The sequence below is a fragment of the Pelmatolapia mariae genome, linkage group LG5, assembly GCF_036321145.2.
Source record: "Pelmatolapia mariae isolate MD_Pm_ZW linkage group LG5, Pm_UMD_F_2, whole genome shotgun sequence".
NCBI lineage: Eukaryota > Metazoa > Chordata > Actinopteri > Cichliformes > Cichlidae > Pelmatolapia > Pelmatolapia mariae.
The window spans coordinates 33,000,056-33,072,144 of NC_086231.1; the positions used below are offsets into that span (position 1 = coordinate 33,000,056).

The 72,089-nt window shown below is 40.6% G+C and overlaps 3 protein-coding genes across 4 annotated transcripts; all 3 read right to left on the bottom strand.

The window, feature by feature from the left end:
- Window positions 1-5,908: 5,908 nt before the first annotated feature.
- Window positions 5,909-19,044, bottom strand: cdc42 (cell division cycle 42). 2 transcript variants are annotated; one of them, XM_063474811.1, is made up of 6 exons: window positions 18,966-19,044; window positions 14,200-14,340; window positions 12,692-12,764; window positions 12,315-12,424; window positions 11,740-11,937; window positions 5,909-7,706 (listed from the first exon to the last, which is right to left on the bottom strand). In XM_063474811.1, the coding sequence occupies exons 2-6, from the start codon at window positions 14,302-14,304 to the stop codon at window positions 7,617-7,619; spliced, it is 576 nt and encodes a 191-aa protein (XP_063330881.1). In that variant the 5' UTR covers window positions 14,305-14,340; window positions 18,966-19,044; the 3' UTR covers window positions 5,909-7,616. The 2 variants fall into 2 exon arrangements, with proteins under 2 accessions (XP_063330881.1, XP_063330882.1); XM_063474812.1 differs by lacking the exon at window positions 5,909-7,706 and adding an exon at window positions 7,777-10,567.
- A 659-nt stretch (window positions 19,045-19,703) lies between these two features.
- snrpe (small nuclear ribonucleoprotein polypeptide E) lies at window positions 19,704-25,739 on the bottom strand. Its single transcript, XM_063474815.1, has 5 exons — window positions 25,549-25,739; window positions 24,620-24,646; window positions 24,454-24,516; window positions 23,269-23,347; window positions 19,704-19,917 (listed from the first exon to the last, which is right to left on the bottom strand). Exons 1-5 carry the CDS (start codon window positions 25,600-25,602, stop codon window positions 19,862-19,864), a joined length of 279 nt encoding a protein of 92 aa, XP_063330885.1. The 5' UTR covers window positions 25,603-25,739; the 3' UTR covers window positions 19,704-19,861.
- Window positions 25,740-26,606: 867 nt separating this feature from the next.
- LOC134628130 (phenazine biosynthesis-like domain-containing protein 2) lies at window positions 26,607-33,744 on the bottom strand. Its single transcript, XM_063474814.1, has 10 exons — window positions 33,581-33,744; window positions 31,397-31,496; window positions 28,726-28,824; window positions 28,437-28,546; window positions 28,277-28,306; window positions 28,092-28,180; window positions 27,764-27,855; window positions 27,218-27,301; window positions 26,948-27,010; window positions 26,607-26,840 (listed from the first exon to the last, which is right to left on the bottom strand). Exons 1-10 carry the CDS (start codon window positions 33,662-33,664, stop codon window positions 26,728-26,730), a joined length of 864 nt encoding a protein of 287 aa, XP_063330884.1. The 5' UTR covers window positions 33,665-33,744; the 3' UTR covers window positions 26,607-26,727.
- Between the last annotated feature and the right edge of the window lie 38,345 nt (window positions 33,745-72,089).

Here is a 72,089-nt window from a genome sequence, read left to right on the forward strand (position 1 = left end):
GCATCTCACTGGGGATTTTATAAAGAAAGTCCTGGAAACCACATAAACCACTAAGACCTATAACTTCTGGTCTGTAGTATGGCAGCCCAGTCTCATGTTAGTTCATGAAATATGACATTTATATAATTTAATGCACAGCTCCACATTGGGGGGAAAAAACAAACACAGCATATCAGCACAAAGACCTGCACGGTGGTGGAGGGGTCATAACCTAGGCTTGTTTTGCAACCACAGGATCTGGGCACCTTGCAGTCACTGAGTCAACCATGAGCTCCTCTATAGGCCATGTGTCTGACAGCTGAAGGTTGGCTGAAATTGGATCATGGAACAGGACGACAATCCCAAACAAATCAGCAATCAGACGTTTTCTAGTGAAACCAGGCTGAATTTAAGGCCCCAAAAGACAGATGGAGAGGGGTGTAGACTGAAACAAATGCTTTTGTTTTATTATTTATCCATGACTACACAGACATCCGTACCACATATGTAATGTGTGTCACATCCTCTCAGAGCTTAGAAGTGAGGGTGTATTCAACATGAGGTGCCAGGGAAACTAGATAGTAATAATAATAATAATAAAACAGGGATAAACAATCTAAATAAAATTCTGTAACTGAATATTTTGTTGTAAATACTTTTTTGAAGCTTGATTAGCAATCCAGGTTCTACACATCTAGTTTTTAATAGTGCTATTCAACATATAAACGTAATGCAGGGTAAGTAAAAACCAAGTGCGACCAAGGGTTTTGGACTTGCGCTGAGGCATTTACAGTGAAATTTATTATTTGCATTATTTCTCACATGCAAGAATTATTTAGATCGTAGTAAAATTCCAAACAGCAAGTTAAGATCTTTCAGATTACAATTCATCCCAGAGCAGACCGATCAGATAAGGAAACATCAGCGAGAGGAGGAGTGAAAGTGAACAGCTTCTCCCCCACAGAGATGGTGGATCAGACTGTTGATGGGGGCTTTAGCCGCCACAGCTTCATCTCTGGATGCTGGTATGGAGAATCACTGAGTCTACTCCTGCACACATACTTTCTATGTGTAGTTATAGCCACATGTCTGTCATCAGCTTAACTGCAAAGAACTTTCCCCTAACACCTGGACACTGAATACACATATTCCCAAAACCAAAGCTGCCTGTGTATGCGGGCGAAAGAGGTTAGAGTGTGTGTGTGTGCGTTACATGTATCTATTAACTAACAGCAACCCACCGTGTCAAAATAATCCTTGCAGTGACCAGTGGTAGCCTCACCTGATGGCTGCCTGGCTGTCAGACACGTATTCCACTCACACAGGGCGCCTACGAATTTTAAAGACCTTTTAAAAACTTCTATAACTCAAACTGAGGACCAAACAAACACAGTGACAGTGAAAATATACTTGTTTCAAGTAAATGTGTTGATGTCCGTGTCCAAATGAACAGAAAGGTAAAATGAAAGTGCTGTATTTAGACAGTGACGTACTTTGCATAGTTTTTCCTTTGTACACAGCCACAGTGAATTTCAAATCAAATAGTCAAGATGTGACTGAGGACTCCAGCTTTGATTTAAGGGGTTTAAAAGTATTGCATTAACCTTTATACACAGTGCCCCAGCCTCACGATTAATTGGAGCATTGATGGACAAGCAATGGTCAGTCAGTCAATGAGGTCTGTTCCAAATACAGTTTTCATCATATTCCATGACAAATTACGCAGATAGAAGATCAGGACTTAATTCTAAGTGTTAAACTTGAATTTGGTAGCTGTTTCGTAGTCCAAAGAGATGTTGAAGAAAGTGAAGGAGACCATCATTAGACTCAAAGACCAAGACATTAACAAGAAAGAAATCAAAAACTTTAGAAGTGTCCACATCAACAATGTAGTACATTCTTTAAAAAAAAACAAACAGGAAATCTGCTGGCCAACTCAGCCAGTCCTAACAGCTCCGGAAGACAACATAAGATTACTTTGTTGGTTCTTGTTTAAGAAAATCTCAACGTCTAACTATGATCTACTGATCCTTAAGTCAAGGTCACAGTCTTAACCTCCTAGGACCTGGCGTCCACATATGTGGACATGACACTTTGGGTTGCCTAGACCAAAATACTTAATTTTGCTCTACAAGGGCCTGATATCCACATACGAGGACATTATACTGCCACTGATCTATCAAAATTTAAAATGAATGTCCTCATATGTGGATCTCATTTTTCTCAGAAACAAAAATCAGGTTAAAAAAAATCTGGTAACTCTTTGTTTTTACATTCACCAGGTCCCAATCAGCCCAAATAGCAAAGAGAAATTAAAAATGCATGCCATGAAAGAGTTTGGGTCTTAGGAGGTTAAGGAAGTCGACATAACATTATCAAAGTTTACGCTCAAGAGATGCGTTCATGAATGGAAATGGGGGGGACGTTACAAACCACTAGCTACACTCAAGAGCAGGAAGGCCAGGTGAGACTTTACCAGAAATATATCTAAAAGAGCCTGCAGAGTTCAAGAAACAAACAGATCTTTGGACAGATACTTTGCCTAAAAAAAACCCAAGTCAAAACATCCACCTGGCCAGCCCTGGGAAAAAAACTGTGAGCGATCCATAGAAAAAATAAATTTGTACCTGAGTGTAAGAGAAAACTTAACTCTGTCACATTGGTTAACTGTTTTTGAATCACCTTATGAGACACTAACTGCATTGTTTTTCTTGGACTGTGATTCCAGAGTACCAATCATTCAGTTTGGGAAGCAGCAATTATTCCTAGCTGCATGAATGGTAACACTATGAGTCATGGATTAGCTGGTTGTCTTTTGGTCTTTACCCAAAGTTAAGCACATTGATTTACTAATAAACTTACTGCCACACCAGCCTATCTGCCGATCACCTGCATCACTCTGCCCCTACTAATGAACAAGAGATAGTTCAATGAATGAAAACCTATCTTCTTCATCCTTTAGCAGATCCCATCATATTTAGGCAATTTCTCTCAGAGAGTCCTACAACATTCCCTAAAATGTACTGTGCTATAAGGAGGGAAGTTCAGTGTATGTGGGGTCAAAACTAACTGCACAGTGATTTTTCTAGGTGTGGCCAAGCGCTCCCAATGCTGGGTAACTGTAAGCTGCATCAGTTAGTGTCTGGCACCGAGCAAGGATGACAATCTCTTCATCCAGTACAAACAGCTTTTCGATGGAATAAACCCAAGTGCTCAGGGCCACTTCCCCCACATGATTTATAACATGGCTGGCGTAAAAATAAAGACCCCACACTCTCCACCCTCAGTTTTCTCTCAGCTTCCCCCTTCTACCTGCCGGAGAGCAATTAAACCAAACCTGCACGTCTACACCCCAGCCAACATCCACATAAAAAAAACCACATTGTGTTCTGTGTGTTGGAAGCGGCTCCGGACACTGAAACAACACAAACTGTCAAGCGTTCAGTACTGTGTCCTGTGGCTTCAGCCAGCACTGGAGAGTTATTTCCATGCGCACACACACACATTTCGCACACTCCCTCATACTGTATACAGCTGAGATGTCGGAACGGTGATTTACCGCTTAGCTCCGATAAACTGCTAAAATCCTCAGCGTGCTTTTCATCACAAATCAGTATCTGTGCAGATCATCATAAAATCGTCTCATAAAAGTGGGTGCAGCACATGCAGCTCAAGGCCAGCGCTGCGTGTGTTTTTATGTGTGCTGGTGTGGTGAGCGGTTATTACATCCCGGCCTCGGCCTGCTCGTCCCAGGCTCGGCGGGGATCGGACGACTGCTTGGAACAAAACGTTTACTCATTTGTCAAATGCAATGAAGACCGGTGGAGGCCAGGTGGCGTCTCTCAGCATGTGTGTGTGGATGCAGAGGGCTGAGGAGCATCTGCGTGTGTGTCTGCATGAATATTTCAGCAGAGAGGAATGCCCTTCGTTCAGCCCGTGTGATAATTAATGGCTGTCAGCGTCTCTTTAGCAGAAGAAGGCGCTGACAGACAGCACTCCAGAAACTCAGGGTATGTGTGAACGCCTCACAGGGGTGGATGAGGGTGAATAGGGGATCCAAGGGTGAGGGGTGGTGGGGGCTGCTGCGTAACATCCCTCCCAACTGTCTGTGGCAGATGATCCAGGTCATGAAATTTGGGAGATTACCCTCATTTGCTGTCACTTGAGGAATTTTGGAACATCTGTGCAAGCTGTATGAAAACAATACCGATCTCTCAACACCATCTGACATCAGCACACGGCTGGATCCTGCGTGAGTGTGCGCGTGATGGAAGGCGAGTGATTCATTTGATAGGAAATAAAAGATCACATTCGAGAAATAGCAAGGTTCAAACTATGTTTTAGTCATCTTTAAAATATGGCACTGGCTGGCTAGATGAAGTTTTGAAGGACATGGGTGATCTGTCATCCAGGTAATGATAGTCAAAGGAGCTTGAAAAGAAAGACTGGATTTCTGTAAGTTTCATGAAGACATCTCACCTCTCATCCAAGAAACTTCTACAATCAAATGGTGGAGTTTCATGTATTTAAACCCTTAAGAGGGATGTCTATGTCTCTCTCTGTGTTTATACACCACTCTGCAATTATTAGTTATTATTAATCTCTGTCTCTCTTCCACAGTGTGTCTTTTATCATGTCTTCCTCCCCCCACACCCAACCAGTTGCTGCAGAGGCTGCCCCTTCTTGAGCCTGCTTCTGTTGGTGGTTTCTTCCAGTTAAACAGGAGTTTTTTTTCCCACTGTTGCCAAGTGCTTTCTCATAAGAGGTCATTCGATTGTTGAAGTTTCCTCTTTAGGTCTTTACAATATAAATAACACCTTACAATATGAATCCGGATGCTCCATCTTCCTGTCACTTTGCTGCAGGAACACATGAATTTCCCCAATGAGGGTTGTATCCTTCTAAAGCACTTTGAGGTGACTGTTATTGAGATTTGGTGCTATATGAACAAAAGCACAGTTGTTTTCCTTTAGATTTTTATATAATCTGAATTATTCTTGTTTTCACAGAAGTTGCTCTCTACTGGCCATTAAAATGAACGGAAGTTTTACTTGTAGGATCTGGAAGCTACAGCTATCTTTCTATATAGTCTATGGATAATTCTAATGCACACAAGCAAGGTGACGTCACACGGTGTTAGTCGCTGTGGTTTAATGGGGATGCTTGGTTTGTAGAAAAGAAACAAAAAAGGCTCCAATTAATATATGTTATCTTACAAGAAGAAAAAATCCTACCTAGTCAAGTTGGTTTGTTGATCTCTCTTTGAGGCTGAGCCTCTGGATCGAGTCACTAGAGTAACAGTGCACTTTCATTTTGAAAAGAATGAAAATCTGCCTAGACAGTTTAACTATGATCAGTATTTTAATTACTGGCCAAGTATTACAGAATAGCTTAATCAAAGTTGGCATGCTGGGAATCCTCCAAATATACAAGGGGCTATACTTTACTACCATGTAAGGTAAGACTTATGTAATGAGATGAATACTGTATGTAATGGAGACAACTTACATTTTCCCCCTCAATTTAAGAGCATCACCAATAATACATAGTATAAAAAAAAGGACCATGAGTCCATGAGTAGGAAAATGGTTCCATCTCTCATCAGGATAACATGGTGACATGCTCAGCGAAGTAGTTTTTAGCAGGTAAACACACACCTTCCCAACGTACGGACCTCTAAGCTAAAAGATTCTGACAATGCAATCCTGAAAATCTGTTCAAACCTGTCAACATAATTAATATTTTCTTGTAATGACGCTTTAGGTTTTTGTAATTAAAAAAACAAACAAAACATTTCAGTGAACTTTTGTGGGCATTTTGCAACATTTTCATTTATCAGTTTCGAATGAAGGATATATCGACGATGGAGATGTGATTAGACAGCTCCACCTGCTGGCTGGAAAAACAAAGAACAGCAAGTGCAAATTGGTAAAGGCAATTAAGGTATAAGTTTAATATTTCTGAAAAGAATGCATATACAAAGAACAAAGACTTTAGACAAAGCATTTGGTTTTGCACCAAAACAACAACAGGTTATAATAATAATTTTACTGACTTGGGCTGGACGTCAACCCAACTCTAAGCCACCAGTAAAGAAAAACAAGAACCAACCAATCACAAATAATCGTTACCAAACAGTCTCGCTGCCATTGGAGGTTTTTATTCAGCTAAACCAATCAGAGGTTTTCTTGGTATAAACTGGCGGGTGAGAGTTCAGATGAGTTCCGACCCCTAAAATGTAAAAGGAGTGAAAGTAACCTTTTTATTCATTCATATATATATATATATATATATATATATATATATATATATATATACATATGAATGAAATAATAATAAAAAAAAATTTAAAAAAACCACACAAACAGAAATGATAAAGAAAAACAGATTTTGGTAAAAACACCTGGAGCCTACATGAACATTGTGTGCCAGCTTACATTATAATTACATCTGTTAAACCTATCATTTAGAACAGAGACCAAGGCCGAGCTACATGCAGCACCGTACAGTGTGAACGGGTACAACAGGCCTCACACCTCTGCCTGGATATGACGCACTACAGAAAGGCACCAAATTCTGACCTGGCACAGAAATCTGGTGAAAATTCACATTCGCTCATCTGTTGTCTGGCCAATAAGCATTCGTCATTTAACACAGTTGTCTCTGCTATACCCGTTCTCAGTGTAAGGTGATGACAATGTGAAAACAGTATTCTACTTGGTCCCTGGCAACGCATGAAGAACAACCGCTTGTTCTGCTAACACTGTTTAAGTTCCCTCCATCTAAAAGGCCAGTTCCTGTGGTCGACTATGAGACCCATTACTAATGAATGCCTTTAGCTTTTCAAGTGATTTCCACACTCTAAAAAGACTGCTACTCTGTACTGTGGAGGTACTGCGTGCTTGATGGAGCCTTGACTGAATTACCGAGCTGTGTCAGACCCCCCACGGTGTCCTAGTGGTTAAGAGCGCGTCTACTTGGAACATCGAGTAAATATCTCAGACTGTTTGAGGGATAAAGGAGGTGTTGGCAAACAAAAACAACAACACTACTCTGTTAGCATCTCTTGTGGTAGTGCTGAGTGAGAACATAGAGGGGGGCTGAGCAATGAGCGTGCTCGTCAACTGAGGCGACGGGAACAGCAGCATGAGCAGCTGCTAATTAAGCAGCTGGGAGGGGCTGGGGCTGGGCTTATGTCCACGAGACCCTTACATTGGCTGAAGACGACTACACGGCTGGGCAGCTAGAACTCGATTAGGCCACAACACTGACTGAACTGATGAAATCAGCTATCCAAAGCTCGACAGAGGGATTTCTACTTGTGAGTATGCTTGGTATCTGGATCCCTGTCTGAGCTCTCACCGGCTTCTTGGCCATGTCACGTTCATGTTTTATCCCGAACTCAGACGCAGGGGTGAAGCTTGGTTGTTATTATTGCAGAGAATTATCTGAAACTTGGTAGGCTGTTTTCTTCCTAGTCTTCCACAAGGAAAACAATGCTGTCAAGCAGCCTTAGCAGAGCAAGGGAGGGGGGTTTGGGAGAGGCAGGGATGTATGTATTTAAAGACGTGTGTATTTCTGTGTGTGTGTGTGTGCGTGAGTGAAGGGGGTGTGTGCTTTGGAAAGGTAGGAGCCTCTCATAGCAGCACACATTTGCGTTTCTTCTTGGGCTCTGGGGGCTCCAATGCAGCCAATATCGCCTCATCAAACACATTCTTTAGTCCTTTCTGTGAACAAAAACATACAAACAGAGTGAGGGAGCAGCGCAAACACACACACACACACACACACAGATTTAAAACAAACAAAAAAAGATCTTGCAACAAAAGGCAGAAATGGCTTAAACTTGGGGGAAAAAAAACAGTGAAAAATCAAAACGCACTGAAGGTAATTCAGAGGGGTTTCATAAGAAAGAGGGGAAGCTGGTGGGAATGCAAAGAAAAAGATAAAACAACAACGCAAAATTTCCAAGTAGGATCTGCAATAAACAAGTCAGGAGACTGTCATGTAGTATTTCCCACAGAATCAGACAAATGACACAGGAGGTGCACCCGTGCTTTTTAAAATAATTTAACAAATAATAGCACACATTCTCTGTGACAATAATACGTAAAAATTGCTGCCTCTACATTAAATTCCTGATCCTGTGCAGAGCTGCAGCTGCTGACTGTAGTCAGTTTTGCTCTGTGGCAGTGAGTTACATCTTGCTGTGAGGTCAGGTTAGAGTGGCCCTCAAGCACATCTTTTGAGTAGAATAAAGTCTACTTTGACCAGCTGCAGTCCAGCATGGTTTAGTTGGAGTTTATCTGACTGCGGAACCAAACAATTGCATTGCAGAATTTATATTATTAGTCTACATGCTTAGCAGTGACTAAATCAATCACATTGTAAATAAAAAATAAGTTACACACTATACTTAGTTAGCCATCAGCATCCCTGGACTACCCTCCCAAGTAAAGTCTGTGTGTGGGAAACGATGTCTTGTGGTGCTTTTAGCTGTGTTAGCCAGATCAGGGATTAAGTGTCAACAACACAAATCACATGCATGTCTGAAAAGTGCAGCTGACCTGTGACAGCTGAAATCAAAGGCAAGTCAAACAAGCAAGTGGAGGAAAAACAGGACATAACCCTTGACATTACAACGGCAAACAAGAACTTTTTCTTGACTTCACTGGTTCAGATTCCAAACACATGACCACAACCAAGCACTTGCCGAGCGCAAGAGGGGAACCTTTGTATTAGCCCGAGCAGAACTGCTTACGTCATGAGCTCAGTCATGTGAGGTAACCAGAGCTGCACTTCGTTGTCTATCTCAGCTGACCAAGCTACTAAATTCTTCTGACACGGCACTGAAAAAAGACGGAAGCCAGATGAGCGCAAATTAAGTTGTCCTTTATTAATTCAGTTCACAAGTCATTTCACACAATTATAGCTTTTATTATTATATAGACTTCTAATACAACACAATCTGTACCACAGGTAATGGCACACTGATGTTATATGTAGAGAAAGCCAAATAAGTCACTAAACACGGCTTACAAGTATCATCAAGTGTGGCTTAGTTATAAAATAGATCAATGAGAGTACCATGACGCCAGCAAATAGCAATGTCTGCTGAGGTCAGACACTCCCATAGGTGACTTGAGCAGTTAAAAGCCCTGCGTGAGAAACCACAGTCACACTTCAGATTCTGATAATTTAAACATAACTGTAGAAGTATAAAAAATAGTTTAGCATTAGAAATGGAAGCTCTCTTGAGTGTAAGCTCAATCTCAGCCTGTAAAGCCACCACCTTCACACCGACTACTACTCGCACAGAGCAGAGAGAAGAGCCGAGGACCATCCCAAACAAAGGATATATCCTTCTAGTCACTAGCCACCTATTGTTAGACACAGGTCTTGTTAATGAGCAAAACTCAAGACGTTTTCACACACGAACCTTTCAGACAGTGTCACAATGAACCAGCTTTACCGACCCGGCTGTTTCAACACAGTGTGTGAATGACTGTCAATGTACACAGCTGCTGTTCTTGCTGTGCTATTTATTCACATTTTATTATTGTATGATTTTAATATTGGTGTTAGGCTTATTTCTGCTTTCTCTTTGATTTGAAATTACGAACAAGCAATGTGGAAAGTAAAACAGATGACCTGTAGCACTCTGACATAGAAAGTGGAAAGTTGTCTGCAGACTGTGTCAACAGCCTACAGACAGCAGTGAGTAAACAGCACTGCACAGATGTGTGAGTTCTTACAGTTTGTATTTTCTAGCTAGCTTTGCTCTATTCTTTTTCCATTTGTGTTTTAAAAAGGAAAGAAGACTGCTGGTGCTACCACATTCAGCACACTAACATTATGTGTCTGCAGCACTATAGACTACAGAAAGTGACACGGTTAAAAAAAATGTGGTCACTGACTGAGATAAATTTTCAGTGGCTCTTAAATACACACACAATAATGTTTAATCTCATCTTTTAGAATGAGCTCAATTCAGAGGCGTGGTGGATTTGAGTCCATGTTAGAATGAAGGAGGTATCTGTGTGCAGAATTTATTCTTCCAGAAAGGACAACTGTGTTTGACTGTCCAGAGTTCATGTGTGAAAACAGTTTAAGACACAGAGTGGTCCAAGAATTAGGATGTGAAATGATGCAGGTGGTAACACTAATCCAGAAGAAAAATATGAAGATATGATGCCAAGTTAACCAAATTAGAAAAGGCAACAAGTATTTTTAAGTGCAGAAAGGCCTCTGGTTAGTTTAACAAGCCACAGAACAAAGATGAGAAACGCAATCTTAATGCAGAGTAGAGCAGCAGTGTGAGTATCAAACTGGTGGATTTGCTAATAGATGGCTGAGATTGAGACAGATGAGAGTTTTAAGCAGCAAATGCAGAGAGACAGAGAGAAAATGGGAAGGAGGAGAGAAGTGGAGTAAGGGAACGAAAAACGGATAAACAGCAATGACAGGAAGAAGACATAAGCGATGTGGCACAGAAAGTTTAAAATAAACAACATTTCCTCTTTCTTTGCGTCTCGGGCGGCTCTAGGGCAGCTAGGATAGCTTCGTCAAAAACATTCTTCAGCCCTCGCTATGACGACAGGAAGAGAGGGAAGAGAACAAGAGTGCAATTAGCAGAGCAAACACAGAGAGAGAGACCAAAGAAGAGGAGGAGAAGAAGAGGAACATGGCAGAGTGAGGAGGAAGGTTTCATAGCATAAAGACGAGGAGTGCCGTGCAGTCGTGTCAACACTGAATGAAGACAAGGAAGTTGTTTAACAGGGGGCTGAAAGTGAGCTGGGGACCTGGGTGTTGAGATCCCCAACAGGAAACAGGAAATGACATCAGCAGCTATGCAACTTTTGTGCCAGTGAGATGGGGGCGGGGGGGAGTAGAGGAAGGAAGGAGCAGAGCAGGGAGGTGGGGGTACCCCAGCTTTATCAACACTATTGTTCAGAATCAGAGATCTAAGTCACCTGCTCTCCTCTGAGTCATGCTTACTGTGCTTCAGTTTCTAACAGTTATGCATCAACGCCAACACAAACAAACTCGGGACATAACTGAGCAGGTAAAGCCTTTAAAGGCACTGACTGATTCAGTCAACACAAGCACTCAATAATACAACATTAAATCTACCACAGAGAGGTCAAACGCTCCTAAATTTGACATGAAGCCCACTGTCTACCTTTGGTCCTCTGCTGACACAAAATGCTGACACAATAATGTGTTTGTGCCTGTTCTATTACTGCAAACACCATCAGCTGATCCCAGGAGCGATTGCTGGTCCATGATTTGGTGTAAAGCCCTTAGGCTTTAACAAGCGCATATACTGGAGAGGTTTGCAAAACATGAACTCACTCCTTCCTACACTTTAATCGCTTTAGGCCTGCTCACCCAGAATCCTAAACTCTAGCATTTAGTGCATTTGCTTAAAATCCACCCCACTATTAAGAAAAGTTGGCTAATCTACCATGTGACTATGCTTAAGACCAGTGCAGCTGAATAAGTAACAGTTTACCTAAATGAAGGTCTGCTTACTGTAGCAAGGATCATTTCCAACTAGCAACATCAGTGAACCCACAAGTTACATCAATTACCAAGATCAAACCAGCATGCAGAACAAACATGCACAGGACAGTGGGGGTACAGGCATGTTCCTCTTTCCTCCACTTTCTTAGTTCTTGCCACTGAAGTATCAATCATACTCATCTCCGAGAGTGTGTGTGTGTCTGTAAATCTTTTATATCCGAGTATATACAGTACCTGTGTGAGGGCTGAGCACTCCACATATTTCACAGCCTTGAGATCTCTTGCCAGCTTCTCGGCTGTCTCCGGAGTAATGGGCTTTTGCTTGTTCTTAGCCAGCTTCTCTATAGTGGAGGGATCATCTCGCAAGTCGATCTGAGTCCCAACTAGAAGGAAGGGCGTCTTTGGACAGTGGTGGGTGATCTCGGGAACCCACTAAATGGACAAATACAAGAGTCAGCACAATACCACACATGTGCGGAATACTGGGGGGTTTTCTTATTAAACAAAATTAGGAAAATGTAAAGTTTATTTTAGAAATTTGAAGAGAGCCCTTTATTTTGACCCCCTTTTAAGGCATTTGCATCCTCAGACAAGCACTGCATTTTTAACCAAGTTCCCTTCCATCTGACTTTTTGTACCAAACGGCTAATTAGTACTGTACCTGCCAGTAAAATTTGAGCAACCCATAATTCATCATTTTTACAAAATAAACAATATGCAGTATATATTATATAGTATGAAACAAACTGTTGAAACATGTTCATTTTTACAGTAACAGTAAAAAACTAAAATGAACAGGTCACACTTACCTTTTCTTTGACATTTTCAAAGGAGGATGGGGACACGACAGAGAAACAGACGAGGAAGACATCTGTCTGGGGATAACTCAGAGGTCGTAACCTGTCGTAATCTTCCTGACCTGGAGAAGCCACACAAAAATTATATTTAACTCTAATTGTTTGGTCGGCACGTAAGCCAACAGACATACACTGGACAGAGCAGGATGTCTCTGTCAGCAGAATGAGGCTGAGCAACAAAAACAGAAAGCACAACTCTGACTGAAAGAAAAAAAATCACACAAACTCTACATTTAGTAAAACTCCCCTGTGGCTGCAGTGTGAAGACAGACAAGCTGCTTCTGAAAGCATGATTCTTACTTTATAATAGAAAGTGAAATTTAACATACCTGCTGTATCAAACAAGCCCAGAGTGTAGGGCTCACCTCCGATCATTACAGTTACAGCATAGTTATCAAACACCTGCAACACACAGACCAAAATCAGCTCAGCCACTCATAACGCAATAGAACTAAAGATGCATTTATAGACACATTTATTTACCAGGGGTGCAACAATACATGTATCGGTATTGAACCGTTCGATACAGTGCTTTTGGTTCGGTACACATATGTATCGAACAATACAAAATTTTTAATTTATTTTATCAACTATTCTTCTGACGATGCTGTCTGTGTTGAGAGCTCAGTGGATCTGCGTTCGACTACTCCGCCTAGGCTGCACTGTCGAGCGCAGATCCACTGAGCGCAGCGCAAGCTAGCGAGACAGAAGCTAAGCTCGTTGCAACATGACAACTGCCTCAACGCTACCCGAAATTGAACCTCCCCCACCCTCATTCAAATCTGGCATTTGGAACTACTTTGGTTTTCATGTGAAGCATGACCCTGATGGACAAAGGTAAAACAGTATGTCGGATGTGCCACGCAATGCTCAATTACATTGGTGGGAACTAGTGCGTTAGCGCAGTTAGCTCGTTAACGTGTTGACGCCGTCCAGCCCCACGCACGGAGCGATCCGCGGTAACTCGTTAACGGAGACTTGCCGCGTTATGGCGTTAATGTCATTTTAACGAGATTAACGCTGACAGCACTAGTGGGAACACAACGAATATGACTGCACATTTACGCCGACATCATCCTAGTGCAAAGACAAGTGGAAGCAGACAAAAACAACAAGCACGCATGCTACAAACTTTACCCGAGTCATTTAGACAGCCGTTAGCACGTGATTCTCCTTATGGGGACCTGATATGTTTAATATGCTGCCATTTCTCTGTAATAAACTCTCTTTTCCAAAGATGCGGGATTTCTCGATCAGATAGATTTATTTTTTTTATTATTTTGTTTTTTCAGCAACATTAAAGTTAAAAACTACTTTTGATTTAAAATATAGATTTCTAATTTTAATAAATGACAAATTAAAAAGGCATGAACATTTTTTTGTATCGAAAAAATATCGAACCGTGACACCAAAGTATCGAACCGAACCGTGAATTTTGTGTATCGTTGCACCCCTATTATTTACACTACAGAGCTGAGAAATAATATATTCAAAATGCTCGTCTATTACTCTTATTCAACATCCTTCAAATAAACCATCTTCAAGCAGGTTCTTCGACCTGATTCACATTGTGTGTTTGTAAAGCTGCATATAGAACACAACTTTGATCACGTACTTAGTGGTCAAGGCCAATTAGTCAACAATACAAACATCCTGTTCAGACCTCTGCAGGATCAACGGAAACATGCAAACAGCATTGTATGTACTCAAACTCCAAAATCCAGCTGAATCTTCTGTAAATTGTGCAACAAGCAAATATAAACTCACGTGCGTGTGGTTCGCTGAACATGTGGTAACTAAAACATTTAAAATCTAATGTAGAGATTGACGCACTTACCGTAGGTACATATTCAGAGGGAAACTTGTTTGTGGTGTAAGAGATGAGCAGGCAGGTTTTACCCACGGCACCATCACCAACTACAACACACTTAATGGTCTGCATAGCTGTGTGTTACAGTCTTTGCTACTCATTCAAGATCTGGAAAAGAAAACAGGCACATTTAATAATTTATTTTTTGGCTGAACAACTTTCACAGACATACCACAGATAAATTTAAAAATATCATCTTTGATCATTATTATTTTACTCTACATGTGGACTTCTGATAGGAACATTTTGTTTGAGGTGAGCTCATATTAGGAGAAAAATGCATGGACCAAGGACTAGCCATTTTTTTTCCTCCACTTAATACACAGGAATTAAACTGGAAAGACTCCAATGAGCTTTTTACAGTTAATGGACTGAGGGTCAGTACAGCTTAACAACTGGACACAGCACAGGCCTGCTTCACACAAATGAAGGAAGGAAACATGAAAGGAAATTTGAGAAAAAAGGGAAAACATCAGCTGGTGCAGTCTCTCTTCCCCGTATGGCCCAAGAAACAGATCAGACTCAAAAACACTAATGGTGGCTTCATGATCTTATTTTATTTATTTTAATTTGTTATATAACATTAGAAACTAAAACATCAAACATGAATGTAGTGTAGATGTGAACACAACTCCAAGAGTAAAGCTAACCATGACGTGCAAAAACCTACAAAGTTCTCTCTGACTGTTATCACAGGAAAAGCTCAAATTGCACAAATAAAAGAAACAACAAATCTGTTCTATTCAGTTGTAATAGTGAGCCAGTAGGAACACCACCAAGGCTCTACCTACACTGACGTGTTTTATTGTTGAAACCAACACCCATATTAACATGTCAGAACGTCCATATTACAGCTTGCACACTGTTATATATACATATACATATATATACACATACACACACACATATACATATACATATATGTGTGCGTGTGTGTGTGTATATATATATATATATATATATATATATATATATATATATATATATATATATATATATATATATATATATATATACACACACACACACACACATACACACACTATATATATATATATATATATATATATATATATATATATATATATATATATATATATATATATACACACACACACACACACACACACACACACACTACTTTTCTTCCAGCTAAGTGTGAATTCTTCACTTGTTGTCATTATGGCCATTCTAATTTGCATTTTCCTCCGCTCTCAGTTTCACTTTGTTTGCACCCACTAACACACTAAGAGTGGAGCAGACAATGCGCATAAAAAATGAGGACAGGAAGACTCGAATAGGAAACAATTTGTTATGTAACTTTAAGTGAAATAAAAACTTACCAACAAGTGATTTATGAAAGGGAACCAGACTAAGCCAACAAAGAAAATTAATTGATGGGGCTGATGCTTTGCTGTTATGCTAACTGAGTCACTGACAGGCATATAGGAGGTTGGGGCACTCCTGATATATTAGGCTATCGTAGATGTATAACATCAAGCTCTACATAGGTAGGGATGGGAATCTCAACCAAAAGAACTATTCAATATTCATTGACAGTCATTTGATGGTTCTTCAACAATCATTATCCACCTCAAACCACTTCTAAATGACTATGTATAGCTTTAACTACAGCTTTTGCTTGACTTCATCTGCTCTTCTTTTTTGCTTTTATTTCTAAAGCTGTCTGTCTTTCCATGTTTCTTGGTAAGTAGTGTATAATCTCACAGCACTACTTTCTTGGTATGACAACATTGTTCAGTGTGTGCCTGATTTTAGAGACAACGCACTGTATATAGTACACAAGCAACACTATTCCCCCATTTCTCCTCTGTAAGTTACAGTCTGTCAGTGCTAAGCCACTGCAGAGCTCTGCAGCACAGTGTGGGGGTGGGGATGTCATTGAGAGAAGCATGAGGGACAAAACTGCAGGCACCAAATGCTACAGTATTTAACACAGAAATAGAACCTGCTAAAACAGGTACCCAACTAACAGCCCAAATATCTTCAACATACCACTCCTTTTCAAAAGAAGGCTTTTACATTGGACCTGTAAGTTTTTTTTCCCCCTGTCATCATGAGTGCAATGCCTGCTACAGATTTATGTGATTTCTACCACTATGCCACTGCATATGTCTAATGCATATGTCATTGTTTAAAATGCCTTGTAAGTCTTTAATGATTTATTCCAGCAATTAGAGCACAATGAAATGAAGGTGTCCACTTCTAATAATGAACATTTCTAAACCAAAATCATTTCCCCACATGTGTGCCATTTTCTGAGCACAAGTCAAATCTCCCCTTATTAACAAAAACCTCATCACAAAATACAACATGTTTCTATCCAGTATGTTGTTATAATACAACAATGTTTAACACAATTACAGCTGTTAAACATCTAATTGAATGGAGCTGTACGTGCTAATGGAGCTTACCCATTACCGCAAGTGCATCATATGAGCAGCTAGCATTACCAGAAACTGAACAATGGGTGCTTCCGGCTGGAAATTTTCCAGGTGTGATGCAATACAGGGCAGTTCTTTTAGGAGGGATTTTATAAAATAATGTGAATAATGTGAACTTTAACATGTAAAAACAAAAAAAACTGACCATACGTAAAATTGCCTGAAAATACTGAATTGTACACAAGACTAAAAAACAGAGACTAAGTTGGCTTTGATTTTTTCAAGTTTAAATAATTTTGTAAAAACACATACCCTACAATAATAACAGGAAAATGCACAGACTTGTAAGTAAGGTCAAACAGACTCTTTGCCTTAAATGCATCCAGACTAATCAAGATTACCTGGACTGTCACCCCTGGTCTGCTTTGAGCCAGGAAGCACTCTTACCGAACAAGTAAATAGTCAGACATGCAAAACTTGATTAATCAGAGTACATATGTTATCAAGGTTGACCCCAAAAAATCAATATATAAAGCAACTGCATTATGCCTCATCTTGATCCTAAATATTCCATTTGGCTGGGATTACACTCCTGCGTAGATGTACGTGCAAACTGCTGCAGACACCATGGACAAGTAGCAGGCGTTATCTGATCATGTTCTAGTATACTTAGAGTACACACCACTGGTTTATCAACAAACTGACAGATTTCTGTCTCCGAAAACCAAGAACACTGTTATTACAGATGTTCGCAGATGAATCAAGCATAACACTAATCGACAACATTCCAACGCACATCATCAAGGAGAGCTGTGCCTTAGGACCAAGTCAACTAATTACTGACTAAGAGAAAGCCCACCACTGTCTTCAGCAATTCTTTGGTTGGTGAATGAATGGTCAATTTCACTGTACAATGAACACTGTGACATCCATGAAACACAGCAGTGTATGAACACAAGTATTTTACTGTGTGTTCCATCAATCTGAATGAAAATCTCAACTCATCTTGTAAAAGTAAAAAATATAACTAAGTGTAACAATGTAGTAAGCCAACAGCAATGGGCACCAAAGGATGACTGCAGCTGCATTAATGCCGCCAGACTTAATCCTCACATTTGTGTTTGTAGGCCAGCCAGCACTAACTGCAGCCCTGCTTAAATACTAATAGTGAAAGCGGCTCAACTGAGCCTGATAACAGTTTCCAAATATTTAGCTGCCATACTGAAATGAACTCTGTATAATTTGCGATTTTGTATGTTCGGGTCAGCTAATCCTCTGAGCAGTGTGGATTTATTTTAAAGCACACACTCATGTCATCTACATGATCAAATATCAGTACATTTAAACACAAACCGATAATGATCGTTACGTTGGCGGCATTTCCTTAAGGACTGGTCATAACCTCCTTCTAATTTCCACTGATACATGTACGTACTTCCGTACGTTGGGGGGGAAGAATGTTCCCCTCTGATTCTTGACAAAAACAGACCTCAATCATGTGTATTTTTGATCTGACATCACCGGCCCGAAATCTCAAACTAGACTTTGTCTTCCGTTGGTACACTGAGTTTATAACATGTTTAACTACGCAGCCGCGAGTGGTGTGCCAAGCTGTTAGGATCAGCATGTAAATATCCTATTATGAAGCATTTTACCTCACACTTGAGAGATAACTACCACTTAAAGGTCTGTTAGCTTGGCAGCATTAGCCATATATTTCGGCCACATCCTCGGCCTCAGTCTGGCCTAATTTCCTGCCCGCTGTTAAAACGATAAACTTACAACTGATCCCCTATTTTTACAGGGTCAGTGTTATGAATCTTTTCCTTAGTACCCAGACATTACGCTGTCCATCTATGCGATGGGACTATGCTGTCTACAAAATCATAACTTAACCAAACTCTTGTTATGCTCGTTTATTCTGTTTGTTAACCCACTTACCGCGTACCGTAACTAGTCAATTCTTAGGTTCGTCACCAACTTATCTTAATAACAAAGAGGTGTTGTATTTTATCATTACAACATCAAAACCACCAATAAAAAAAACTTTCATGTGCTTTATGAGTAACTCCAGGAGGTCGATTTACACACCGGTCTAACGATAGACATCCTGCCTGTTTCGCTAGCTAACTACTGTCCTCCCCAATTAGCTTGCGAGCTAACGAGCTGTGCTAAGCTTAGCGGATGCTGTTGCTGAATGAGACTGATAAACTGCTGATTACAATCCGTGTTAGGAATACACATTATACAGTACAGTGACAAGAGTTAGACCTAAATATTAGCCAAAAGAATATATAGTAATAAGAAACGAGTAAAAAATTTCCATACCGTATCCTCTATTTGTGTCTTTACGCCGGGCGTTGGCAGCTCCGCGCTAGGGGTTTCCCAGTCAACAGAACAGGGACACGTTGAGTTGCGTAGCGACTCACTACGTAATTACGTTAATCAATTTGCCTAAATCAAGGCTCATTTTCTGAGGTCAAAAGCTAAACTGGTATTATCATTCCTTAAACCAAGTAGTGTGTGGTTCCAGTAAATTAATAACCTGATTTTATAACTTCAACATAACATTCAAGATCAACATTCACAGCATCTAATACTGCATCTGTGCCGTTTGCTAATCAGACCAGTAAATACAGCATTTACTGTACAAAGTACATTGTGTAAATTGTTTCAATTTATACTCTCCCTGCATTTAGTAACGCTACCATAAAATAAACAAGCTATACACGACTTACAAAACGTACATACTCATTACGTAGTCTGCACTTATAATTTGGGCATGTGCCTAAGTTCTGCCCTCCTAATTTTCTTTGTAGCAGTTCTGCTTTCATACTATGTACAGCATAGAAAAATTACACAAGGCAGCACATGTTCATTTTCTGTATTTCACACACAATAACGCCTGCACTTACAAGACAGACGTATTAAATGCAACTGCGCCGTTGTACTGCATTTGACCTATATACGTGCACTGCAATAGTTCTGTCCGCCACTAGATGGCAGTCCAGTCCATTAAACCAAAATACATCTAGAGTCTGAAACACTAAAAAGTTAACAGAGAACTGTAAGAAAAAAACCCTTTATTCTCCAAACAGATCCATGTGGTAGAAAGAAACAATTACAATATTCATGTCATAAACACAAACACTTAATCTCTGAAGAAAAACAAAAACCAATTCCTTCTACAAAAGTTGAAGTTTGTAGACATCTCCATTCTCGCCTCAGTTGGACACACTCTGCAGCAAGGTAATGTTGTCTCCCTTCAACATGATCCTCCCTGGGCAACACAGAAAAGAATGAAGGAGAGATCAAAGCTAAATTAGAAGGTAACTTGAAATCTAACATCAGTATAAAGTGGATCAGTAGCCAGGGGCATAATGCAACAACAGAGCAATCCTCACCAACCACCTACAGCCCCCAACAAACACACACGCACACCTAAAAATCCAAGAGTTGATTTCACTTACAGTCCCAACTGTGAAAAAGTTGTGATGCTATGTAAATTGTAAATTAAAAACAGAATAAAATGACTTGTATATATATTGACACCTATGGTCAGGTCCTCAGGCAGCACTGCATTAAAATCAGACATAAGATAACTTTATTAGTCCCACATGTGGGAAATTTGTTATGATTCTGTCATGGAAATCAGTGTCTGTGAACACAACTCACTGTGCCATCCATAAATGCAGGTTAAAAGTAGGGCTGGGTATCGTCACTGATTTCTAGAATCGATTCGATTCTGATTCACAAAGTCCCGAATCGATTCGATCCACGATTCGTTTCAATTCGAATCGGGGAAATTTTGCCTCAGAGAGTCAGAAATATTATAACTCAGATCATGCATCAGTACATTTCCTTATTTTTATATCTATAAAAAGAAAGCTGACACTTGCGAGACTTTATCAAAGGTGTAAGCATCACAGCAGATGCCTTTGTGTCAAAGTAGCTGAGGATAAAACACAGAAAAACATGAAGGTGATTTTCCGGGGATTTTATTAAAATATTCTGCAGTAGATCAAAAACGAAAGAAAACCATTAATCAACATATGAACATTACCTGATGCTGCTGAAGTGAAGCAGAGCAAAGTTACAGAAGTTTTATTAGAGACACAGCTAAGCGTTTTGCAGTTTTGCATAATTTTAAAAAGTTTAAATTTGTTCAGTAGCCTAATGAACAACAGAAATGAGGCTTTCTTTTCGGAAGTAAGTAAAAGGAAAAAAACAGCGGCCGACAGTGCTGTAAACAACGGTAGACTTGTGCGTAATAAGCAAGCGAATAATGCAGAAAACAGATTTTTAGACAGGAAACTGTTCTTGAAGTACAGAGAGAGAGAGAGAGAGAGAGAGCGAGAGAGAGAGCTGTACATGAAGTGTGATTTTATTGTGGTGGAAGCAAAACAGCAAAAGTAAGAGTGAATTCATGACGATGTTTATGTGAAGCGTAGTTTGGATCTTCTTTTGCTGCTGGTTCGGTCAATGGTGTTTGGAGAGAGATAAAACCTGCAGCTTCAGAATCAGCGCAAAAAGGACGTAAACATAAAGCGCGGACCCGCCGACGGATCAGAATCAGTGAGCTGTCGGCTTTCTCACCCGACCGTGTCCATCGGGTGAGAAAGCCACATCTCACTGATTCTGATCCATCGGCGGGTCCGCGCTTCGTTTTTATGTCTTTGTGCAGAATCCGTGTACCTGCTCTCATTTACTGTTTTAGCTGTTTGGTGGTTGTTGAAATTTTGTGAGGTTTAACCTGAGATTCTGGCGTTTCGGGCAAAGTAAATTTATATTTAAAAAATCGATTCAGGATTTTAATGAATCGTTATCACGTTATCCAAGCTAGAATCGATAAATCGATAATCAAAACCCACCCCTAGTTAAAAGCCATATGTGAACATGATCCAGAAATTCCAGTCTGGGCCAAAGTTCATTCAAAATGAACTGAGAAAAAGGGGAAAAGTGCTCTGTGATCAGATGATTCAAGATTTGAAATTATTTTTGGAAAAAATGAACTCTGGACTAAAGAGGAGGGGGACCATCTGCCTTATTATCAGTGTTCAGTTCCCTGCATCTCCGATGGTGGATTTATGCCTATGGAATTGACTGTTTGCAGGTGTGGAAAGACAGCAGTACTGAAAGTTGTATACAGGCTTTAGAATAGGGGTGGGCGATATAAACGATATACGATAGAAACGATATAGATTTGGCCAACGATAGAGATTTTGACTATATCGCTCTATCGCGATAGCGCATGTTGATGATGTCATCAAGCTGCGCCTGTTTTGGTAGAAAGTATCACAGCGGCTACAACCATTATCATCAGTAAATTATGTTCTCCTGACTGACGTTTGGCCCGTGTATAGCATCCTGCTATGCGATTGCATGTGTCCCTAACCACCAGAATCCCTCACGTTAACTTTTATTGAGTGGAAAAAAAGTTGCCGTTCATCCTCCAGCTTCACTGTGCTAATGTTATGCTAACATAGCTGTGTCGCTAGCAATCGCGTAGCACAACATTATATACCAGGTAGTCTAACTTCGGTAACCCTGCAAACGCCACTGCTGTTTAGTGTCTCTGTCTTCACTTATGTTGGAAGTGGTAGCAGAGCTGTACGTTTTAATTAGTTTCAAAAATCTCTCAGTCAGAACATGGTATGAAATGTTTAGGTATAAACTAGCGAGCTAACTTCCTGTTAACTTCTAACTCCGTTAAATTTAATAAATTCTGTTTTCACGGATGCATGGATGTTAAACTTAATTGTTACACCCGATAAAGCAGCAACGCTGATGATTTAATTAAAGATGAAAGAATTTAGACTGTTTTTAACTCTCAGTGTTCGTTTGACTTTGGGACCTGAAGGGGACGGAGTTTTGGACCCAGATTACTCCTCACTACGGCAGCCGTAATGCTCTGACAATCCATCAAGCAGTCCATCAGCAGGCTTACCAAAGTTGTACTAAAACATTTTTTAACAGATTTCTACACGCCAAAATCGGTTCAAGGTCAGTAAGCACAACCAGAATTCATACATAAGGCACACTCTCGATTTTTGAGAAAATTAAAGGATTTTAAGTGTGCCTTATAGTGTGTAAAATACGTTATACAGAAGAAAAGAATATATCGTGATATATATCGTTATCGCACATGCTTCAAATTATATCGCGATATGAATTTTAGGCCATATCGCCCAGCCCTACTTTAGAACAACATATATATGATCCTGATGACGTCAAGACAACGCTAAACCGCACAGCACAGCTATTAAAACAGCATGGCTTCGTAGCCTGCACTTTCACTATTTGAAAACATTTAGTATGTCACGAAACAGAAAATGCACCAAAGCAGACTGACGATTGTCTTGAAATTCTTACATGTGTTTTGTGTTTGTATTTTGCTTCTTTGTTTCAAATCACTGTAAGTGTTTTTAATTACACTTTACATAGCATCCCAACATTTTCAGAATTGGGCTTGCAGTTTCTGGGATATGCAGGACAATTGTTTTTCAAAAATCCCTGAGAAGCAACAATGTCTTGATGACACACAATTTTTCTTAATTCTTACCTTTCACAGACCTCCTTCCTAAAATTGTAAAATAATAAAACAGCTTTACAAAAAGTGGTGCGCTCTTACCCAATGGTTTTCTGTTCTTAGTCTTCATGTGGACTTCCTCAGCATCGTCTAGAACCAGATTCATGTACTCATCGAAACCCTAAGGCAATGAGACACAAGACAACAAAAGTGAGTCACATTGGTTTAACTAGAACTTGTGCATGCCTGATCTCACAGAAAGTTCGGCCTGAGTGGAAATGCTACTCATAGATCAGGCCATTTCAAGTTAGACCGAATCATTTTAAGCCATGCTAGGACATAATGTGGCCATACAGGGGAACAGCAAGTGACAAAGGTGTGTTCCTAGTGAGACCTTATTTCTATCTAGATAGCAATACGCACATGGTGAAGATCACCTTCTTTGATTTCTTTGGTGCGTATAACACATTTCAGCCACTGCTACTTAGAGAAGGCTAAAGGGAATGTCAGTAAACAGTATGTGAAACTGGGCAGTGCTCGGTGTCAAAATGATGACATGGTACAGGAGCTCCACTGGGAACTGAGCCATCTCCACTCCTGTTCACCTTGCACACCTCAGACTTTCAGTCATGCCACCTACAAAACTAATAACTCTGCAGTGGTCAGATGCATCAATGATGGGCAGAATGAGTACAGAGCACTAATGGATGATTTGGTGGAGTTGTCAGAGAGGAATCAGCTGTTTTCTGAATGTGAATAGGACCACAGAGATGACAGACTGCAGAAGAAAATGGGTGGCTATACCACCTCTGTCTATCCTGGGACAGAATGCTAATGTGGAGGAGGAGAACAAGTACCTGGGCATCCACACTGACAACAGGCTGAACTGGAAGACTAAGGTTGAGGCTGTATACAAGAAGATACACTGTGACACCAAATAAGTGGATAAACTGATCAGGAAGGCTGGCTCTGTGACTGGCTGCCAACTGGACACATTTGAATGTGTGTTACAGAGGGTGGTTACTGAGGCTCAGATTATGCTTCAGTGGGAAATCTGCATTGTAGCTTACAACATAACAAGAGATCCCCTTTAACCCTATGCCATAACCTTCCACATAACCTGATGTGCACCTCCTGAGAAATCTGCCTGCTAGGTCAATGCAGCCCGCCACAATTGACTGGCCTGGAAGGTTACGACGTAGGGTTAAGAGGGGTTTCCACACTGCCCATCAACATCAAGCTTTATAAACTCACCAAGAACATGGAGAAAGGTTATATGTTACTTACAATAATGCAGCCTTCTATCCGCATGTTCACCTGTTCATACAACCACACCTGGATCCGTGAGCGCTGGGAATGAGAGGGAGAATAAACTGAATACATTTTTATCTTCAAAATTACCAGAAAACAAAACTAATCAGAAAGAAGCACCAAAAAATTACAAGCTACTTACATTTTGCAGGTACCTGAAAATGAGATTCTGACAACCACAGTCAAGGACTTACACACAGACTCGAGTTCAACATGTTTATAGTTAAAATGTGCACATATATTGTTAATGGTTATATTTGCATTTAGTCCAAGTTATTGGAAATGTGATTCAGAGTCAGAGTTTGGGTCAGGGGTTCTTCCTGGCTTAAAATATCTTGATATCTTGAGGGCAAACTTTATTAGTTTCCCCTGATCCTTTTGTAAATAAAAATCTGTTTAAGAAAGAATTAAAATATAGTTACATTTATTTTTGTCATTATTTTAGGTCATTTTAATTCTTACACAATATAAGCACTAATATAAGTTGCTGGCATTCCTATAAGAGACCATGTAACGTGGATCCATAGCAAATCAAAGAAAACACTACGAAGTTTCACTAACAATTAACGAATTATATTTCTAAAACATTCGAGAAGCTGAAAGTAATTCCAGTTTTATAACTAATAATTGTCAAAACACTTTCGTTAGTTAAGTATTCCCTAACTTCCTCACTCTCCCACATCATATTATATTTTGGTGTTAATATCTATCGATTGGTGGGCCTAAAACCCTCCATATGGTATCATATGGAGTAGTTTGAAGGCAGAAATTAGCCTCTTTTGCGTTTAGCTATAACACGGAACCACAGAGCCGGGATTAACGCGGCTAAGTCTATACACTGGTTTTCTGACTGAATTTCAATAAACCACATTTTTCTGCAAACATATTTCATACCCGCGCGACTTCTCTGGGTGAAACTGGTCTTCACAAAAGCTTACATGCCTTGTAAAACTCCTCTCCTCACATGAGTGACTACAAATGTTTACGAATGACTAAATGTTAGCCTAGCTGCTAAGCTATTGTCGCAACCAATTCAACCGCGCAGTGTCATCCTGCAATATAAAAGGATACAATGGGCTGCACCATAACCTTCTGGACCTTCTGTCCTTGTCCTCTGTATGCCATTCCTCCAACTAAATACCAGCTGTAGGTATATGCTGAAAAAAACTGCACCTTTTGTTAAAAGAGTGCACTACAACGAAACTCTCACGTTGTGAGACGTCTTCAATGGCGGGTTTCCTTTCGCGTGCTCTACCAGGCCAGCACGGAGGTCTTGTGATGTGAAAGAGCGCCCCTGCGGGTGGGAGGTCACTATAAAAACACTAGAACAAATCAGCCTTTATAACCCGAAATCTCGCGAGAACATACCTGTGCAGGTTTGCTGGCAGTGTGAAACGCGCCCAGTCTTTAGCATAAAAACAAACTAAAAAGCCATGACAACATCCATCATCGTCGGTATGTGAAAAAAGTTAACATTCTCCAGCTCTAGGTGTAGTGTCATTTCCTGTTTCCTATGATAGACTCTGTTGCTTGTGAAGCTCGCACACAAGAATTTCACTCACATGTACTGTACCAGTGTACCTGCACATGTGATGTGACAATAAAAGTGATTTGATTTGATTTAGAGCTATAGTATGTAACCAGAAATGTCAGCTTTAAAAGAACTTAACTATATCAGTAGGCCTCAAGTTTATTCCATTGTTTTGTCAGTAAAAACCTGTATGAGTCAGATCGGCAGAACTACATCTGTGCAGGAACAGATTATACAAAAAAACATGTCATCATGATGACTTCTAATTTCAGGAATATGTACACGTTATTTAGGATCAAAACGAATCTGCACAGTATCATTTTTACCAGTTTAGTCCATATCAGCAGTACTTCATTTTATTGAACCCCATTCATTATTAAGTAGCAAATGTGAAAAATTCTCCTGACCACAAGGCTAACCGTGACTCTTCGGATTTTACCTGCTGTGTTCTTGTGTTTCTGTTTTTACGATTTTAAAAGCTTTTGGTTGTAATTTTTTTTTTTGCTGTAATGTTATGAATAAATGATAAAAATCGTAACAAAGCCTACAGTATGTTTGTTAGCTGAATCATTTCAGGATAGAACAGTCAGGACTTGAGTGCGTTTTTTCTTTTTATTTGAGCCATCTCATTTTTAAACAAGAGCCATAAAGTGTCTATCTGCAGGGACACAATGGTTGTGATAGAGCATCAGACACCGTCTTCTTGGATATGTCTCAGCCTACAGTTTGATTGTTCCCTGCAGAATAGTGATGGCCTGTCCAGCTATGTTGATTCTTCCATCATCTCTCAGTTCAAGTTCCAGCTCGCCACCACGACTGGAGCACTGGTAAGCTGCACAGACACAATAAGCAGATTAATAATGGATAAAAGTGGAACACAGCATCTGTTATCAGATAAATGACACATTAGTAAAAGGCGGAGAAGGTTCAAATACGTACCCAGCATTTTCTTCTTTCCTAGTTTTTCAGACCAGTAGCTACCTAGGATTGTGTGGTTAGAGCCTGCCAGAACAAAGAATGCATAGCAAGAATAGCTTAATACTTTCTCTCACGATGCATTAATAAGACACCTGTAAATGCATCCTCTTTAATCACTTTAGTCCAGCTGCTTATATGTAAATGTTTTTAGACACACAAAAATGGTCAGAATTATGTTATTTGAGGAATAATGTCTATAGATTACATACTAGCAAAGAGCAATCATCTTACCAGTGACAGGATCCTCAGGGACGCCAACCCATGGAGAAAAGTCTCTCGAGTAGAAGTCATATACTGGCTGGCAGTCTGGTAATCCTGTTTCCACATGTTAGCAGTGTTTGATATTTAATGTTTGTTGGCAGAAACATTCAGTGAATGTTGTTATACAAATTAAAATGGGCAACAAACGAGTCCACAGGATGGTGATGGCAAAGGAGAAATCGGCGCACCATTTGTCCTGTGATCAAACATTTCCCCAGAGCTCAACCCAAGTGAAGGCCTATATTATGAGTGAAATCACAGACTGTGCTCTTCATCACCATCATCATTAAAACACCAAATGAGGGAATGTTTTTGGCAGAGTGCTGTTCATCCCTCTAACAGAGGTGCATTGAAGCTTTTCTGATGGTACATGGTGGGACAACACCTCACTTAAACACTTCATGTTGGGTTTCCTTTGGTTTATTCTTTACTGTTACATCTTCATTTTAATGGAATTACTACATGTGGTCCGATCCAGCAAGTCTACAACTCTACGAAACGCACAGCTCCGATTACCTTTCATAGTGATGATGACGGCGCAGAATCTTCCACTTCTCTCAGTATTCTCAAGAGCCACAGTGTCAACTTTCAGATCGGTAAGCGTGGAGCTGGAGATAATACACAAAAAGCACACATACATTTACTAAAATGTGATGAGTGGGTGTAGAAGGCCAGTTGCTTGATTATTTGTTTGGGCTTTAAACATGAATAGGCCCCACTAGCTGGGCACCTGAGAAATAGAACTGATTGTTGTTACTGAACAAATGTTTAAGATCTCATGAACAGTAGGACCACTATTGAGATTCCTTTGAATTTGGCAACAAGCAAAGTTTTTTTAACCAACATGCCACAGCTGTCAGCCAGTCGAATCAGCAGCTTCTTGGTGTTGTAGCAAAATAAAACTTCCTGAACCGGGAGGTTTCCGACTGCCACCTGTGTCACACGTGTAAAGGCAGAGACTTAGCTGAACACACACACAGGAATGTAGTTACACTTTCACAAACTGTTCACAAAAATGTGATTTCTGACCTTGATGGTGTCTTTGAAGTCGTTGGGATCCTGAAATAAAAGGAGTTCAGAAAGAAAGCCATTTTACATACACTATTAATAAAACACAAGAACTAGTTTTTTTACATTACAGGATTTGACTAAATTGTTCATGTAACTAAACACGAAAAGTTTATTTTACCACTCGGGTGGGGGGATTCAGAGGAAAGTCCATGATGTACCCTTCCTCCTTTTGGGTGACGCACAGATCTCCACTCTTGGTCTCAAACACCAGGGTGGGATTTACATTTTCTGAAGGAAAACATCCATTACATGGTTACATGCTGGCACCTCTTTGCTCCTTCTTGCAGTCAGCTGCATTGTGCATTACAGGCATCTTTAAAAATAGCTCCAGCAGCCTTTTCTAGTGCACCATGATGTAACTTTTTTTTTTTTGAAAAACCTTTTTATGTGTAAATGTTGCATCTTACTGATGTGTTGGAATAGCACTGCTGCAGAGGCCAGAGTGGCATGACCGCACAGGTCTACTTCAGCGGTTGGTGTAAACCATCGAAGGCGGAATCTTGATCCTGTTAATCACACATTTAAGACTTTTTTTCAGGTTTGTTTTGGTATTAGTTTCAAATACACAGAGTTAAGCAGTGTAGATAATAATGTTAGTAATTGGCTTACATCCACAATGGTCTTCAAGGTCAACTTAATGATTTATTGGTTAAAGATTGACAAAAAGCCTTATAATTTAGAAACAATCATTCTTAAAAGCATGGTGTGTTGTCAACATATAGAAAGTACGGTAAAGATGTCAAATATGTCACATTTGACCTATGACCTCCCCTTCAAGGTCAAGACATCTAAAGGTCAATGTTATAATAATGCTATATAGAGCTACTTAAATCAATAGTATAATATAATAAGCTTATTGATGTGTTAATGTGTGTCCAGTTATTTTCAAATCAAGACCAATTATTGAAGGGATATGTACAAAATACAATGCTATTCCCTTAAAAGTAAATACTGCCCAGAGAGTGAGCGGTCTAAGCCAAGGTTTGTGCTCTGAGTATTTCTTGTTTATAGAGTTTTCACACTGAAAAAGTAGCAAAGTAAACTAAAAGCAAACATACAGCATGCTGTGATGATGCATTTTGGAGCATGCTTATGGTGTTGGACTCTGTCAGTGGAGTCAAAGGGGGACATAGGCTACGTCCACACTAATGCGTTTTCGTTTGAAAACACATCGTTTTCTCTCCGCTTTGGTCTCCCGTCCACAGCGAGACATTTTCCCCGAAGGAAAACACAGCGTTTTCAAAACGCATACATTTGAAGGTGCTTTGGCGTCGCAGTGTGGACTGAAAACGCAGACTTTCGAAAACGATGACACGTGTTAGTCATATGATGCAGTCATGTGACCAATTAAACAAAGATAGCGGAGGGCATTACACAGCAGTTGTTTTGTTTGCTCTCAATTTTGACAGCCCTATTAAAGATTAATATCAGTTTGTACCTGCTCCAGATAGCTTTTCTTCAAATTCTTTAATTCTCACTCACTTTTGCAATTTTGTACTTTTGTCTTACTCACAGCAACAACTCCACCTCATTGTTAGTTCATTTAAAAAAAACTCGGTGTTTTTCCTCAACATGAAAGAGCCAGAAAGTAAATAAACGGCAACTAGAAATGAGGCAGGTCAAATCTTCTTGCGTTTTACGCATGCGCAGTACTGGAACGTAAGCGTTTTCGGCCATTTCAATGTGAACGCACAACTCTGTGAAAACGAATTAAAACGCTAGTGTGGACGCGGAGCGTTTTTAGACGAAAACGCCATTTTCAAATCTATCCGGGCTAGTGTGGACGTAGCCTTAGAGAAGCTGCTCATAGCTGGAAGTCATTAAATTGTGGGAGATGAGGAAAAAATGCGGGAGATTGCTCTAGAAAACAACATCTGTGTGTGAGCAGAGAACTGCAAATGCCAGATGATATTTTTGGCAAATTACAAGAAGAATACTGAACCGTTACTGTCATGGTTTGGGTTCACTTTTTACTTATTTAATTTAAATATCAGGCACACTTTAAAAAGTCATACATGCTTTGATCTTATTACATGTGGACTATTGTAATTCCCTCTAACACGGGCTCAACCAGTTTTTTCTCCTTTCTCAGCAAATATAATTTAGAGTATCTTTCAAAAGTAACATTTTTAAGTCTGAAGTTAAACTTATTGTATCTGTTCCTGCTTCCTCTTTGTCTCTGTGTTAATCATACCTGCATTCCTCTTGGACCGACTGCACACTGCATTTTTCACTGTGACAGCTTGTTGCAGTTCTTTGGACTCCATACAATGTAACATTTTGACCTGACAGACTGCTGAGGACAGTTTGTGCACACAGTGAGTATAATGCAGCTCTGTGTGTGTTTAACTACACAGGATCTCTCTAAACATAAGCTATTGAACAGATAAACTTAACTTGAAAAATAATGAGCTCCTGCTAATGGTTGTGGGTCCTTAATTCTGCCTGATGGCACTAGTTTAATTTTGCTGAAGGCTAACCTTTCGTGATTCTCTTACACAAACCAAAATTTGTAAATGACATTTCTCAATAGGTACAAAGTGCCATGAAATATACTTTGTGGTGATTTAAAGATATATTTCTCTAATTAACTGTATTTTGATCCTGAAATGTCTGTTGTCTGTGGCAAAACTTAAAAGTTTTAATCGTGTGACAGTGTCACATCTTCCTATGGTCACTAGCAGATATTTATGTCCTTAATAGTAACCTGAAAGCTGAACTTCTAATACCAGCTATCTCAGGGGTACAGTTAGCTTTCATACAATTTTCTTGACTCACTTGTCATGTTATTCAGGTTTCCGGTTTTTGTTGTTTTATTTCAGTCTGTTTTATTTTCTGCAACTACGATATACATAAGCTTTATTATCGTTCTTATAACTATAAATTCATACAGACTTGTTAATCTATAATGAAAAATTTCTATCCTGCACCTATAGGGACTACTTTTAAGTTTAAGCAGTATGTGAATCATACACCATACTTTATACTTTTGAAAGAGAGCTTTCCATTACAGCATTATAATCTAAGAGGCTTTGGAATTGGCAACCCAAATGTGATCTGTATTAAAAACAGACATACCTGTAGTAAAGCTATCAGAGGGATTAATCCTGGTGATGAAAGCAGTTTCTGAGAGGTTCATCTCTGCTGCTATCTTGTAATACAAGTCATCACTCAGCTCCTGTTAGAAACACACGATTTGACGAGCAAATATAAATATTTGTGATGAGTGTAAACATGCACTGATAGTGTCCTGAGCTGCTTTGACCGCTGTTCCAGATTAACTGGCGTTGGTCGAACAGATGTGTGGTAGACTTGCTTTTCAGGAGCTGCTACCAACAAAACAGCAAATAAACACCAAATATTTCATCTGTGATATTTGTGAGGTTACCTCAAACTTGTTGCTCTTGAACAACTAAATGTATAAAACTGTCGCGAGTTTACCTGGTGATATCCTCATGCAGGAGGCGATCGTGAAAACGGCAAACAATTAACACCACGCCAATGCTGTTCACAGGACAGCAAGAGTAAACGATCGGGAGAATCTTGTCATCGTTATCGTTCCCCTCGTACGATAACGACGTGTTTTATAAAAAATAAAATAATACAAAAAAAATCATTCGTTGTGTTTCAATGCATATTCACAAATAAGTGTTTTCGCTTCACAACTAAACCGTGCAGTTTACTTTGTGTGCACTCAAATGGAATCGAGTCAACTAGCGCCACCTGTGGCCAAGTGCCACAGCCTACAGCCAGATTAACTTGTGACACGCATCTGCACCTGGCTCTATCGCCACGTTTGAATTCGTTTCATGCACAATACATTTGGAACTTTCTATTTTGTCTGTTTGCGTGTCTTGTAATAAACCTTTAAAATAAATGAAATGGTATTATGTATTTATTTTTGGCCTACATCAGTAAGAAATGCACACTTATATACACAAAGTTATAGAAATCACCACTCCCGTTGTTCATGATGATTTCAATATTTCTTCCTTTAACAAAGAAATACGTCTTGAACAAATATATGACACATTCATATTTCACTAGTGTTGTAACATCACATCCTGTAAGCATAGCCTGCCTCTGTCGTTTCTCTGGAAATGAACATTTTCAGCCAGTATAGGTAATACATCAACATGGCTGGAGAGAGTTTGTAGTTATATACAGTCTGTATAAGTGTGGTGAATCTAATAAACATTTGTAAGGAGATGGCAGTTACTGTGAATTTACAGCAGTTACACAGTGATTAGTAATAAACAGAGTCAGTGAGAGTGATTGGATTTAAGAAAGTGAGTGACTCAGGTGTGTCAGTTGGTTTGTCATCTGTTTTTGAGTGTGGGAGAGATAGAAATGTTTACTTTTAATGCTAAGCAAGGAATATTCATGATTTATTTCCAAAACTTGCATATGATCTGCAATTTGCAGCAGATCTACTGACTATCACATAGCAGCTGGAGCAGTCTCAAATGGAGGTCAGACTATAAATGTTGTGCATGCTAATTAAACAGAAACAAATGATCCCTGTTGTCTTTACTTAATGATTGGTTTTAGTCCTGACAATCCACATTGCTGCCATTGCATCTTCCAACATGTTTGTGGGTCGATTTGAATGATCCAGATTTTAAGTGCAGCCTCTCAGCCTCTGCTGCAGATGTGTCACAAGTTAATCTGGCTGTAGGCTATGGCACTTGGCCACAGGTGGCGCTAGTTGACTCGACTCCATTTGAGTGCACACAAAGTAAACTGCACGCTTTAGTTGTGAAGCGAAAACACTGAAATCGGAGTAATAACACGTACGAGGGGAACGATAACGATGACAAGATTCTCCCGATCGTTTACTCTTGCTGTCCTGTGAAAAGCATCGGCGTGGTGTTAATTGTTTGCCGGCGGCTTTATTTATAAAGCAAATGATTGTAAGCTTCTGGCAGGCAAACAGACGAGCTTTGCTCGCTGAAAAAGAATAAACAACTAAATAAGTTAATTAGAAGCAGCAGGCTGATGTATCTTATTGTATGTATCTTATTCAGTTCTTGTGTGATAAGAAAGTTTTCAGGGGAAAGCAAACAAAAAAAACCCACTTTAATTTTCATGGTTTGATTTACAAAAGATTGTTTGAGTTAAAATACTTTTAAAAACACATCTTGTCGAGCTTGTTTTGCAGAACGAATTTCTGCCTCTGGTCTGCACTTGTGCGAAGCACCGATGCAGGCCGCCATAGCGCCAGACTAAACATTAAGCTGTGGCCTAAATAGTTTTACTCACATGCAGAAGTGGACAAATTGCCGCAGGGTTTCCCTTGAACGGCAAATTGGTGAAGGAATCCAGCGTGTACACTGGTATCTCCATTGTAGGTAAGCGAAGGAAGACGAAAATGGCTTGAAAGTCAAGAGCCTCCTTCCTTCAGCACCGTTTTTGGTGGACAAAGTCCGCACCCACTGCTTTTTTATTTTTTTTTAATAAGAACTTTATTGATCAGTCAGTGAGTATACAACATACAAACAGGTGAGGTATACAAGACAGTCGAACATGAATACAAATAACCAGGAGTACAAAATAATAATGATACGTAAATATACGCAAAAATTCACGTAAATGTACTGTTTTGAGCGCCTTTTTGTGCGCCTGAGTCTGATGTTGACTTTATGTACAATTCCACATCCTTAAGAAAATAACAGAAGTATGGTGTTTTATTAGTAAACTTACATTTGATAAAAAAAATGTTAGCTAAGAGTATTAACAGATTTATTATGAAAAAACATTTATCATTCTTCTTGGGGAACTTAAAGAAACAAAATAAAACATTTTCCCATTGTAAAGGGAACTCCTTTAAAATATGGACAACAACAAACCTGATAAATTCCTTCCAAAACCTCTGTGTAAAAGAACAGTACCAAAAAAGATGTATCACAGTTTCTGGATGGTCCCCACAGAACGTGCCTCCGCACGCACTGCTGTGGATGTGCGTGTGTGCGTGTTTTTCCTCCCTGGAGCCCAGGGACGGACTGGGACTAAAAAACAGCCCTGGACTTTGACTGGGCCCAGCCCAAAGTAATCGGCGTGCGGAAACTCGGCAACAAATGCTGTCTTAAAAGGAATTTATTACTTGATAAGCTTAATAATTTATGCATTAATTACTCTTACTGCACAAATAATACCACATGTAAATGAAAATGAACCATTACAAATGTAACTTCTGTATTTAAAATCTTCAAAGTTTGTAAGCATTAACTGTAACACTACCAACCTTTTTACGTAAAAGCACAACATATTTCTTAATATTAGCTACTGCATGTGGCCTTTTACAGCTAAAACAGGGGTGTCAAACTCGAATACACAGTGGGCCAAAATTCAAAACTGGAACAAAGTCGCGGGCTAACATTAATATTTACTGAAAAAAAAATCTTCCTCCAGATATAAGAATGAATCTTTTCTTATGGACTCAAACAAGTTTTGCTGAAAAACTGAATATGGAACAAGCAAAGTTTAATACTAAACAATATATATATTAGCTGTATAATACCAGTAGGCCAGCTCTAATAGTAATTTGGTATGGCTTCGCGGGCCAAATGTAACTAGGCTGCGGACCAAATTTGGCCCTCGGGCCAGAGTTTGACACCTATGAGCTAAAATGTTGAAGTTTAGCTGTTTTAACTACAGTACTCATAAAAAAATTTGCAACCTAAACATGACTTCCTAACATCGTCCCTAGCAAATAACTGTTTCTCCTCTTATGTTCCCTACTTACTTGCCCTGGATCTGCTTGTGGAACCAGCTCATCTTTCTGTCCCTCATAACTGCTGGCATGTTGCTGTGTAGCTGTCTGCCTGACTTCTTCACTGCTGCGAACCTGCTGCAAGGTGCTGCTGCTGGCTGTGCTGCTAAATATGTCGGTTAGTCTGTGACATTTAGAGGCTTCAGCATCTAATGCCCGCAATTTTTTTTCTCTTGCCTTCTCAGCCCCACCCTTTTCTTTCCTTTTTTTACTTGCATCCACCGTTTTTGCCTCCTACTTCACTTCTTCCTCCTGCTCCACTTCTTCTTCTCCTTGCCTGGCGGCCACAGCCAATGCAGCTGGCATCCAACTTGCAGTGCTGCCCCCTAGAGTACTGGACTGTGAAAGAGATTAGTGGGAGAAAAAACAGGTGTTGAAAGCATGCGTGGAGAGTGGTGGGCCGGCCCGCCGGCCTTCCTGGAGTACCGGCCGTTCTGTGATTCTCCAGATTCCACAGATACCCAGTCCGCCCCTGCTGGAGCCTGTCCTATTTTCCACTCTTTTACGTTTAGACATAACCGGTTTGTGACTGTAGTAGATTGCGTTTAAGACTACAAACTTTACCCCCTTAACATCACTTAACTGTGGTTATTTGAAAATCTAAAAACAATATTTTTTTAATGTGATAAATCATCATGTTTGTATTGTATAGATAGCAGCAATATGCATGAGTAGTCTTACAATATTTAGAGAGATTAATTTAATTTAATTTAATTTAATTTAATTTAATTTAATTTAATTTAATTTAATTTAATTTCCTCTGTCACACGAACCCTCTGCATGCCATCTTTCACCAAAACCATGAATCTCCTCATTGGTCTTCCTCTTTTCCTCCTAAGTAGAGGCTCCATCTTAAGGATCTTTCCCAAGTATACTAACTATTCCTGATCTGCACGTCATCTCAGCCTTGCCTCCCTGACTTTGTGTCCAAACCACTTGACCTTAGCTGTCCCTCTGATATTATTAGTCCTGTCTATCATGTTCATTTTCAACAAAACAACTTTAACTCTGCCACCTCCAGTTCAGCCTCCTGTCTTTTTGTTAATGCCATCATCTCTTTGATGCACACTCTGCCCTGCCTCCACCTTCTTCTTTACGTCTCTTGTGCACTGTCCGTTACTTTGAATGGTTGATCCCGTCCATCTTCACTGCCTCAGGTGTAGCAGCTTTACCATCTTTTCTTCAATAATAATAATAATATTTATTATTATAACAATTCTTTTAACTATTATTGCCTTTATTAACATGTAATACTACCTTCAGTAGTATTGCATTGCCAGTCAACATGTCAAACTGACAGCAAGGTGAAAGCAGTATTGAGTAATGTTTACATGCTGTATAGTATTTATTGGACAGTCATGACTGGATTAACCAGGGGTGGGACATAACAAAGTACATTTATTCAGGTATCTGTACTTTGTGTGAGTAGTTATTTTTCTGACAACATTTTACTTCCATAAGCGTCCCTAATTTGTGGTCACGGTACTGCCTAGAAAAGGAACGAACATAAAGGGAGTAAGGTTTGGGGCATGCAGTTTCACGTGCAATGTTTCCAATAGATCAGACAGTAGCAGCAAAGGCTGTCATACAGTTGTCCTGCAGCTGCTTACCAGAGAAAAGATGAGTTTGATGATTGTGAGATAATTTCACGCAGAGATGGAGAAAGATGTAAGAAAGACATGACAGGAGGAAGAAGAGCGGTTATCTTTTTAAAAGGAGCGCTCAGTGACATTTGATGAACTGGAAGTTTAAAGCTAGCGCACCTTCATTCAAGACCTACTGTTACTTGTATTCTTTGAGTACATTTCAGAGCCTGTAGTTTTACACTTTTGCTGGAGTAAAGAAGTCAAATCAGTACTTGCCAGAGTAATTCTCATCTGCACTTCTACTCAAATAACAAGTGTGTGTAAATTTCACCACCGCTGCAGTTAACCCATCAGGTGGCGCCAGTAGCGGGTTTTGATATGGGCGACATGGGCGGTTGTCCGGGGCGGCATCGTAGTGGGGGGCGGCATAACGGGCATCGGCAAAAAAAGTTGCTCGTACTCATGCTGCCCCGACATCATGCCAGCGCATTCTGGGGATGTCATAGGCACCGATCGGTGTTCTTGCGGCCATTTGCGGGGAGTAAGGGCGCCCTCCGTTTGCGAGGTGCGCCTGCTGCTTGCGGCACAGGGAGGAGAGGGCGGGGCGGGGGGGGGGATTCTCTGGCTGGCTGGAGCAGCATCTAAAAAACAACTCGCAAAATAAAACAAACAAACAAAAAACAAACAAACACGAAAACACCAGACATAATGATACAGACTTATAATCTGCACCGATGTTTTTTCGAAATTCTATACCGAAAAGTGAGCGCGAGAGCCCTCGGTGCGCCTGCTTGCTGCTGAAGTCAAAGTAAACTTTATTGTCATCTCCGCTATATAAGTACAGTATATAGAGAGACGAGACGGCGAGGCTCCAGTTACAGCAGTGCAAGTAAACAAACAATAAATATAAGTAGAGTAAGAAAATAAATATAGACTTTAGGACCAGGGGTAAAGAGATCAATAACAATTTAAAATGTATAATTTACAGTTTGATGATTTAAAGTCTCACACGCAACCTGTCGAAAGGGGAGGGGGCCCGGCTGCTTCCAAATAGAGCACATTTCATTCATAATGTTGTAAATCCAAGCCCATTTTGTATTCATGACTCCTGGGTTGTGCAAAATCCCAGAAATAAACCCTAGCCAATCTGTGAACTAAGGTGTAGGTCTATTAGGTTATGTTGTGGTGATCCTCGGGTTGGGGGATGGGTGTTCATACCGGAGTGGAAAATTAAAACCAATGGAAGATGGACAAGAAAAGGTCAAAGCCATCAGGTGCTCAGTTTAGAAAAAAGAGGGCGTGTTCGCCCATGGCGCCAAACAGGCTAGGACCGCCACTGGGTGGCGCCATGGGAAAACCAACCCACTCTGCTAGCAGTGAACAGCACCATCTGTTCAGCACTGCTGTAGATTTAATACATTTTAAGAGAAGATGCAAAACAGTCCACTGCCTGACAACACATGTGCATGATAATAACAGAGTTTTTCTATACAAAAAAAGTTTAAGCTTCACTTAAATTAGTAATTTAAAAAATATTCATCTATCAGTAATTAATGTTCAAGTAAAACTAAATTCTTATGTAGCAATCAGAACAATTTCTAAATCTCTCCATACTTTTGTGTGTGTTTTATTATTATTACCTTAAACATAAAAACTTTACTGTAGCTGCAGGGTTCTCAAAAACATTGCACAGCTCAAAGGTACTTATGGTAAATTCCAGTCTTTTAACATATCTTAAAACTTTCCAAAATGAATAAAGCTATCAACAGAATATGAAGAAAGAGCCACTCTGACTATATGTCCCGGATGTCTATGCATCGTGCTAAAGAAGGCTCAGCCAAGACTGAAACAGGGCCAGGCCGTACTTTGGTTTAATTTGAGGTTTGTACTACGAAAAGATGCAGTCAGTCATTGTGATCTTTGTTTAACCAGACAAGTGATTAAGAGCAAATTCTTATTTAAATCCAATATAAATAAATACATATCATTTAATACCTTTAAATCTGCAAGTAACATCCAACAACAGTACTCTCAGGTACCTGCCTCTAGAGGGCGCTCCAACACATCTAATATTCCAGCACGCAGCACAATTATCAAAAGTTAAATTATAGTGTCAGAATCGATCAGTAAAGTAGTAATAACTTGTGTCTACTCATTTTTAATGATGCTCACAGGGAGAATATCACCTCAGTCAAAAGACATCATCTGTTTTTAGTCCAAGAAGAAAGCCTTTAAGTCTGCTGACAGATCCATCATGACAATCAGCCTGCTTCGAACCATAATTGGCCAAGGCATTCCCCGTGATATATATAGATGGCATTATATAAAGCAGGATTGGCCATTTCTCTGCTGTGCACAATATACCTGTAACATGATGAGCTGAGTCAGGAAGGCCAGCCTTGAGTGTGCAGTTAACAATAGTATTAATAACATACGACACAGTCTTGCCCCCCGCGCTACCCTCCCTGGAAGAGAAAGTGTGACGGAAATGAGGAGCCGAGGACAGACAAGAGTCCGCAAGTGGGGGGAAAGACAAGACGCAAGGAGCCTCGGTGGCGCAGGCCGAGGTGTCACCTTTCAGGGCAGGAACCCCTCAGTGTGTGTCTTAAAAGGCAAGGGGGCTGATGCGGCTCGTGGTGGCGTGCGTCCCTCATCTGGCATCCCTGTCAAGTGCCACATGCTTTGTGTCTGTGCTATGAGCGCAGGAATGGCCCGACTAACTCTCAATGCCACATGCCTGCTCACATTCTCAAGGAAGACTGAGCGAAGGGAGACGCTGCAGATGCTGGCGAGCCACAGAGGCCCTGAAGTTAAAATAACAATAATGGAGGCAGCTGCTAACACGGAACAGAATGAGAGCTTCAAAGTGCTGTCATGACCTTTGTCACAGTCAGGGTCACTTGGGCATCTGACATTATTTTCATAATTATAACATCTATGAGGATCAGATATGAAGGAAAGAACACGACAGTGCAGGAATATTTAAAAAAGAAATAGCGCAGGGCTTAAAACAATACTGGACACTGTTAGTCATCAGTGAACAACACTACAGGACTGGAATACTCTATAAATAGGAAAGTCTCACACTCACACACACACACACACACACACCCAAACAGGAAACTCTGCCACCACTTGCTGTGTGTGTTTTCTATCTTTTCCTATTTCCACGCCTGTCTTTCCTACCTTCTCTTCCCCTGTCTGACCTATCTGAAAGGAACTGCCCCGGTTAGATCAACCTCCTCTCTACATCACTTCCTGGTCCTGTTGGTGGTGATTGTTCTGAGAGGAAGAGAAGGCAGACGGGATAGGGGAAGGAAAAGGGGGTGGGGGTTTAGTAGTGGTTCTTTGTTTTCCTCACTGGCTCACCTGCCTGACCCCCACCACCTCCACCGCCGCACCACCTGACAGGCTTTTGACCCCTGCAGCCCTGGTAGAGTGAGCCACTGGCTGTCTGTTTCCTGCCTCGCTGACTGGCAGGATATTCATAACGTACTTGGGCCACAGTCGAAGCGAGACTGCAAGTCTGAGTTGACAATGGCTTTTTTTTCTAAATATTGTCACATGTTGTTTGACTGCATATTTACAAAGTAAGGGTGTTTGTTCTTGCTCCAAATTATTGGTTAGCTTTAAAGGTGTGATGTGCTGCTTTTTTGCCTTGAGGTATATGAGCATTTTCAGTTTCACCAGTTGGTTGAGTTTTTAACCGTCACGTCTTGATGACAGTAACTGATTCCCAACCTTTGCTGGGATTGTTTTGAACCCCGTGCTTTATTGGCTGGTAGCCTAAATCCAGGAATACACTGCAATTATGGACTGTTGTCCCAGACTAAAGAGTACCAATCTGAAACAATCATGGCAATATATTTAGTCATGCCATACATCGCACAGTAAGAGTGGGCTGCAGAGCATCCTGTGAAAACTTCCATACACCTTACACCTTCCATAGGAATTAAGAGGGTAAGTAGCAGCGAGGTGCTGCAAATCAAATGCACTTGATTAGCTCATCATCATCAAGTCTCAGCATCTCTCTAAAAGCAGAAGTTTTAGCACTTTGCTGGTCTGGAGCATTCACAATGTCGCAGTCTTCCCAGGATTGTTTGTCTCAGCAATTCACCCCAAGGCCAGACGGTGTAAGACTCAGTGAAACTGGAAAAATACCAAGAGCTACATGTAAGATTTTACAGGCCTCAGTTCACATGTTAAATGTTAAAGTTCATGACGCCACAATTAGAAAAACACTTAACAAGTATGGCTTGTTTTAAGGGTTGCCCATCTGGCCATACTTCATGGTGATGGAGGAGAAAGGCTTCTCTCTACAAAAAGAAGATGATTAAACATGGTTTAGTTTTATAAAGTTGTATCTAAAAAAGAATAACAAGATTTCTCCAACTGTTTCCTTTGAACAGACGAGACCATTGTGGAGCTTGTTTTCACAGCACCCCTTTTGATAAAAACCAAACATGGGCACCTTGCAATTAATAAGTCAACCCTGAACTCCTCTGTATACCAGAGTATTCTAGACTCAAATGTGAAGCTCTACCTAGCAGCTAAAGCTTGGTTAAAATTGAGTCATGCAACAAGACAATGATTGCAAGCACAGCAGCAACTTTGCAAAAGAATGGCTGAAAAATAAATCAAGGTGTTGCAATGTTCCAGACAAAGTCTAGACCTCAACCAGATTGAAATGATTTGGTGGGATCTTAAAAGAGCCGCATCTACAAACCTCAATGAACTTAAACTGCATTGAAAAGAGGGGTTAATTAAAACTCCTCTATGTGAGAGAGACTGTTAAAGTCGTACACAAAAAGTTTACTTCAATTTGCTATTGCTGCTAGAAGTGGTTCCACAAGCTTGTGAATCATATGCTGATTTGCATACAGTCCTTTGGAGTTGCTTTCTGATTGTATGGCTTATGGCTGTTAATCAATCAATAGGAATGCAGTTTGAAATGACACAATGGACAAGATGACAAAAAGATGTTGGTAAATTATGCTAAACAACATGTTCTGGATTCTGGCGAAGAAGAAAAATCCAGTTGAGCTAGTTTGTATTGTGTGCCCTCCACTAGTAACCATAACAGGATGAAGCATAAAGGTCAATGTATGGACAGAAGTAGCAACAGTTGTGTTGACAGTTTACAAACATCAAACCTGATGTGTTTCTGGGTTTATTAGATTCGTATCACAGACAGAGAAATCTGAAATCTCTGACTGTGGACACAGATTAGCTCAACTTTGACCTTTTTTATTTACCAAAAGTTAGTAATGTAGAATTGATGTAGAATTTTCTTTCTTTTTATTAATTTAAATGATGTAACTTGAAAGTGATCTTGTGTTTAGTGTGGGGGAAAAAAACAGATCTCCAGCAAAGCACATGCAGTCTGAAGCCTAAATAGTAATAAGTTTTAAAATACACATTTAATTCTTGGGGTACACTTGGGTCATCATAATCAACTGCAGTTCACAGTGGCTGATGTTAGCTACTGTTCAGTATAAAATAGGTAAGTGGCCTGATTCTTATATAGCGCTTTTCTACTCTCCTGGATCACTCAAAGCACTTTGTGCAACATGCCACAAGAAATGTTTTCTTTGCTTTTAAGTGCTTTCTAACTAACAGATACTCCATGCTCCAATGGATGCATCAGAGAGCAACTTGGGGTTACTATCTTGCTTGAGGATATTTGGCATGCAGACTGTGGAGCCAGGGATCGAACCACCAACCTTCCAATCATGATTGAGAGAGACCCGCTCTGCCACCTGAGCTACAGCCACCTCAATATGTTAAAAGCACTGCTAAGAGTCTACAGCATTTTGAACTCCTGTCCAAGAACTTGCTGATGATCATCACTTGACATCATGAGTGAACTGCATTGCAGTTTTATTTTGTCATTCACCTGTTTATGACACTGAAAAATCTTTTTAGAAAGATTCTTAAACTTGAAGGTTCCGATTTGGCTCTGACAGCAATCATATCTGACTTCTGATGTTTCACAACATGTCTCAGAAATGGCAAACACTAAAAATAGTAATTGGAGTCACTAGTATCTGTAGCCTGTAAACTATGTAGTTCTTTAAATCCCATATTGCAATGCTAAATTTTTTAATGCATGTGTTGTTTACAGGGTCAGCTGTAAAGCAGGATACATCTGCTCTTGCTCTTATCATTTAAAAATAAACTATCAGGAAAAAAAATAGGAAACTAACAAATATTTACATTCATGCAGCTCGAGCAAGCATTTCATTTTTTTAACTTTTCTTTTAAAACGCTGATGAATTATTATCAATTATTTGTCTGAACTAGCTGATTACTCAGTGGGTCTCCCACTGACCTCCACCTCCATTTAAGATAATACTTTCATTGTTCCTCCTCCTCTACCTAAAAAAACTAGCTAATATTTTTGAGGATAACAAATCTTTGCCCTGCGTCCTGGTAGGAGGTTACTCGGGCCACGCAGAGGCTGTGAAGACTGAAAGTTGCAGGGCGACTGTGTGTCTATATGCCTGCACAGCAGTAGCTCTACAAAGCAGCGATACGCTCCCGCTTCTCAAGAGACATCACAGACATTTTTCATTTTTTTAAACAGTTGAAATAATAATAATTTTATGACATTCACTCACCCAGATCAACACATTCCAACTAACTCTGTCAAATTCTGTCTTTAGGACATGTTTATGTCAAATGATGTAAGACCCTGCAATGGACATTACTGCTCAGTGAAGACTCCTAAAACTAAATGCATACCATACATATGCATGTATGGTATGCTAGGTAACTGGTTGCTATATGCATACCAACCAGTTACCTAATATCTTTAATAATTACCAGCTAAAGACTTTGAGTCAGTCAGCAGTTTTGGGGGAAAACTGTGATGGCAGATGAGTTCAACCTGTATGTGAACCTTGTACCTGTTCACACACTCATTCATTCTGTGATGCTTTTCTTTGCGATAGATGGTATCTCTCCGAGACGTGGCAGCGTTCAGTAAAGCCCCTACCAAACAAACAGCTTTACTGACATGTTTATTGGCTTTATTCAAAGTGGACAATCAGTTTGCTTCAGTTTGCACAGGGTGGAGTGACTTGTCACTGCTCTAACCTGTGATGCAGAAACCCTTTATAGAAACACATGCAACCATATACTTCTTTTCTGTGCCCTAACGTTACCAAATATGGACTTTACTGAAGTGAATCAGGGTGAATGAAACACCTCTTACTGTACTGCTTCAGTTTAGTGCCGCTTTGCTGCAAACCGGGTTATGGTGTGTGGTTTTGAACCACCAAACATATTTGTAAGTACAGAATGATTTCGTAAGTTTTGACCTCATGATCTTTTCCTTTTTAATCTGTCATCTCTCTTTCATCTGTTTGATTCAGTAATCGAAGCAACTACAACCGTTAGGCTGCTGAAACTTCTCTGAAAGCCTGAAGATAAAAGAGAACTTTATAAGCGCGCTGTGGCCGAGCCATTTTAATTCATGCAATGCTGCCACTTTATTAGAGGGCTGTACTTGTCAGGAACACGGGGGTGAGGTTCACTGTGGCCCAAGGCAGCGAAAAGCTGGACAGCTGCTTAGAGTGAAGCAAAACTTCTCTATTGAAAGAAACCTGCATGCGGGCCTCCTTAGCTGCCATATTTTACTCTTATGTTCAGTGTCACTTACCGCTGCCTACTGAGTTATCACATTTTCACGGGTGGTGATTGTGTTTCTTTGTGCGCATGTTTAACGCTGACCTTTGCTGCCTGAATACATAACGCTACAGCTAGTGACAATAAATAAATGACACCTACCTGGGGATTACCAGAATGGTCACATCAGCCCCACCACAGCACAGTTCACCAGAAAAAGGAAAAAAAACACAGTTCCCAACTTGTTCACACTTTCGCTATTAAACAATTCATTCAATAGCCACTGCGTCGGACCTGCTTGCGCGGTCCTTATCTTGTTTTAACAGCACCGTTGAGATGCACAATACACTTATTTTCCCTCCAATTAACACCGTGAATAATACACAGGTCCGATAAGGGCTTTTTGTTTCAAACAGTGTTTGTGAAACCGGGGAAATGTGGAGGCATTTTTCATTGTGAGCTTGTTTGGCTGTAACTGAATCTGATGTGCGCGTCAGCCAAAGCTGCTCCAGAAGTGGCAAGGGGTCAGTGAGCAGAGGCACTGCTTGAGGAAAGTGGAGAGAGAGGAGGAGAAGGAAAACTTGAGCAATATCACAGACACTGATCACCAGAAGATGTAATCAATGATTAGATATGAAATATTATTCATTTACCTGTTGCTCAGTGCAGGAAATATTTAAAGTAACTTTTTAATGATCTTTATTAGACTGAAATATGCACAGCAAATAGAGTCATGTGACAAAGGTTTCTCACAGAACTCTATACAGTGCTGTGAGAAACTATGCACACGCCATGGTTCACGCTAACTCCTGAGATATCTAAAAGTAGAATCCCAGCCAGAGCCTTTCACGTGGAGGGCTCTCGTCTGTCGAACCAGCTCCCAGTTTGGATTCAGGCGACAGCACACTTTCTACTTTTAAGGTTAGGTTTAAAAGTTTCCGTCTTGATAAAGCATGTAGTCAGAGCTGGATCAGGTGACCCTGAATCCTCCCTTTAGTTAATTGTAATAGGCTTACCACGATCCACTTTTTCTTCTTTACTCACTATGTGTTTATATACCACTCTGCTTTTAATAATTAGTTATTATTAATCTCTGGCTCCACCACATCATGGCACATGGCTGCCATCCCTAAGCCTGCTTCTGCTGGAGGTTTCTTCCTGTTAAAAGGGGGGTTTTCCTTCCCACTGTCACGAAGTGCTTGCTCATAGGGGGTCATCTTGGTGGGTTTTTCTCTCCATTTCTCTAAGGTCTTTACAATATAAAGATCCTTGAGGCAACAAAGTACTTATTGTGTGTATTAGATTCTCACATCCTTGTGGAGGAATTTTGGCCCACTTTTTTTTACAGCATTGCTTCAGTTCAATGAATTTTGTGGGCATTAGTTTGTGCACAGCGCTCTTAAGGCCCCACCACAGCATTTCAGTCGAGTTGAGGTATCGAGTTTGACTGAACTACTCCAACACTTTGATTCTTTTCCTTTTCAGCCATTCTGTTGTAGATTTGCTGTTGTACTTGGGATGATCATCCTGTTGCTGACCCAGTTTCAGCCAGGCTTTAGCTGTCGGACAGATGTGCTTATATTTGAATTTTTCTAAGCTTTGAATTACATTGACCTTGGGTTGAATTTGTTGGGATGTCCACTCCTGTGAATTGTGGCATTGTGTTAACACATATCTCAATATTCCAGACCAGCAACCTATCAAAACCTGTGCTTTTAAAGAGGTGCTCTCACCTCCTGATGATCAGTTTTGTGCATATGATTAGTGGAACTCAGCTGCTACTTACCCTCCTATGAAAGCCGTACGAGTTTACTTAGTTTTTCACAGGACTGCATAGAGTTCTGAAAGCTTTCTGTTTCGCATGACTATATAAGCAATTTACACTGCAAGATGATAATCTGAAATTTACAATGCTGACTAATAATAAATTACATGAATGACTGAAAGCATTTGTACTGACTAATGGTTAAAGCACATGTGATGCTAAACCTGTTTTCATTTCTTTCCCCAGTCTTTTTGGGCTGAATCATCTCACTCAGTTGTTTAGTCTACCCAAACCAGATTTGGTTTGGTAACCAAGAGATTTCTGGGTTAAAATATCTTGTTGATGCCAGATGTCAGAGGAGAATGACCAGACTGTTTCAAGCTGGAAAGCCACAATAACTCAAAAATAACCACTTGTTACATCCATCTCTGAAAACACAACACATCGAACCTTGAAGCAGTTGAGCTACAGCTGCAGAAGACCACATATACAAACTGATTTATGCCACACCTACCCGAGTATTGCTGGTGACTATCCCTTCATGACCATAGCATGCCCATCGTCTGATGGCTGCAGTTATGGCTGCTGGATAACATATGTCACAAAGCTCAAATCATCTCAGCCTGGTTACGTGAACATGGAAATATGTTCACTACACTCAAGTGGCATCCACATTCACAAGATCTCAGTCCAATAGAGATTAACAATTGAAGAAGCAGCCATCAAATCACACAGTAAATGTTTTTTAATTAATATAATCAGTAGTTATCAAATATAGAGTAAACACCAGCAAACATGGTAGACATTTAAAACCTGTGATTGACACACAAATACATGTGTGTCAATCACATGTATTTGCACATATTGTAGGTAAGAATGTTTTATTAATATTCTGCATATCATGTGTCATCAGTGTTGGGGAGTAACGGAATACATGTACCGCCGTTACGTATTTAAAATACAAAATATGAGTAACTGTATCCCGTTACAGTTACCGTATAAAAAGGTGGTATTTAGAATACAGTTACTTTGTTGAAATAAATGGATTACACGGCGGTATTTTCCTGTTTCATATTGTGGCGGGTCAGGACTGTTTGGGTTTTGTTTGATAGCTATGTTCTGTTGTTCCAGGCGGCAGCATTACGGTTGCCATGGTTACAGGGTGATGAGCGCTCTCTTTGCGACTGTGTGTTTCCTGGGTGAGAGAGCGCCTTTTTGTTGTTGTTGTTGTGCTAAGCTAATAGGCAGAATGCTACAGGCATAGCCCTAAAGAATGTAGCCTCATGGGCAGTCAGTGTTGGGAAGGTTACTTTTAAAATGTATTCCTTTTTTTTTTTTTTGTGCCTGTCCCGTTTGGCTCTTTTGCCATCAGAATTGTTGTCTAAAGGCGAAGAAAGATGCCCAACGGATTTACTTTACCAAATTGACCATCCCAGCCTTGCCGTAATGGTCCATTTGATTCACCTTTTATTATTTATTTTATTTTCATTTGCTGAATCCGGGACAGACTTGATTGGGGGAAAGAAAGGGGAGAAAGAAAGAGGGAAAGAAAAACAACTGAGAAGAGGGACGGGGAAAATGGGCAAAAAACAAAAACCAACAAAATAAGCAGACAAAAAATACATATATCGATCACCTAGATCACCTGTTGAGAAAGAAAAAAGAAAACAAGCAGAAGAAAACGAGAGTAATAGAATAAACAACATCACAATGATATATGGGAATATAACAGTAAATACTAAATATTAAACATTATTGTGCAGCACGTAAGATCGACAGCGCACAGTGTGCTTTGCGGTAGGAGCCAAAAAGGGTGTAGTTTGTGTGTGTGAGCACCCGTGTGTACACCTGTGAGCATGGACGCGCTTGTTTTTTTAAAAGGTTCCTTAATGTAATGATCTGCTAGAGGGTGTGGGGAGCCACAGTCCCGTCCTCCAGGGCATGAAGCAGGTATGGAGGAGATCGAAACTCCAGACATCCAGAGGCCCCCAGAACACAAGAGACCAAGGAAGACCAACAGAGGGGCAGCCGCACCACTGTCCCAGAAAGAGCTGAGGAGAGTCCCAGATGAGGGGTCACTCAGCGGAGCAGGAGCCAGGGGGGGTTGCAGTGACGTGCCCGTGAGCTCCGCCGGCAGCCAGCTGTGCCTGAGTGACCGAGCCCCAGGCCGAGAGGCCGAGGGCACCCCACCTCCGAAGTGGCCCGAGCGAGCCCCAGGTTCCAGGCCCCGATAAGCAGCCGCCAAGGAGTGAGCTGGTGTGTACCTGGGCGCCCATCCCCGGACACAAAGAACCACCAACGCACCGATGTCTGAGGGCGTCCGCCACCGGCAGGGGAAGTGGTCAGACATAAAGAGACGCTGTACACACAATCACACTCCCCAAGCGTACTCTAAGAACCGGGTCTAGGTACCCTTGCCCCTGGAGGGGGAAACTGCACCCAGACCCAGGTGGTGTTACCCTTTTCCCTGCGGTGGGGAGAAGCAGACCGCCCCGACTCCGCAGCAGCAGGGAGGCCCCACATTCCAGACCCCAGTCGGACGGCCAACTCCTCCTCCTAGCCCCCCCACTCCAGCAGGCCGCAGAGAACGGGGGTGTGAGAAGACTCCAAACCTCCCTCCACCCGCTCATATGTAGTGTTGATGTATGTGTGTTCTAGGGTGCATTTAAAACCCAGGAGGGCATGGAGCTACCTGCCAGAGAGCAGCGGGTAAGCGCATAGCCCCTCCTGCTAGCCCTCAATGTCTACGTGTATTTAAAATTGAGAGGTGGGCAACGACGCCAGGGGTGAGGTGTACACCCTGATGGTAATTTGGAGTCCGTGTTGTGTGCCCACCCCCAAGATCCTATATGTATGTGTTATGAGAGTGTGAGTAATGTGAATGTCTAAGTTGTGGGATAAAATTGAGGCAGAGGTAGCCAGAAGGGGACAGAGGGGGGGGATGCCTCCCCTGCACCCTGGTGACACATCCCTACCCCAAGGCCCTGCATGTGTGGGTGATTGTGGTGGAGCGGGAAGAGGGAGGCAGCTGGAGATGGGGAGGGAAGGAAGGGAGGGGCAAGTGACCCCTCCCTGGGGCCAGCTCCCCCACTGACCCCAGTAGGCACCCCCATACTCCGCAACCCGCCAGGGAAAGGGGGCCCAGGCCCATCCGGACCGGGGCCCAGTGCAGCAGCGCCGCCCGGCCCCACAGAGCCCGGGACAGTCCACCTGACCCCACCACAGAGAAAACTGCACCCACCCCGTCATCCACTCATCTTCCAGACTACACAAGACAATAGACGCCCAGGCTGTGATCTTCCTCCACCTCTCCTGTATCTCCCCCTCCTGCAGAGAGAGTTCCTGAAGAGAGGAAAGCTCCTGCAAGATGTGACCACCTCCCCCACCAGTTGAAGAGCCCCCCAGGTGGCTCGATGCACTGGCGGCACCCTGCGCCAGGGCTGGGCCCCCATACACCCACCCGCCCACAACCCCAGCAACACACCAACTAGGACCCAAGCGCCCGAGGCCCGGCCAGGGCCCCAGCCCAGAGACGGAGCGCCCCCAGAACCTCACGCCCGTCCCGGACCCACCCAGGGGCAGCCAGGCTACCAGGTCAGTAACCCACGTCCGTCAGCACAGACCCTCCCCTAGCCCCGCTGCAGGCAGCCACGAGGAAACCGTCACCTAAGAGCCAACAGAGCCCTTAATAAAATGTATTCCACTACAGATTACAGAATACATGCCCCAAAATGTATTTTGTAACGTATTCCGTTACGTTACTCAATGACAGTAACGTATTCTGAATACTTTGGATTACTTAATATATTATCATGCTGTTTACAACTACATGAATGTGATTTATTACTATTACTGAAGGTCCGCGGCTCCGAACCGTAGTAAAGGGCCCTCTGGCTAATACGTCGGGTTCCGTGTTGGGCTCGTAGCTGAAAAATAGCTTTACTTTGTTGTCTGGGTCAAGTTTGAGACAGAGAGAGGATTTGAAAGGCTGCTCCAACGGAACTTATTGTTTCGGAGGAAAACACGAACACGGTGTACAGTCGAGTCTTAATAGCTTACTTACAACTGGGCTCGTCAGGCACTCTTCTTGGCTGCAGTGGTTATTATTATATTTACATGCTTCCAGCTCCCGTTTCTGCTCGATGACAACTCGTAGTTTTCCACTCTCCTTTTTCTCCCTCCTCGCGCTCACAGACACATAACGGGTATGGCAGTCCATTCTCCCTGCAGCCCGACATGGAACCTGACGTATTAGCCAGAGGTCCCTTTACTATGGTTAGGAGCCGTAATAGTAATAAATCACACAGCAATAGTACATTCATGTAGTTGTAAAAAGCATGATAATGTATTAAGTAATCCAAAGTATTCAGAATACGTTACTCTCATTGAGTAACGTAACGGAATACGTTACAAAATACATTTGGGGGCATGTATTCTGTAATCCGTAGTGGAATACATTTTAAAAGTAACCTTCCCAACACTGTGTGTCATACGCAAGCCTACCCTTTGAAATTTTTAGGACAGCCTGTATTTAGACTCTTCTTAAATGTTGGCTCGTGTTGCAGCTCTTTTGCTGCAGCTGTAAGCTAGCTAGCTAGCTAACTAGCTAACTACCACTGTAGGTATAAAAAGGGAGAACTCAAGTTGAAATCATCATCTGCATCATCATCATGAAGACATGAGTCAGTTAATTTGTATAAATACCTAAAGCCCAGCTATTAATTTACCATAAGGTAGTTGCCACTTTCCAAAAGATAGGGTGACCATATTTTGATTTCCAAAAAAGAGGACATTTGGCCCAGTCATGAAGAATTTTAATAATACTGTTTGTTTAAAGAAAATTTTAACATATTTAAAAGATGCCTTCTTTGTGCAGTTAATGAATGGTGAAATAAAAAATGTCATATAGGCTTTTACAAGTCAACAAGTGCAAAACAAATAACTTAGAAACCTCTGGAATTAAATAATGTTACAGAAATAATTCTGTATAAGAAAAATTATAGTGAGGTACCAGTGAGGTATTGTGCAATGGTTTCTGCTGTCTCATTTGGCGTTTCTAACCTCAATTAATTTTGTTTGCACGCCACCATTCTTCCAGTCAAAGTATGATTGGGAATATTTTCCCTGTTCCATGGTTACTGAAGTCTGAGAAATGCCACAGTACTGGATTTCATTAAGAGCTTCAAGAGTGACTTCCACTGAATGTAGCACTATCACACCATTGACAAAAGCTTCAGTCTTGGTGCAGGCACTGATGAACTTTTTAGCTGTGTTAAAGTCTGGAAATGTTTTTTTGTTTTTTGTTTTTTTTTCTTAGCAACACGCTAGTGCAATCCATGGATCTGTAGCTACTGTGATGCTTCATAGTATGAAATGTCAGTGCACCTTCTGCTGCAGAGCAACAGCATCCTCGTTTTTCCCAGAACTCAGTCAACTTACTAGATGAATTTTCGCCTCGCACAGCCTTTTTATGTTTTTCTGTGTCCATGTAAGCAACAAGATCTCCTGCACCTTTGTTAGACACACAAACGTTATGTGCCAGCTCTGCACCCAGTGCACTACGCCTCCCATTTATTCCGACCGGGATGGTACGAGGGAAATTTCTTTTGCAGTTTGAAAAGATGCACTTGCACTTTGGCATCTTTTGGGCGCGCCGCTCCGCGCTCTGTCCTGTGAGCACGGAAAGATGCACTTGCGCTTTGGCATCTTTTGGGCACGCCGCTCCGCGCTCTGTCCCGTCTGTGAGCGCGGAACAACCACTTACAACACAGCAGTTCGGGGATGACGTTGCACATATGGGTCCTCTGTAGGCCTATAGGAAAACCCGGACATTTTCATCCATCTCGAAAATCCCCCCGGACGCCCCGGACAGAACATCAAAAGTGGACATGTCCGGGGAAAAGAGGACGGTTGGTCACCCTACAAAAGAATTAGTTTCTATCTGCAGCTAACTTCAGCTAACTTTGAGTCTCGGAGTTGTTATACTAAGGCCTTTGAAACAGAATTATGTTATTATTTTTATTATTAAAGATTTGTTATTTTTGACCAAGTGCCAGGTGCTGATCTTAACCCGAAACCCTAAACCTATGCTTTGGAGAAAAGTGAAACTATTTTTTCTTCATTATGAAAATAGTTTCTGTTGTGTGTCAGAACGTTCCATTTCTTATTAATTTCTTTGTTTTCTGATTACCAAAACTTGGGAGAATTTAACACAACCAAAGATGACATATTTTGATTGTCTAGGATAAGGTTTGGGGTCATCACCTACAACAACTTAGACCTCAGAGGATTACCTGTGGAAAGTATTTGGTTTTATGAAGGTTTATCAGGTTGTTAGGAATTAGCCGTGTAGTAGGCTTCTTGTAAAATGAATCCAGAATGCATTGTTTGTTTTATTTACTTCTATTAACACAATTTTATCCCTTCTCGAGTGTGAAACATGCGTTAAATCATTAAACTAAGACACGTCAATAAAACACGTTCCTTTAAAACACACTGGCCTTGATGTGATTCTCATTTAAAATCTCACTAAAATTAAATTGTTCTCCCTCTGCTCTGTGCATTATAAATATAGTGACAGTGTGTACTCAACAAACCTGTGTAGTTCAGTTGAGACAGTTAGTGAATGTCAACCAAGTAAAACACCTTTTAAAACAATCAAATCATTCAAAGAGCAGATTCTAGACCACTTTTAGATCATTCAAAACACAATGTGAGCTGAGAAAAAACAGACTCTGTGTTAAGTGCTGCCATGGCTGCAAATAATCTTAATTTCACTGTTAAAGGTTTCTCAGTATTGTTGCTTGTGTAATAGCAGAAGAATCCAGTGTCTTTGGGGTTATTCCCCACAGGGAAAGAAGCTCGCAGAGCCAAAGGAGATACCTTTGACATGATTAGCTGACAGCAAAGTTCATAGGAATTAATAACTGACATTGTTTGGAGCCGTTCTTTCAACCAGTATGACATTTGCAGCCTGACGTGTTAGTGCACAAATGCTGCTAAATGAGTTACTTAAGTTCCATTTGCAGTAACAGGAAGGAGGATTCATCTCTATTCTCTACTGCTGTTGTTTGTCAGTCCCACATGCTGACGCCAACAGGGTGAAATGCTGTGTGCGTCCAAACATGTGGACCAATGTAAAAGCAATATTGTCTAAGAGTAAGGAGTGGTGTTCATTCACCCCAGTGAAAATCTTGGAGCACACTTTTACTTCAAACTGCTGGGGCTTGTTCTACAGAAAAATCTACTTAGCTTCTAAATCTTAGAAAGACTGATGGCGTTAGTAGCTCTGACAATTGCACAGAGCATCCAACAGATTATCTGTGACTCCAGGTGTTTGTGTTTTTTACCTGGGGGTTATGGTTTTGGAAGTATTGTAACACGATAACTAAAAAAAGTTTTGAATAAATTCTGATCAGACTTTTCAGGGGTGTAGAGTGGGATCATGTTAACAGTCCATTAAATTTGCCTTACACCCACAGATGTCTTCAAGGTCAACCAAATGATTTATTGGTCAAAGATGAACAAAAAGCCTTAGAACTTGGGAAACTATGATTTTTACAAATATGGTGAATATTGCCAACATATAGAAATGATCATTTAAAGATTTAAGATATGTCATATTTGACCCCTGACCTCTCTTTTGCATTTCACTTCTGCCTTTCTTTCAACTTGACTCCAAAAATGTGTTTACATCTTTAAAGAAAGTATTGTCAAGAGAAAGAGAATCAGCTGCCTAATTCATTACAAATATACTGTAGTGTAATATTATATAATAGGCTCAAGTTATTCATGTCCAGTTATTTATAAGTCAGTACCTATTATAGTGAGCTGCCTTGATGGAGGTTTCTTGTTTTTGTTTTTTGTTTGTTTCTTTTGTGCCGTGTCCAAACCCTATTATTAGAACTACAGCTCTCTATCAGCTCCAATGCATAAAGACATGATGTTCATGCCCAAAAAATCCACCAGAATTGGCTGTTTTCGTTATCCAGCTGAGGTGTAAGTCATCACCAATGACGATGCAAGTCCTAAACCTTAAGCTGCATCCACATGGGGGGGATTTGCTTGTCGCACACTGCTTTGAAGATGATGATTGGTCACTAGAGAACGTTTCAGGCTCTGGTTGCTTAGTTAACCCTCTAAGCCCCTGTACTAACTACAAGACTGTTTGGTGGGTTCCTGGATAAGTCAGAAGTCGGAAATTCCCAGAGTTCCCAGGTAGAAGTCTTTTGTGGAACACCCCTTAAACTGAGATTTGCCACTCAGAATGTCGGAACAGACCAACATAGCCCAAGTTAGCAATCCAAGATGGTGGCACTGACCGTAAACAGTAGTAAAACTGTAAACTTTGAATCTGTATCGCTACTGTTGTGTATTTTTGACTCACTAAATAAGCCATGCACAGAGCAGTGATGATGCTCTGTCCATGAATGCGTTTTATAAGTGCAAAAAAATAAATATTATGATGTACAAATCCTGTCTTCCCTGGCTTTTTCTGGAACGCGCCAACATTCGAGTTGTGAGATGTCTGGAGCACAGCATACATGTCAATTACCAGAATCCTGGACTCTCATTGGTTGTCGCTAGGGATGGGTATTGATAAGATTTTCACGATTCCGATTCCATTTTCGATTCTGTTTAACGATTCGATTCTTTATCGATTCTCTTATCGATTCTTATTTTTAAAAAGGAGAACACTAAGGTCGATTAGCTTAGAACTTTGTTTTATATCTTCTCTTTGAACAAGATAGAAATTTAGGAGTAACATGGCCTTAAAAACCCAACAGTGAGATCTTAAGAGATCCACAGCCTACGGCTCTTCAAAGTGGTGTCACAGGGTCCCCAGGAAACAAAATTGTAAATGTAAAATAATAAAATAAATATTCCTCTGTAGCAATAACAAAGTATAACATAAATTATTCTGTAGCAATTACACAAGAATATCCAGTAATGCCCCTGCCTACAATTAAACACATTCACTTACCGAAAATCGGGGGCATCTGCTGTGGCAAATGGGTGCAAGCCTTTGACCACAAACTTAGTCACTGCTCGGTGACATTCGTCTATCCTGGCCTGAAAGGAGACGCTACCGGTAGACTGCAGCGACAACTGCCAGCATCTGAGCCAGCCAGACTCTGTCTGTCTCTCTCATCATTGTCACCTAAATGCAGCGCACAGTAATGGCAGGCTTTGTAATAAGGCAGATCGCGATAACATAATATGCACTGTTAGTTGATTATTTACCTGCCGCATTAACGGGAGAGGACGTGCAAACGTTACCGCTGCTGCTGGGTTGAGATTCACGAGTCCGGAGCGGAATTAAAAACACGACATTCATTTAAGGTCATCGCGTGTTTTGTGAGCAAATGCTTTTGCATATTCGTAGTGTTTCCTCCCTTAAATGAAATATCTATTTTGCAAGTATTGCAAGTTGCCCTGTTGTCATCCGTTCTCGTAAAGTATAACCAAACTTTTGAGCATTTGAGCCACTTAGGCACCGTGTTTCCTGGCAGGTAAACGACGCTCCGCAACGCGGTGACGTCATTCGGGGAGACTGGAATCGATAAGGGAATCGTTTGCAAAAATGCCAAACAATTCCAAGGAATTGAAACAGTGGGAACCGGTTCTCAACAAGAACCGGGTTTTGATACCCATCCCTAGTTGTCGCTTTAACCATTAGGGTTAAAATTGCAAAACGTCTATCTCAGGACCTGCCAGTTTTGTGTTATCAGCTTCCGTTATTGGTTTGGCATCACCACTAACTGTCTGTTGTCTGGTTGCCATGTCATTCCATGTGGACGCAGCTCAACACAATGCATAAAGATACATAAATAAGTAGAAATGAACATAAAGTTAAAACAAAGTACACAGCTCCTTGCTTGCGTCAGTGGAATGAGCTGATAGAAGGGCCGAGTCATTCCACTGTTTTCATCTCTAGTCTAAAAGATTTCCATGGAAAGGGGGGAGGGGGGTGATTTTCCCTAACCAGTCACTAGAGAATAATGATTCCCTCTAAAGTGAACGTCGTCAATAAAATTGAAGTCAAAACTTTAATAATTCAGCCCCTTCATTAATTAACCATGACTGTTAGCACATAGAGATTAGTCAGGACCTCAAAGTAAATGACAGCTAGCCTCCAGCCACACTCACATTTTTACTGTTACAGTTGTTTCACAGCACCTAGCCTCATGAAGCATCCTGGGCCTTTTCATAGCTGTTGGGATTTCAGTACTATTAAAAGTGTCAAAATATTATTCTTGTCAACATTTCCCTGTTTCCCTGACCACAAAGGTAAACAGAACCGGCACGGGTCTCTATCAACGATTCAAACACTCTGGGCTTTTTAGCACTTAAAATCAATCGCACCGTGAGGCTTCACAAAACTCTATGAGCAACAAAAGATTGAGAAGAACCATGTAAAAGTCAGCTTTAAGTTCAAAGGCAGGACGTTTTTCAGCATTAGTTAATCGGTCTTCTGGCACACTTCTCCCACGTAGTGATTCATGACCCCCGCTTGCCTCTTCCCCGTCGTTAGGTGATGGGTCGTCCATCGTGTCTGGAAGGACGCCACAATGTCAATAAAAGCCAGTTTCCACGCAGACTGTAATTCGCTCAGGACAATGTCTGTTTTCCTCATAAACGCTTGTACTTTGAAGTTACATGAAGCCCGAGGGCCATGCTTCATATTGCCAGAATGAGGAGCTGTGTAGGGATAAAGCCAATCTCTCCCCTTCTATGTGATGCCTGCAAGGGCTTTATTTCATCTCAGAGAGCTATTTTATCTTGCTTCCTGTTTTTATCTCCTCATGAAACTGACACCTGCTCACACACGTACACACACACACACAGAAACACACACGCAGGCACACAATGACACACATTGGCAGCAGATCCCAATGAAGTGCCTAAATATGGTGAACAAAAGGTCTGCAGGGGAGTGAAAGGAGAAGCGGAACAAAAAACAAATAAGTAATGAAATTATAACAATACAGAGAGAAGGGGAGATAGAGAGACAGAGAAAGAGAGGGAGAGAGGGTAGGGTTGCCACAATGGCAAGGAACAATCGCGCTGCGTCAATGGAAAAAGAGAGGTGGTGGGGGGGAGAGGGCTATCTGGACAATAGAGCCGGTGACAGGAGCACAATGGCTGCAGTGTTTTCAATTAGACATTATCTCATAGACAGAGTGGCAGGTCTCATTGTGTGAGGGGGCTATTTCAGGGCTGCCTTTGTGTGGGGTAGTGCCATAGCCCCCCCCCCCCCCCCCCCCCCCCCCCCCCCCCCCCCGCACCACCACCATCCCCTCCACCTCTCCTCCATCCTCAACTCCCTGAATTACCCACCCACCTACCCACCACAGCCATTGCGCACCCTCGCCCCTGCAGAGGCCTTGTTATCTTGTGCAAGGCTGTGCGTGCGTGTGCTCGTGTATGTGCCCGTGGACAGAGAGCAGGCCTTTTATGCTGCGTTATTTGCTTTCCATCAGTGGAGGGCAAAGTGTAACCTGCGACGCAGAGGATCGGAACGACAGAAGGGACGACAAGGAGAAAAAAAGGAGATGCAGGAGGGCGATGGGTGTCCGAGTATCTGACCCCATCACGGCTGACCTGGGACGTTCAGCCAGGGCCGATTCCGAAGCGTCCCCGCCGTCCTCTGGAGGCTTTCTGTAGAACATTGTGCATGTTGCTATCGGCTCAATCGGGTCATTGTGGCCTGCGTATCTCTATAGGGTAATGTTTGCGAAGAGCAGCTCTCGCCTTCGACACGCTTCCGCAGCGTTGTTTTGCTGCATTCAGCGGATGAGGGGTCGGAAAACAGGGTGTTGCGGTGTGCTCGCTTCTCAGAAATAATGCGAACTTTGCTTATCGGATGGGAGCATCTGTAACACGTTGACACGCTCACAAAAAAAACCAAAAAAAAAAAAACGCTTGTCTCGAGTCCCATTCAGCCGCCTCGTGCGGTTTGCTGTGTGTTGGTATGAGTGTGTGCTGTTTGTCGCTTTCTTGGAGGGTGGTGAAGAGGCCGTGCTCGCTCTAAATGCACACATAAGCAGATCTGCGCTATCGCTGTGATATTGTGTGAGCTAAGCAGAATAATCTTGTGAGGTTTTTCCACTGTTGGTGTTTATCTCAGAGGGTTGTCAGTCAGGGGCCACCCCTCCCTCCTTCTGGTGTGCATGGTGCATTCCGTATTTAGGGTGGATGTCACGGGTCACATTATTGCAGGAAACTACACTTGCAACGAACAGGTAAAAGGTTGACGCTCAAAATGAAAAGCCTGGCATTTTTCAGGAGCTGTAAACTGTTTTAAAAAGTTGAACTGCGCTCAACGTTCTTATAAAAGCTAACGTTTATCATGAAGTTGTGTAAGAAGACAATCATAATAGGGCCATCGCTCGTGTTGGACACAGAAACAAAGTCAGTGTTCTCAGGTTAATGCCGCCATTAGCCTGTTAGCTTCACTGGAATTCCAACATGTGCACAGATTCCTGAAATATGTGTATTTGTGGAATTCAGATTGGTTTATAGTTTTAACTACGTTTCTAATGAGTTTTTATTTAACTTTTTTAAATTTTAGTTTAGTTTCAGTTAGTTTCTAGAGCCGGTTTGGCCATTTCAGTTTAGTTTTTGTTTACTTTTAGTTTAGCTTTAATTAATTTCAGTGTTTGTTTTTAAGTTCTTAGTTCTAATTATCATTGTATGGAGGGCACATGTCAGAGGCTAAATGTAGTAAAACCAGTAGAAGTATTGCAGTAAAAACAGACTGTTTTTGAAAGCAGTCTTGTAGACGTTCAGAATCTCAGCAAACACGTTCATCAAAGTTTCCACATTTTTAACAAACTAACAAAAACTAAGGAGATTTCCTCTAAAAAGTTATTTTAATTCGATTTTGTTACAGTTAGTTTACTTTTTTTTTTCAAAATATTATTTTTATTTTATTTTACAAAAATGCTTTTTTACGTCTAATTAGTTGTTAGTTGTTGACTATAATAACTTTGGCTATAACTACAGGTTGCATCTGTAATAACCCTGGTGACATGGCTTTTGATTTAACAGCAAAAACCCTAAATAGCTGTTTATCACTTTACCCAAAGACAGAAATACAAAAGGTTTTTCACCTAATGAGACTCTCTAGAGTCTGCTGAGGTATTTGGTCACAGAATATGAAACATTTTCAAAGTTTTCCCAAATTTTCATTTCACAGTTATTAAGCTTCCATTAGCTCTAACGTAAGTGCTAACCATTTTGGAGACAAGCAAATAGTGCTGGGGGAAAATTATTGATTTGTTTTAGTTAAAACTGATTGTCAAGACTTAGAAGAACAATTTTTAAAAGAATAAATATTACATAGTCTGATAGCACAAGGTTGGAGTCAGGGTTAAGGGGTTAGGGTTATCACCATGAGGGTTAACCTTAACCCAAACCCTACAAAGGACTGATGGATGTTATGAAGTTAACATAAATCAACAGACTGTGTAAAATTCACTGTCATTAACACTGCTGACTGATAACAAAACTGCACTACTTGAATTGGGCTCATATTACAGATATAAACAATGTTCTTATCGGTCATTATGGCAGAGTCTCTCTAGTGGAAACAGTGACCCCAAAATCTCCCCTTTGCAGTGGCTGTGGGCCTACTTCTCTCTTTAGTCCAGTGTCTCTCACATCTATTTCCGTGCTTTGAACCAGTTCTGTGACCCAACAAACTCAAGAGTGTCTTTGTCAGGGTCATTTTTGTATGGATGACATGTCTCCCTCTGTGCTTTCCAGTAATCACGGCCCATGAAGAGCGTGCAGGATTTCGCTCTGAATAGCATGTCAGTATTTATCCACTGTAGTGTGCTTTTCTCACTATCAATTAGTGAACTGAGCAGTCTTCATCTCGCCAAAAATCAGTCCGTTCTGTTGCCTACGTTATTCTTTCTATCTTTCTAAAAAGTGCAGGATACCGCAAAGTTTTCCCAAAAGAAAATACAGCACTCGCACTTTAAATTTGATTCATGTGCAGGTTCTTCCCATGCCCAAACCATGCCCGGTTTGAGTTGTAAAGTGCATATACATGTGTGTGCGTGAGGTGCAGAGTGTAGCAGCAGGTAGCTGTGCAGTCAGCAGCGCTGAGATAGAGCAGATATCTATCTAATGGGTGAGTGGAGATAGCAGCCGAGTGACCTGATTCCAATCTCTACCATCAGAGTCTAACAACCCCAGAAAAGAGGGGCAAACTGGGACACAGGAAGACAGTGTGGGTAATTGACTTCAGTTGAGGTCAGAGTTGTTATGACATGTGGCATGTAGATCACCACAGGCTGTTCATGCACAACAAGCCTCCACTAACTGTCACTGTGGCCAGAGGGGTTTGTGTTAGTGTGCATAAAAAAAACCTCATAATTGATCTAATAACATATATTCTATTTGTTGTCATACAGCACGGCCGCGTTTCAGGCAAACTGAAACACTGTAAAGAGATCACAAAAAGCCAAAAGTCACTTTTCTTCCTATTAAAGTTAATATCAGAGAAATAATGTGTCGGCTATTAAACTCGCTGTATAAATATATATATATATATGCTCGATTTTCATAAGTGTTTTGGTCATTGCCTGCCTGTACCCACAGTTTTATGGTCTACAGAGAGTTCCTTGGAAGTTTGCCTTTTGGCCCTATGTAATATCATTTATATTTCTACTGTGTGTTTTCACTGTGTGTATCTCAGAGAAAACTAATGTAAATAGCACCACAGTCTTAAATATCACAGCAAAGCACAGAAATTCTTCTGTAAATTGAATATTTACATTTTTTAAATCCATAATAAAGTAACACACAAGAAACATCTGAATAATGTTTTATTTATTTTTATGGTTGTTGACGTGGTTAGTAAAAGAGATGGGAAATGAAAGGAATTTAGCAATTCCAATTTCATTGATCCATATCAGTTACTGATTTCGATTCTCTTATTGATTCTTATTTGAGACGCTTTAAGAGTCGGCACTATTTCTAAGCAGCAAAGACATAATTCATTATACAACTCATGACATTACTTTCATGTTGAGCTGAAACACACTGTCTCATCATTAACATTTAACAGGATAAAGCTACAGGCTACAGCTCCACACACCAACACAAATCCCTATCCTGATGAGGACACACGTGATCTTTCTCTTAGTATTTAGGTATGAACACAAAAGAAAGCAAAGATGAAAACTGCGCTCTCATTGTTTTGTGCAGGAACCGAAATAATCTGATTGTAGCGCAAGTACAGCTGGAACTGACAAGTGGGATCGATAGGCAGACAACAATTGTAAGGAACTGGTCACTAAGTGCACTTCTCTTTTTCTGACAGCGTTGTATTTTACTCAGTTGTATAAAGTATTTTTATTCTACTGTATATAGAATTTTATTTTATTTTATTCTATTGTGTACAGTATCTTATTCTTATTCTTATCATCTTATCTTCCGGTGTTTTTCAAATTTTTGCTATGTAACTTTGCACTGTCTACTTTCAGCTGTAACAAAACTAATTTCCCATGTGTGGGACTAATAAAGGTTATCTTATCTTATCTTAACTAGGAACCAGTTCTCATTTCCCATCTGTAGTTATTAAGATTTGTAGTGGTGGTGGTATTTTTTTTATCGATTTAAAACGTACAATAAAGTTTACAAAGTACAGCATGTGTACTTACAGACACCAAAACTGTCAGTCTGCTGAGAGTTTGTCTTAAAAATCATCATCAGTCCAAATAAACAAAATGAACCTTTATAAAGGAAATGTCAGTGAAAAACATTAACTGTGGCGCAGATAAAGAGACACAGTGATACTAAATAAGGATTCAATCTGTTGGTTTTTATAAAACGATTAAATCAGATAAATGAACTGAAACAGTCAAAAGCAATCTACATAACTATTTATGTATCAATTTTTCCGTAAATACCACAGAACAAATAAACTGTCCCGTATTAGGTGTAAAATGTTGTAAATATGATCTCAGATGAAAAACACCACAGGGCATTTTATATCATCTTATTATTTATTTAATAAACATGATGCCAAATGTAGAAACAGTGAGTGAATACATCCTAAACACTAACATCTCATGTACTAATTACACCCTTCCATAGGAATTAAGACAGTAAGTAGCACTTATGTGCCACACATGATCTATAAAAACTGAAGTTTGCTTGTCTGGAGCATTCAGATGTGTTTAACACAATGCCAAATTCTCAGGAGTGCACAATCCAACAAATTCACCCCGAGATCAGACCATGCAATACAGACAAACTGCCAAAAAACAAAACAAAACTGCTCTCTAAAATGAACACGGCAGCATCCCAGAGAGCTGATTATGTTTATCTGGATGCAGCGTTTTCCAAGGAAAAAATGTTTCACCACTGATCCAAGTGACTTCTTCAGTCTCATCTGACTGTGCTGCTGCATCTGCAACTGGGTTGAAGACACGAGTGCATGGTCACGTCACCTTTTACCACCATTTCAATGATATATTGGTACAGAAACTCAGAGATTTATAGATTATACTGTTTGAAGCAGATAACTTTTCAATTCCTTTGTCAGTCACTTGGATGAGTGATTGAATGCCTCTCAACGACAGCACTGTGTGAAGATGAACAGAATCAACTTTATGGAATTTCCTTATCTGCATGCTTGAACGGGTAACGCAGCAGCATGACTTACCTTTGCAATGTTGCAGCTGAACAAAGCATGAGACTTCTGGAAGAATTTCCTTTGTTCTTTGTTTTATTTTCAGACATTTGATTCTTGTTTTAATTAAGAGCCAGCAGACAAATGACAGAAAACAAAGAGGAAGAACAGAGGAATGACACTCAACAATGACAAAGCCAAGTTATTGTTATTATAAGAAGTTGGTGTGTGGGTGGTTAAGCAGGTCACATACTAATCGAATGATTGGTCGTTCAATTCCTGTCTGATCCAGTCAGGGGCGTAATTTCCAGGGGGTTAGGGGGGTTATGACCCCCTCCAATAATCAGACCCAACCAATATAAACCCCCCAATAAAATTATGAATTATCTTGCATAAATTGGCTGTTGATTTTCTTTATTCATTTCAGTTAATACCAGCAAAGTAGTTGCATGTTTAATCATCTGGGAATTTACCCCGACTTATTTATTTATTTAGACAGAGATCTTGACACCCCCCCCCCCCCCCCCCCCCCCCCCCCCAGCACAAAGTTACGCCGATGGATCCAGTCATTGCAAAGTTGCTCTCCAACAGAATAGAAAAGTGCTACATAAGAACCAGCACATCTACCAAGAATGCAACTGAACCACTTAAATGAGTTAAGATCATTAAAATTGTAGTAAATGTGGTTAGATTTAGAAAGCAGGCATAGTCAACTGACTCAAATGCAAACTTTAAAATGACTATACATACACTCAACAGTTTAGTTGAGTGTATGTTTTCGTGCCCAATCAGTCAACACCTTCAAGAGTTTTCTTTTAAACTCTGGTCTCACAGGTTGCTGTATGTTAAATATCTCCAACCTGTTCAACCTTATACCTTTTTATTTTATCCTTTTCTTTGCTGGATCCTATTATTTGCTGTTGCAACAGCTCAGTTACCTCTTGGGAATCATTAAAGTTTCATCATCCAAACAAGCTGGCTCACTACTATGGAAACTTTGGTGCTTGAAGAGTACAGAGGTTGAGGCTGTGGAGAATGCGGTAATATAAGAATATGCTACAAACTACAGCTGCAGTGTCTGGGGGTGCTGTAGTGTGGCCCGGCCTGACAGTAGAAACAGAGCTGGCTGGCACTGCTTAGTAAGGTTTGTCAGGTTTCATCAGCAGGTACAAAAGTGCTTGACCTGAAAGGCAAGAGGGAGAATACTGCTACGACACTGTGAAAAGTGCATCAGAATAAATAACTGTGAGGTTTATGTGGACAGCAGGACATTTTATGTTTGTGGGGACACATAAGAAGCATTGGTGTACTGTAGTGTGAAACAGTGCTCCAGTGCAAATGATTGCACTGCTATAGTACTCATGATGAACTGTTTAAAAATAGATTAAGACTGGTACACCATGAGCCATAGACTATCTAGTAACAATAATAAGGCATCAGTGGCACAAACATGGTAGACAGGTCCAGTTTGCTTATTCAATGGCAAGTGAAGGTCCAGCCTTCCATGCCCGCACAGCTGGTTGTCGACATCGCCAATTTCCACATGTTTAGTCACTGTACAGGTTTCATGAAGGGGCAAACTATCAAAAGAGACCAAACCCTGACAGCTATAGTCCAAGTAAATTCACCACAAGATTCAGCAGTGCTCAGAGAAACTGCTCTGGGGTGCTTTTGCCTTCAGTGGAACAATGGAGCTTCAGGAGGTGCATCAGGGCGTCAAACGGCTGCTGGCTATGTCCAGATGTTGCAGAGAGCATCCTTCATGACTGAGGGCCCTCGTCTGTGTGGTAATGACTGGGTTTTTCAACAGAACAATGCTACAGTACAAAATGCCCGCAGGACAAGGGACTTCTTCCAGGAGAATAACATCACTCTTTTGGGCTATCCTGCATGTTCCCTTCATCTAAATCCACTTGAGAACCTTTGGGAATGGATGGCAATTGAGACACAGGATTCACTCCTGTGTCTCAATGCTTTTATTCCTGAATATGCAGCAAGGGTATTTTGAATTGTACCAACAGACCTTGAATGAAATTTGAAAAACTAAAAGTGTTCAGTAATGATATTTGCACGGTGTAAAATCTCAGCACTAGATGTCAGTTGCATAGGAGATCGTAGTCAGCAAAGTTCTGTTTTTGAATGGTTCCCAATTCAAGTACATAACCCTAGCTACGGGTAGTTCTTGCAGACATTCATCTTTGAGTGTAGGCTGTCAGTCCACTGTCTATCTCAGCTGTCACTTTGTTTCCACATTGACTTACTGTAAAGGAGGCTGTAAAACTTTTAAAACTCTATGTTCATGATGGTGGGACAACATGATGGATTCCACAAACCGGCGCCTATCTATTTTTAATGGATTAATTCTAAATTTATGAGAACGGATTAATTTATTGAAAGACTTAATTACACACTAATCAATGTATATTTATTAATACAATATTTTTTCTATTACATAAACTCAAAAAACATGCGAGTATACCTTTAAAGTTGTCACTTCACAAAATGAGTGTCATTAAAAAGTTTGTTACGTTGTAATGCTATCTAACCAAAAATAAAGATACTTACTTGCATTTCACCCCCAGCTTGTTGCGGCAGATGGCTGCCCCTCTATGACCCTGATTCTGCCAAAGGTTTCTTCCTCTTCAAAGGGATTTTTTACTTCCCACTGTTGCCAAGTGCATGCTCATAGGGGGTCATCTGACACTTTTTTCGGGGGGGGGCAACTGTTGTTATTTGGAGCTATATAAATAAAATTGAACTGAACTGAAAGTTAGCTTGTGCATGTTGATTATATTGGACAGATACTGTGTAGCTTTCTGAGTATACTGACTTTATGTCATTGCATCGCAAGTCTCTTTCACAAATATGCTCCTCATTTCCATCACAGTGAAAAGTGTAGCCAAACTAAAGCTAACTGTGGTTTCAGACCTGTAGCACTGGCCTCATTCTGCCCACCACCTCACCAACACTGCTCTGGAAGGTTCATGTATGAAGCAAGGTTGGAGCAGGGTTAGCCTAGCATCTACGATGACTTAAGCCTCAGAGAACTAATCGTATATTTACCTTTTTTTTTAAATTTTGTTTAAATGATTAAAGTCACTTCAGTTAGATTTATACATAGAAGTGACACAATATTCATGCTCCTTTGCAAATAATTGGTGTTATTTTTATTGGTCCTTTATTTATCCAGGTAAAAAAATCTCATTGAGATTAAAAATCTCATTTTCAAGAGAGACCTGGCATTATGGCAACAAAAGTCAAAATACACATACTACATAAGTATATAACACTTAAAACAAATACAATATCCCATACCAACATGTGTTGGTATCAGGTGTAACAGGTGTCACAAACTTGTTTGATTTTCGTTGACTCTGCATCTCTCTTGGTGAAGGCTCATCATTAAAAATAAATAAATATGCAAATACATATGTTTTTAAAAAGTGACATATTCTGGTGGAAGTACATGGGTTGCTGGTGACCGTGAGAGGTTAAGAACACTGGAATTACAGATGGCAACTTAAAGTTGAGTTTGCTTGTAAGGGAAAAACACTGACGACTGTGGTGCCTGAATCATAAAAGATCCATTTGCCAGTGTAGGAAACATATATTTATGTATGCTGCCACCTCCACAGTTCCCGCCGTATCATGGTGCAAAAACTGACAGCTCCATTCTGGATTGCAACCATTCACACCACGGCCGTGTGCATGGACTTAAAATCAAACACCCTGTTCATTTTAATTTCATTGCAGGAGAGACTTTCATCAGCTGGCCAATGTATACAAAGAGTTCAGCTTTAAATAGGGGCCACTAATGCATGCATGTGAATTTGCTGTGGACCCTGTGCTCTGTGCTGATGTGAGCGGATGGGTGGCACAAGTGCAAATTTTGGTAATAATTTACACAAAAATTACACTTCACAGCTTGATTGTTACTAGAACTGTACTTCTGCCCCCACACCGGCACAGTTAACTTCTCTGTCTGTCACCAAAACACCAAACAGGCGAACGTGAATAATAAACCCGGTTATGTAAATGCCACTTTGCCATGTATTCATCTTTTTCCCCCCAAGTATCTGATAAAAGCTGTATCCTATTATGATAAGGAGGTGAGGATATTTGGAAAATATGCTGTCATATCTACCAGCATGTAAAAAAACACAAGTAGGATGCTCAGAAATATATGAATATGGATTGTTTTGTAAATATTCATATAACATTGTATGGAGAGTTCAACTTTATTTATTGCCTTCGTTTTCTTCCGCACTAGTTTTGTTCAATTAAAACTAGTTGCAACTTTGCAGCTCCTTATAATATTATGAGGACAACAGTAATATTAATGCAGAAACAGAAAATTACTATTAAAATACCAGGGAAATAGAAATGAAACAGCAATATACCAATAATTAGATTTAAGTCTGAGAAACCAATCTCAGAAAATATCAGTTAAACCAAAGCTCCCATGCTCTCTGTTGGGCTTAGTCTGCGTAAAATATGGATGCAGCCACCATGATGACATTTTTGGACACCACATTTTCAAACTTAAACATGCTGCCATGTTAACTTTTCGGTACATTATAAGATGCTGTGAATTGTTTGGTTAGAGGGTTGAGTGCTAAATTATCTATTAACACTATAGCAAAGTTGGTTGGCAAGTGTTAATAGATTCATGGAAGCAGAAAGCAAACTTAAAGTTTCCAGGTGCAGTGCGCACAAATCTGCAAATTAGTGCTAAATACCAGACTAATACATTTCTACATTTTCATTCACCAAAACTGAAGCACAGCTTTAGATAAAAGCTGAAACTAAAATTCTGTTGGCTATTTTCAACAGAATGATGTGTCTTTCCTACCAATGCCATGATTTACACCAGATGTGCTTGAGTCCCCCACCCCAAGAAAAAAAAACACATTAACTTCTAAGTTAGATCTATGGTGCTATTTTACACAGTTCACGGTGTTCTCATGAAACTGTTTCATTTCTGAAATAACATCCATTGTGAATATTTCTTTTTCTATCTGGTAGTAACAGCAACTTATTTCACCTCTTGAGACACATGCAGTCTCCTAGCGTTTAACCTTCTGAGGGCTAAGTCATCATGCATAACGACCATAACTCTAGCCGTAACTCTGTGCTATCAGTTCTCCAAATGTCTTTGCAACTGGCGTACAAAGAAAATGACCCGAATGACACACACACTGCATACATTTCTTCCAAAAAACTACTTTTTGCTCCTCTGTAAAACACATGATCCCACACACATTTCTGTATTATACCTTCATGCAGCCATTTCTTAGATTCAAAGTGCTGTAACTCAATAATTTCCATTGTAGGATCCATAAAGTATCTATCCTTCCATCTATGGGTGGATTGGCGGTCATTACATAATAATGACTGACCTCAGAGACTCTGCCGTCATCTCTTTGACCTCTAAAACAGCAAATAGCATAATCACCTGTAAATAATGTGATGTCGTTTATTTATGGGCGGGGTTAGCTATGTTAAAGGTGATCCAATGGGAGACCCATATTGACAAAACTCACTAAAACCTAAATAAATAAATGTATTAAATAAACAAGAAACACATCACAATATTTTAAATGGCAGCTACTTTTGGTAAAATGAGACAGAAATTCATATTTTTCTTAATTTAGCTCTTATATTTACCTGCACATTACTCCCCAATCTTTTTTTATTTCATACTTTATTTCCAGTTCAGATATTCAATTGTCTTGATTTCCGTGGAAATTTACCTTGAGTTTTCTTAAATATATGGTTAGGTCCATACGCACTGTGACACATCTCTTCATTGTGCCTCTCTGTACAACCAGAGTGAAATTTTAACTCAAACAATCTTTCAATTTTCAATTTCAATGATTGAAATCCAGACTTTCAGCTTTAATTCAAGCAGTTTCATGGCAGTATTGCATTATTTACTACACTGTGTTCAGCACAGTCTCCCATTTTCAAAGAATCAAAAGTAATGGGACAGCTGAATGACAAGTTTATGGAGCACGTGAGACCAATTTTCTCACTATTTCATGACAAATTAAGCAGAAAAAGATAATGTGTTGATTCCAAGTGTTGAACTGGCATTTTGTAGCTCAAAATCTCACTATAAAAATAAGATGTCAGTGCAAGTGTGGGAGGTTAGATCAACAATCTGGTCAACTTTGAACCTTTCAGTTAATCAGCGTTATGGAGGTGTTATGGACGGGCCCTGGGGGTCCAGACCGTCCCAATACAGTTACTGTGCCCCCTCTTCTGAAATCTACTGATACTTTTGAACTATAGCTTACCCTAATTCAGTTTGGTAATGAAGAACTTAAATACCTATATTGCCAAAATGTTATTACAATGCGAGTGTGGTTTAATTTTTTGATTCACAGTAGTTTAGTGCATGTGCAGCAATCTGTCTTTATCCTGTTTTCCTTCTCTCACCCCAACCGCTCGTGGCAGATGGCCCCGCCCCTCCCTGAGCCTGGTTCTGCTGGAGGTTTCTTCCTGTTAAAAGGGAGTTTTTCCTTCTCACTGTCACATAAGTGCTTGCTCATAGGGGGTCATATGATTGTTAGGTTTTTCTCTGTATGTATTATTGTAGGGTCTACCTTACAAAAAGTGTCTTGCGGTGACTGATGTTGTGATTTGGCGCTGTATAAATAAAACTGAACTGAACTGAATAGTAACCAGCATGGCTGAAGAGGACACCAAGCAGGTGAGCCTGTTCAGGTCAGTCTCTGGGAAGGTCAGAAAAAGAGGTCACTCATTGGCTTGTGCTTCTCATTTTAAAGCGAAACAAAGGAAAATATGTTGAGGATATTGTGCGCTCACAGTGAGCTGTCCAGTGTGTGGAAAGTTCACCGATCCACTACTGTCTCGCCTGTTTGTCTCTTCGTCTGCAAACTAAGACAGATATATTTGCACATTTCTAACTGTGGTTAGAGTTCTCTCTGAGTGTACAATGTATATATGGTTGCAAATAGGCACAGTGTTTTGGTTTTTTTTTAAAAAAAATAGAATTGCAAAGTGACTTGAGCCGAGTCCCTTCTTGTCAAAAGTAGCTCCCTGTCCAGTTCATATTTCCTGCTACTGACCCTGCAGCCACAGCAGGAAACCCTGTCTCTGCTCAGATCAGGACAACTGACACACTTAGCTAACCTGGCTAAAATTAACAAACTCACTCAGGACTACTAACTTTTCCTGGGGACAGCATCAGAGTCACACAGAGTTTGTGTTTTAAGTGACGTGAAGGGAGTGACTCATCAGGACAGAAGTATAAATTTGGCATATTTTATGAAATCCTTAAGGCTCCTTTGACAAAGAAGACCCGGGACTGTTGAGCAACTCGAATGCTATAATACACAAACCGGACTCCTCATTTCCCAGAACTGAATGGATGTCAGTTAAAGGAAGAGGGGGTGCTACACAGGGGTAAACATGGCTCTGTCTCAACTTTCCCAAATTAAATTTTTTGATATATTTATATCATATATCTAAGAGCTTTTGATATTTTTTCATTCTACTTGTGTGGATAAAATATTGATGTATGAGTTATGTGTTTGAATTTCTGTTTTATTTACATTTTATGCAGTGTCCCACGGTTGGGATTGTATACCCAGTCACCAACTAGGTTTATAGTTGTTTAATGTGCATGTGCTGCATATTTAGGCCTCTTAAGAACGTGTGAGTGTGCACAAACTGTGCAAACATCTCTCTGATCCTACAGGTGGCATTTTTTTAGACCTGCAAAGGTGGCACAACACGCCATGTTTGCACTTGTTAGTGCATAGCATTTGGTGTAAACACATGCACAGGGTGTGAACTGTGGACACAAAAAAGCAGATGTCTTTGAAGTGTTGTTATTCATGATAATTATTCAGGAACCACAATGTTTTTTAGATTACGAAACCTGTTCACAGTCAGTGGATTTACTTTTGCTGTCGATGTAATGTTCACAGGATAATGAATTTCAATGAAACTAAATGTAATAGCTTTTTAAATTTTCATGAATTAAGTTGCTCACAAGTCTCAATCTCCTGTTTTTCTTTAGTGGAGGACGGGGTGCAATCACATCACAACAATGCAAGGAGATGAGAGTTGTTTTAAAATATTTGAATGAAATCTTCCTGTCACGCAGCGTCTTTCAGCCAGGCGTGTCAGCTTTATTGTTCGTGAATGAATTAAATGACTGGGCTGCTATAGCACACTGCTAGTTAAGAAACTGGTTTTCAGTCCTTTTTATTCCGTCGTAGCATCTCTTGAATTTTCTGTTTTTGTGAGCGTGTGCCCTTTGCTCATTTTCTGTTCTCTTTCAGGTAGTTTATGTATATAAACAGCTTTGGTGGCGTACCGAAGGGCCTTATATTTGTCAAGAGAGATCTAGAAGGGCTCCAGGATCATGCCCTGGCCTCATGCTTACAATGAAAGCTCGTGTTGTGTTTTGTACTACAGACTGTTTAGAGTTGAGGAACATCAGTTGAGCCCCCCCCCCCCGTGTTGAAAACTTTTAATTAGAAAATTAACCATAATATGTATTGAAGTAAAGAATATATTTCCATTTGAGATGTCGTTCAGTTCAATTTAGTTTTATTTATATAGCACCAAACCACAACAACAGTCCCCTCGCAGCGTTTTATATCGTAAGGTACAGTAATACATAAATACATGTGAGGCTGCTTAGCAGGGAAATGCTTGATTACAACATAAAACTGCACTACCTTCCACAAATTACCACCCTACCTTTGCAAAGGGGTTTGAATGCCTGAGTGATCATAGGAGCCATGCTGTCTGGGAAAACTCCCGAGTCTTGGATGAGAGGCCAATTTGTCTAATGATTAAAAAAAATATCTGTTTATAAGAAATGTAGGGAGAATAGGGCATCAGGTGGGCTTGGTCCACTCTCCTGTGGGCCTAACGCCTGCTGCCAAAACTGGCTTTAATAACATGGAATGTAATCTCTCTGGTGTGACAGGAACCCGAGGTTGTGTAAGAAGCTGACAGATAGGCAAACTGGTGTGGTGGGCCCCTTTTTAAAAAAGGCGTTAACTGATGTTTTGTTGCATTTTAGCACAGAACAAGGACAAAGGCCAAGTTAAACCAAACACTATATGTTTCTCCATGAAAGGAGAAAAACTTTTGAAGCTCCTGCACAGCTGTGCACCGCACACAACGGTACTGTAGAAACTGCAGTTGGAAGTTAAGCCTATGTGGTTCAAAAACATTATAAAATAATAATAATCAAAGCTTTGTGCTGTTGCCGACAGCTGAAGGCAGTCATTCGGGAGAGTACAGTTTCTCTCCATTGTTCCGGTGTTTGGCTACACACAATAGCGCATGCTTTTTAGAATAGGTGACAAAACCAACTGTTT

Bases quoted from the DNA above. Each gene is read 5' to 3' on its own strand.
- cdc42 (XM_063474811.1), bottom strand. From the start codon at position 14,304: ATGCAGACCATTAAGTGTGTTGTAGTTGGTGATGGTGCCGTGGGTAAA. The intron at 12,765-14,199 runs GTAAGTGCGTCA...TGTGTGTTGCAG, and splicing joins CCTCTGAATATGTACCTACG to GTGTTTGATAACTATGCTGT. The intron at 7,707-11,739 runs GTACTGTATATA...TTTTGTTCACAG, and splicing joins AGTGCTCAGCCCTCACACAG to AAAGGACTAAAGAATGTGTT.
- snrpe (XM_063474815.1), bottom strand. From the start codon at position 25,602: ATGGCATACAGAGGACAAGGACAGAAGGTCCAGAAGGTTATGGTGCAG. The intron at 24,517-24,619 runs GTAAGTAGCTTG...TCTCATTCCCAG, and splicing joins TTTTCAGGTACCTGCAAAAT to CGCTCACGGATCCAGGTGTG. The intron at 19,918-23,268 runs GTAAGAGCGCAC...TGTGTTGCCCAG, and splicing joins TAAGAACAGAAAACCATTGG to GGAGGATCATGTTGAAGGGA.
- LOC134628130 (XM_063474814.1), bottom strand. From the start codon at position 33,664: ATGGAGATACCAGTGTACACGCTGGATTCCTTCACCAATTTGCCGTTC. The intron at 28,547-28,725 runs GTAAGATGCAAC...GTTTTCCTTCAG, and splicing joins AGTGCTATTCCAACACATCA to AAAATGTAAATCCCACCCTG. The intron at 27,856-28,091 runs GTTGGTTAAAAA...TATTATCTCCAG, and splicing joins CTGGCTGACAGCTGTGGCAT to CTCCACGCTTACCGATCTGA.